The sequence below is a fragment of the Lucilia sericata genome, unplaced genomic scaffold (genome assembly GCF_015586225.1).
Source record: "Lucilia sericata isolate MDLA Ls3-8-SP2 unplaced genomic scaffold, ASM1558622v1 Contig000063F_arrow, whole genome shotgun sequence".
Taxonomy (NCBI): domain Eukaryota; kingdom Metazoa; phylum Arthropoda; class Insecta; order Diptera; family Calliphoridae; genus Lucilia; species Lucilia sericata.
The window spans coordinates 224157-296245 of record NW_023994098.1 but is presented as its reverse complement, the minus strand read 5'-3'; the positions used below and the strand labels follow the sequence as shown (position 1 = coordinate 296245).

Sequence of the window (72089 nt, the reverse complement as noted above, 5' to 3'; positions counted from 1 at the left end):
GTGTTCTTACTAGTTGGTATTTGGACTTTGGAGAAGATAAATGAGGAGTTCAATGGTTTTCCTTGGAAACTAGTCGCTCCCCTTTGGCAGTTAAAGATGTTGAAAAACCACTTAGTGCGTTTTTTCTAATAATTCTGAGTGTCATTTCATCAATTACTATATTTTATATTTTTAATGATATTGATCTAACATCTCTTAATTGTATTTCATTGATTTACACTTGTTCGAAAAATCGAAACTATGTTTTTTTATGTTGGAATTGCCTCGTTATTTTCCTTTAAATATTTTTAACACAAATAACTTCACAGTTTCACACAATGAGGACATATTTGAAAAATATTTCCTCATTGTGTTACAATTGAAAAATACTTAACACGTGTCCTTTTAACAATACAGTACTTTTCGTTTATAGTCACAACCCTTAATTGCACACAAATTGAGGACTATATCGCTATAGTAATTATAAACAAAATTTTTTGTATATGCCACAATGTGCTTATAAATAAAATCTTATACATATATTAATTTTTTGTGAATATAAACAATTCAAAATTCATGTTTATTAAAGAAATATATTCATAAACTCATTACATTAAAAAATATTGTATACATTCTTTAAAAAAATCAATAATTTTAGTCTATTTATATATATTTTTTCAAATAAAAAATTTTAATTTATAACTTGCTCTAAGCAAAAAAGTCGCAAAATATCTACTACATTTAAAATTTCTTAATCGAAAGTCGTTTGAAAACTAATTTTTTAGAAAAAATTTCGTGTGTGACAATATCGTGAAGTTTTTTCTTATAACATGACTTTTAATAGCCGCGGGTAGATGGAATATATGTGAAAAGTGCTTATATCAAAAATGGACTATAAAGCAATCTTTTTATATGAAGTTGATTGATAGAGACATTTAAATCTAACAACAATGACAATATGACTAATGTGACTATAAACGAAAACTACTGTAATTTAATTTTGTATTGAATTTTGTTCTCTGCTGCTTTAAGCCCCCTTCACACGAGCACACAAGTAATATGATCTGTCAAAATTTTGTGTAGAAGAGAACGGATGGGATCGTCTAAACGCAATATGTAATGAAACCATCACACATTGAGAGAAAATACGGATGGAAAATTTGACAGTCGTATGGCTCTCTTCATTTTTTGAAATGATTCAAAAAACAAACAAGTCGCATTAGATCAGGGATGTATTTTTATGTAAACATATACAAAAAAAGTGAAACAGCTGTTCCATCTTACTTTGTTATTGTTTTATACCAATCGTGTAAACACAAAAAATATAAATCATACGACTTTTATTCTCTTTTTTGTCATACGGATGGAATTTCATTTTACTTTTTCATTAGATTTGTCGTACGTAAAGTGTGACCGTGTGAAGGGCCCTTTACCAACACAAATAAAACTATGGTTGTCTTCGGTAGTATGTGTTTGAGCAGCACTGGTGTACAGTGTGACCAGGTCTCAAAAAATGTTGCGGCTAAATCCCATCCAAAATAATGCTAGAAAAAATGCTAAATTGATTTTAAAATGCCAAAAAAATGCTAAAATTTTTTAAGTGTTTTTATGAACAATTCATATTAATTTGTAACTGAAATTCATTGTAATTTATAACAAGTAAGAAAGTATATTCTGCCGTGGTTGACCACATGAGTATAAAATTTGATTTATTTTTCGTAATAAAGCATTTATGTTGAAGTGAACCTTGATTCCGATATATTTAAACAAATTTTCTGAGAAAGGCTTTATACATTTGTATATGTATGGGGGCTAGGTAAAATAAAGGACGGACTTTAACCATTTTTAAAAGGTTTTGTCATTGGATCAAAAAGCATACGTGCTTATTGTTTTGAAAATTTCAACCTCTACCAGACGGTCAGACTTACATGGCTTAATCGATTCAGAAAATGATTCTTAAACGATTAGTATACTCAAACGTAGTATAGTGGAGTAGGGTAAAAAATTAAGTTCAGTGGTATTAAGATAAACAGAAATGCTAAAAATTATTTCAAAATTTTTGTAAATTTAGCAATATGTAATGTCTCTAACTTTAAAATATTTCTGAATGCAAAAATTACATTAAAACTCTATTAATTACACTAGTTGCTCATGGTATAAAACCTATATGTGTTTTCGGAAGGAAAAGTATAATATTTCTAGTTTTACTTTTTATATAAACAATTTTATTTGTCTTCCTCAAAACACTTTAAAAATGGTTTTCATGTCACAAAAATATTGAAAATTCCGTTGAAATAATTTTAAATCTCGGTGAATAGATGTCAGGTTTATAACTCATACTTCCAAGATTTTTTCGGAAAAATATATATGAGAATGTATGAAATGAATTGAGAGATATATTCAAATCCGTAAGTTTGTAATTCTGGAATAAATTGTCAATAATATTTTCGAAATTTATGTATTTTTTTTAATTAAAAAAAAAAACGTGATAACAAAATTACTAAAAATTTGGTAAAAATAAAAAGAACAGGAAGTATGATGAAAAGGTCTTAATTATATATTATTGATTTTTTTTCAATACTTATTTTCAATAAATTAACAAGAACTCCTGAAGGATGATAAAAATTAAAACCTCTTTATTACGTATAGGAAAAAATAAAATTTGTTAATTAACCGTCATACATAGCCTTTTCCAAAATTATATGTTTCATTCCATGAGCAAACAAAAAGTATTAGTTTGTAAAATAGCGTACTGAACGTATTTGTAAAATATATGAAATCTCTTGAATTATTTCTATCACCTCGAATTTAAAAAAGCATTGGGTCCCAGAAAAATATTTTAGAATACAACATTGTATTGGCGTAATTTTAAGTTATTTATCTTCATGAATCTTTTTGCATTATTTTGAATTACAATGTAAATTATTACATTTCTCATATTTCTTGTTGCTTGTGTTTGGGTAGACATTTAATTTAATGTAATGTCTCTAACTTTAAAATATTTCTGAATGCAAAAATTACATTAAAACTCTATTAATTACACTAGTTGCTCATGGTATAAAACCTATATGTGTTTTCGGAAGGAAAAGTATAATATTTCTAGTTTTACTTTTTATATAAACAATTTTATTTGTCTTCCTCAAAACACTTTAAAAATGGTTTTCATGTCACAAAAATATTGAAAATTCCGTCGAAATAATTTTAAATCTCGGTGAATAGATGTCAGGTTTATAACTCATACTTCCAAGATTTTTTCGGAAAAATATATATGAGAATGTATGAAATGAATTGAGAGATATATTCAAATCCGTAAGTTTGTAATTCTGGAATAAATTGTCAATAATATTTTCGAAATTTATGTATTTTTTTTAATTAAAAAAAAACGTGATAACAAAATTACTAAAAATTTGGTAAAAATAAAAAGAACAGGAAGTATGATGAAAAAGTCTTAATTATATATTATTGATTTTTTTCAATACTTATTTTCAATAAATTAACAAGAACTCCTGAAGGATGATAACAATTAAAACCTCTTTATTACGTATAGGAAAAAATAAAATTTGTTAATTAACCGTCATACATAGCCTTTTCCAAAATTATATGTTTCATTCCATGAGCAAACAAAAAGTATTAGTTTGTAAAATAGCGTACTGAACGTATTTGTAAAATATATGAAATCTCTTGAATTATTTCTATCACCTCGAATTTAAAAAAGCATTGGGTCCCAGAAAAATATTTTAGAATACAACATTGTATTGGCGTAATTTTAAGTTATTTATCTTCATGAATCTTTTTGCATTATTTTGAATTGCAATGTAAATTATTACATTTCTCATATTTCTTGTTGCTTGTGTTTGGGTAGACATTTAATTCTGATTTTTTCTGGTTAAACCTATTTCCAATATAAATCTTTTTTGCAAAACTTTGTCTTTTTTTGTTTATGTACTAAAATTGCAAAAAAAGCTAAAAATGCTAAAAATATTTTATAAAAATGCTAAATAAAATGCCAAATGCTAAATTAAAATTTTACAGCTAAATCAAAATAAAAAATGCTAAATCTAGCTGCAAAAATGCCAAAATGGTCACACTGCTGGTGTATAATATTCTGTTTTAACCTCCCAGCGGTAAAAATACACATTATGTACTCGCTTATCTAAGTGATATTTCGTGGCAGTCAGTGGTGATGCTTTCACTTATTCTTCCACTTAGATTTAACATAAAATCGTCCTAGGCTGCCTCATCGATGTGCTCTCGCTTAGAATGTAAGCCACAGTTTCATTAAGACAAATTAAAATACATAATTAACATACATAATGTGTGGAGTTCTAAGCGAAGTTAATGAAACGCCTATAAACGCTTGCAAATAAGAATGTAATGTATGTAGATTACAATCCTATTTGCATTTGTAGGTTAAAGTACCATGTCTTCCGATTTTGTTATAGAAAAAAATATATATTTTTTACGTTTATTTTAAATTATGTAAGTTTATTTAAAAATTATCATCAAATAATAAACATGTATTATAGTTAATTCAATAAAAATATAAAATATAAACAATTTTAACGAAAATAAATGAAATGAATCTTAATTTTCTTTTGAAACTTTCGGCCATCTTCCTTTACAGATCCTGTAGACAAACAAGAGGAAATTGTCAGTATTAAAACTAGAATGTATGAAGTAAATTTACCCCAATTTTTACATCCGTTTGTGCCATTTAGATCACCACAATTATTTTAAATGTTTACAATAAAATAACTTTCTTAAGAAAACACAACTTCACTTACAAAAGATCAACTTTAAACTGAAACAAAAATATTATTCTTTTCATGTAGTATACATACACAAGAAAAATAAAACGGTACTTTAGTTCTGTTTTTTTTTTTTTTAAGATATAAAAACAAAAAACGACATGAAAAAGGCAGCTAACTCTCTGCTTAAATCGTAATCTATGTTATAATTAAAGTGCATGATATGTTGGATAACGCATACATTGCACTCTAAGTACTTAGATTGCTCGCTTAGAACGTCATACTGATGTCATCGAATATTATTTAAGTACTTTGTTTCATTTACCGCTGAGCTTTTCTCAATTATTAAATACAGTGTTCTGGGCTGCCAGATGAATTTTTGAAAAAATCGTCAATTTCCCGATAAATTTTGAAATAATCGTCATTTTGGTTTAAGAAATCGTCAAAATCGGAGAATATGAAAACCTTAAAATTTTTATAAAAAATTAAAAATATTGTAATATTTTAAGATGAAATATATTAAAAAATTTATAATATTAATACATATTTATGTAAAATTCGAAAAATACGGAATATTATTGCTCAAAATTCAATAAACTTTGAGTTATGAAGAATATTCGACTGTAATGTTAATTCTTTTCTAATGTTCTCATAATGTTTTCAATGTTCTGCCATTTTTAAAAATATCAAATATAAATACTGCTAAAATTTACATAGTGTACACATATTGTTTTTAGGTATAGAAACTTGTTCATCTTTTTCCTTAAATTTCTCAAAGTTTGTTGCATCACAATATTGCTTGTTTTGGTGCACAAGGAATATTATAATCTTATTAAGCAAAAAACTGTTTGTAACATTTTTGAAAGTTTTCTGTAAACAAGTACTTACAGCAAAAAATATTCTTGATTTGGAAGCAATAAATATAACTACTGCATCTTTAACTCCTTCCTTTATTGCATCTTAAAATTATTGCCTTACAAAAAAGATTTTGGAAGGCATATATTCAGCAATTATTGTTTGTGGTGTAGAAATTTGCTTCCCAACAGCATCTTTCTAAATTTAAATCAATGTTCAGCGTTGAAAAATAATATTAATAAACTAAAATCAGCGCAATTTCAACAGTATGAAATATGCACATTTTGGATTCCTTAGGCAGAGCCTCTACGAGAGGAATCCCATATAAAAATCATATATTCTTTCATAACAAGTGCAAGCAGTAACAACTGCTCTCTGCTTTACAAATCTGCTTCCGAGGAAGCACTATTTTTTGCTGAGTAGATATAAAAAGATTAAACTTGGTGAGATTTTTTCGTATAATATAGTTCTTTTACAAAACTTGTTTGTACTGAATTTAACTTATACAGTGTGAAAATTTGGTTCAGATCTGTCGAACTCTTCAAAAGTTATAAGAAATAATGTACATAGCATACACATTTAGATGTAAAATATGTTTAAGCTTTGAGAGCTTGAAACTCAAAACACACTTTTTCGACTTAGAATGCTTTATAATAGCTCTTCTAGAATTTAATTTCTAGTTTTTATTATAATATAAATTCTATTTTTACTGAATTCCAAGTTTAATATTAATTTCCTTTTTTCACTGTAAAATAATAAAAAAAATTATAAAATCTTTTTTTTTTTAATTTTTCAAAAATCGTCAGTTTCAAGGAAAAAATCGCCAAATCGTCACTTTGCTATTTTTGAAACAAAGAATCGTCAAAATGACGATAAATCGTCAAATCTGGCAGCTATGACAGTGTTAGAAAAACTACATTTGCTACCAAGTATTATATTATTGCTTTAATTACAGCTCCAAACAATTGTCTGAAGTTGTAGTAATATCATTTGTTTTGTTTTATAATCATACGTTTTTAAAACTATTGCTACTTATAAAAAAGTAAATCTCAATATATAGCAGTATGTAGTAATAAAGCAGTAGCAGTAGAAATAGTTCTAAATAAAATATAAACTACAAATGGAGTAGTAGCTTATTGATAAGTAGCAATAGAAATCTTTGCTACTAGTTGATCGTTCCAAATTATTGAGGTAGCAATAGAATAAAACAAAAAGCTTCGACAGCAAAAAATAATCTGACAAATAAACATATCCCAACGGGAAAAATGTTCAGTATAGGGGCCTAACTAAAGCCACGATCGGCAAATCCTATACACAGTGTATTTTGGCAGTTACAAAATTTACACAGACTACTCACACGCATAGAAAACACAATTCAGTCTATGAGCTATCATTGAAGGAGGTTGTGCTGTCGCTGGTTTCTTGCTTTTGCAATGAAAATGAACGAAAATATATTAATGCAATGATAGATAATTCTAATTATTGTTGTACTTTTTTAGCATCTACACTACATATTAAGTAGTTTTTAGAATTATAAACTTTTTAAATGTTTTTCCTTACAACTTAAGTAGCAAATTACAAATATTTATATATTTGCACATATTTTATATACATATATTATATATAAAATATGTGCAAATAAGACCAAAAATATTTACTACTTTTAAAATAAAAAAATATTAGTTTTGTTTTAGATTAATTTTGCATATTTCTAAATTTCAGTTTTCCACGCATGCCTTCCCAGCGGTAAATGAAACAAAGTACTTAGATAATATTCGATGACATCAGTATGACGTTCTAAGCGAGCAATCTAAGTACTTAGAGTGCAATGTATGCGTAATCTAACATATCATGCACTTTAATTATAACATAGATTACGATTTAAGCAGAGAGTTAGCTGCCTTTTTCATTTTGTTTTTTGTTTTATTTCTTAAAAAAAACCTAAAGTACCGTTTTATTTTTCTTTTGTATACTACATGAAAAGAAGAATTTTTTTGTATCAGTTTAAAGTTGATCTTTTGTAAGTGAAGTTGTGTTTTGTTAAAAATGTTATTTTATTGTAAAAATTTAAAATAATTGTGGTGATCTAAACGGCAGAAATGGATTTAAAAATTGGTGTAAATTTATTTCATACATTCTAGTTTTAATACTGATATTGTAAAAATTTAAAATAATTGTGTTGATCTAAACGGCAGAAATGGATTTAAAAATTGGTGTAAATTTATTTCATACATTCTAGTTTTAATACTGATTGTTTACAGGATCTGTAAAGGAAGATGGCCGAAAGTTTCAAAAGAAAATTAAGATTAATTTCATTTATCTTCGTTAAAATTGTTTAATTATATTTTTATTGAATTAACTATAATACATGTTTATTATTTGATAATCATTTTTAAATAAACTTACATAATTTTAAAATAAATATAAAAAAATATATATTTCTTCTATAACAAAATCGGAAAACATGGTACTTTAACTTACAGATGCAAATAGGATTGTAATCTACATACATTACATTCTTATTTGCAAGCGTTTATAGGCGTCTCATTAACTTCACTTAGAACTCCACACATTATGTAAGTGGGAACCCAGCGGTAAAAATATGCATTATGTACTCGCTTATCTAAGTGATATTTCGTGGCAGTCAGTGGTGATGCTTTCACTTATTCTTTCACTTAGATTTAACATAAAAGTGTCCTAGGCTACCTCATCGATGTGCTCTCGCTTAGAATGTAAGCCACAATATCATTAAGACAAATTAAAATTTCACTTACATAATGTGTGGAGTTCTAAGCGAAGTTAATGAGACGCCTATAAACGCTTGCAAATAAGAATGTAATGTATGTAGATTACAATCCTATTTGCATCTGTAAGTTAAAGTACCATGTTTTCCGATTTTGTTATAGAAAAAATATATACTTTTTATATTTATTTTAAAATTATGCAAGTTTATTTAAAAATGATCATCAAATAATAAACATGTATTATAGTTAATTCAATAAAAATATAATTAAACAATTTTAACGAAGATAAATGAAATGAATCTTAATTTTCTTTTGAAACTTTCGGTCATCTTCCTTTAGAGATCCTGTAAATAATCAAGAGGAAATTGTGTATTTAAACTAGAATATATGAAGTAAATTTACCCTAATTTTTAAGTCCGTTTCTGCCATTTGGATCACCACAATTATTTTAGATTTTTACAATAAAATAACTTTTTTAACAAAACACAACTTCACTTACAAAAGATGAACTTTAAACTGAAACAAAAATATTATTCTTTTCATGTAGTATACATACACAAGAAAAATAAAACGGTACTTTAGTTCTGTTTTTTTTTTTTTTTTAAGATATAAAAACAAAAAACAACATGAAAAAGGCAGCTAACTCTCTGCTTAAATCGCAATCTATGTTATAATTAAAGTGCATGATATGTTGGATTACGCATACATTGCACTGTAAGTACTTAGATTGCTCGCTTAGAACGTCATACTGATGTCATCGAATATTATCTAAGTACTTTGTTTCATTTACCGCTGGGTTATTGTGAAGATGAGAGTACAACTATTTCTCATTTCTTGTTTTTTTTCGCTCTTACACTTATACAAATACAAAATGTGATAGTATACGTCTGCCGATCGCGGGTATAAAGCAACTTTTCATACAAAATTTGATACATAATCCTTTGATAAATGTGCAAGGATCCTTTTAGTAGAGGAAACAAAGTACTTCTAGAATATCTCTTGCGGAAAGCAAATGAGAAATTAATATCGCATCTTTATAATTTGTAAATAGGTCTTCAGAAAGCCCACGAATCGAAGTCCTAGCATTTTTTTCCCGCTGCTTGTGCCTTTTTCCTGAATGTCGTAATTTGGTAGCATTGCTACTTTATTTAGGTAGTAGTTGCTACCAAATTTTTGATTGTTGAAAAATATAATATAATTTATTGCTACCTCAGGAAAATATTTACTGATACTATTTGAAGTATTCAACTGCTACATTGAAACATTTAAATACCAATGACTGTACTACTGCTATCAAAATTTTTATTTTTTTGCTAGATCAATAACCACTGCTACCAAAATCTAAAGATAGCAGTAGTAATAAAAAATTATTTGCTGCTAGTTTTGAAACATTTTTGAACTACAAAAGGAGTAATTTTTCGTTACTACAGCTACTTGTAGTCTAGTTATTTAAACACTGATTAAATATAGTTTCCTATAAACAGGATTTTAAGGCCATTGTCCAAATAATAGATTATCTCATTTTCAATCTAGCCAACGTTTCGTTGGTATCAAGATATATTAATTAAAAAGTAGTGTTATCAGAACAGCTACTATGTTCATTTTTCACCGTGGTGTAGAATAAATGTCAAACTTTGTTTACATTTTGTAAATGTCAAACTTTGTTTTTTATTTTGTTAATGTCAAACTGGTTTCGTTTTGTATATATGAAATTCGTTTATGTTTTAAAACCAATAATAATACTACACGAAATTAGTTTTATTTTTAAAAACATCAAATTAAATTACAAACAGATTCAAATTTATAAACATTTTTTGTTTAACAAAAATTCGCTTTGATTTATTTGTCAGCTGTTTTGGCATTTTTCCCAAGGTATATTACAAGGCGAATAGATTATAAGGTGAAGTCATTTCATTTTGCGGCGAATTCATTCAATTTTTTATATATGGAGTTTGAGAGAGATTTTTTTATATGGAGTTTGACAGCGTCAGACTAAATTTCCATAGACAAAAAAACAATCAGCTGTTGAAATGACTTCACCTTATTAGTTTCGCCATGGTATATTAATTATAAGGTAGTGTTAACAGAGCAGCTGATTATTTTTTGCTAATACACTTTTGATTTTTTTTTTATGTAGTTTGACAGTGTGCTGGCACTTTGAAGTGTAGGCATGCTGTCAAACTCCATATATAAAAAATAAAATTAATTCGCTCCGTATTAATTAATTACCTTATAATTAATGTATCTTTATTTTTCCCTGAAAGACAATTCGCCTTCAAGTGCAGGCACAATGTCAAACTACATATAAAAAAAATATAACCAATTCGCTCGGTATTTTGAATTCGCCGATGACACTACCTTATAAAATTAATCAAGATATATTAATTATAAGGTAGTGTTATCAGAACAGCTGATCGTTTTTAGCTATTATGTTCATTTTTCGCCGTGGTGTATTAATGTCAAACTTTGTTTACATTTTGTAAATGTCAAACTTTGTTTTCATTTTGTTAATGTCAAACTGCTTTCATTTTGTTTATGTGAATTTTGTGATTAAAGTGTAATTGTGTGATTAGGGTATATTTTTGTGTTTTTATTTAAAAGTTTAAACATCAAAATAAATTATAAACAGATTCAAATTTATAAACATTTTTTGTTTAATATAAATTCGCTTTGCTTTATTTGTCAGCTGTTTTTGAAAAATTTCCCTTACAGCCAATTCGCCTTCAAGTGCAGATACAATGTCAAACTACATTTAAAAAAAATATATTCAAATCGCTTGGTATTCTGAATTCGCCGATGACACTACCTTATAAAATTAATATATATACCTTGAAAATTAATATACCTTGGTTGGTATTTTCCAACTTCTTCAGGGATTTTTGAATTTATTTATGATATATAATCTATTTTATAAAAATTATATCATTAAAAATATCACATTTTTTTTGTAAAGTTGGACAACACAAACAAAAAACTTAATACTAATAATGAAAATATAATAAAATTAAATATCACAGTAAAAGTTCGTATTCGATCACTGCACAGTGGTATAGGAAAAAAAAAGAGGGAAATAATTCGGTAACTTCTAAACGGTTAATCCGATTTTAATGAAATTTGGTATGCACAAAGAGGAGGTGTTGTCGAGTTTAGGTTTTGAATTTGGACCTTATAGGCCAACCAGGGGCCCGGCGGGGGGTCCTCAAATTAGGACACCTCGGCTATGTTAAATTTTTAAAACGATCCTATTTCTTCATTTGAGTTCCGATTTAAAAAAAATTTCGTATATAGAATCTCCTCATCGAGCACTATAAAAAATGTCGTCGTAGCAGTAAATTATCTCTTATAGTTTAGGAGATATTCGCATTTGAAAATTAAAATTTTAAAATTTTTACCGTCCTTACTTTAGTTTTTTTGATAATAGCGGGTCCAAATATTCCCGATTTTCGCCATTTTTTTTATTCGCTTAACAACAAGTTTATATATCAAGCAGTGAAAGAATTATGTAAAAATCATGCCTGAGTCCAAAGTTATAGGCATTTTAATTTAAAAAATTAAAAAAAGGCGATTTTTTGCATTTTTTTGGGAAAAAAGTATCTTTTTCTTTTTAAGTTATCTAAAAAGTTTCTAAGAAGATGTATATAGAATTTATACTTTTTGGAAAGCTGACTTTACATAAAATACGTTAAATGAAACAAAACCTAAAAATTTTTGATACCGAGGGGACCAGGTCCATCCAAAAAAACCCTATTTTTTATGGAAAATTCAATTTTGAGCAAAAATTCTCAAATCGCATAGTCGATATCAAATTATAGTGACCTGTTTTATATGACACAATATGTTCTTAATCATTTTGTAACGGGTTTCGATAACCCTGGCCCTGGTAATGGAATAATTTTGAATTTTGAGTAAAAAAATCTATCTAACTGTAAAATTTCATCAAAAAATATTCATAAATAAAATTTTTATTGCAATTTGAAAATTTTGTATCTTCGCAAAAACTGAATAAAAAACATTTTTTAATTTTTTTTTTTCTAAAAGTATTCCGCGAATTTTTTAATTTTCAAAAATTATATACAGTTTTGAAAAATAGACAAAATTACCTCTCCATTGATATATAACATGCCTACCTAATGTTTTTTAAGTGACAAATTAATTAGGGAAAACTCAACATCTTTTAGAAAATTTACCTAGCACTATTATTTTCATCCATATATGTAACAAATTTAAGAGTTAACCTTATGTCTATTTTTCAAAACTGTATATAATTTTTGAAAATTAAAAAATTCGCGGAATACTTTTTTTAAAAAAAATTAAAAAATGTTTTTTATTCAGTTTTTGCGAAGATACAAAATTTTCAAATTGCAATAAAAATTTTATTTATGAATATTTTTTGATGAAATTTTACAGTTAGGTAGATTTTTTTACTCAAAATCCAAAATTAAATAAAAATTTCGAATTTTCTTATTAGAAATCCCGGAATTCCCAAAAAAGTTTTAAAAAATCCCAAAAATGGGATTTTTGGTTTTTTGCCTATTATATCCATACCAGGGACGGGGTTATCGAAACCCGTTACAAAATGATTAAGAACATATTGGGTCATATAAAACAGGTCACTATAATTTGATATCGACTATGCGATTTGAGAATTTTTGCTCAAAATTGAATTTTCCATAAAAAATAGGGTTTTTTTGGATGGACCTGGTCCCCTCGGTATCAAAAATTTTTAGGTTTTGTTTCATTTATCGTATTTTATGTAAAGTCAGCTTTCCGAAAAGTATAAATTCTATATACATCTTCTTAGAAACTTTTTAGATAACTTAAAAAGAAAAAGATACTTTTTTTCCCAAAAAAATGGCAAAAAATCGCCTTTTTTTAATTTTTTAAATTAAAATGCCTATAACTTTGGACTCAGTCATGATTTTTACATAATTCTTTCACTGCTTGATATATAAACTTGTTGTTAAGCGAATAAAAGAAAATGGCGAAAATCGGGAATATTTGGACCCGCTATTATCAAAAAAACTAAAGTAAGGACGGTAAAAATTTTAAAATTTTAATTTTCAAATGCGAATATCTCCCAAACTATAAGAGATAATTTAATTTAATATTTATAATAATAATAATATTTAATATAATTTTTTTTTAAATCGGAACTCAAATGAAGAAATAGGATCGTTTTAAAAATTTAACATAGCCGAGGTGTCCTAATTTGAGGACCCCCCGCCGGGCCCCTGGTTGGCCTATAAGGTCCAAATTCAAAACCTAAACTCGACAACACCTCCTCTTTGTGCATACCAAATTTCATTAAAATCGGAAAACCGTTTAGAAGTTACCGAATTATTTCCCTCTTTTTTTTTCCTATACCACTGTGCACTGTTTGTTATTATGTAAGTATATGCAACGTCCTTATAAGAAATGAATGACCGAATCTAACACATACAAAATGATTTTACTAACACACATGCAACATTTTTTTATAGAATTGTCGAAAAAAATTTTAATGGACGATTCCATCAACAATGACAGCCAAATGACCGGTCAAATGACTGTCACTGTGTTACAGAGTTGTATTTTTCGTCGTTACATTAATTCTTTCTCCGAAAGCCAAAGATCAAGAAGAAAAGAACTAAAAATATTACAAAGTCTTTAAATTATTAAAAATAAACAGAATTATTATTAACTAAATTTTAAAAAAGTGCAGGAAGTGGAGCAGAAGATAAACAATTCGGAGTTCAATGGTAACATAAATATGTACTTATGATTTTTATATTTCGATATTTATGTATATTTCTTTACAGACAACTTATTTCCACAAATTAATAGGAGCATCAAAGGACTTAAGATTCTACGAGACATGTAAAATTGTGAAAAGATTAGTATTTTATGTACATATATCATTACTATATTAATAAAATTAACAATATATAACTTTAAATATTAATAAATTGTGTTTTATTATAAACTAGTATATCCGTCATCATTTTTATTTGTTAACTTTGATGGATATATCCATCAATCATGATTAGTCAATCGTGACTAATATTTATATCATCAATGATTTGTAAACAACAAAAGAGTGAGCAGCTCAAATATATGTTTTAAAGTCGATATAATTCATAAGTGCGAGGGTGATGCAACATCACATGTACACAAATGTTTCCATCACTTTTTACATATTGCCCTTAAGAAAGTGATGGGAGCTTTGTTCTACGCAATGTAGGGTATATTCTCAGTAGTGACAGTCAATTGACCGGTCAAATGACTGTCACTGTTATTATAGGGGTGTTTGTCTCTTTTTTAATTTTATATTTTCGTTTACAAGGTAATTTCCCTTTTCGCTTTGTTCTGATTGTGCTTGGTTGTTACAAAATAATTTAATTATACTTATAATCGCGGATAATAGAGGTAAGTAATCACGGTTAAACGATGCAGAAAAATTAAAATAAAGTGACAGAATTAGTTCGAAAAATCGAATATCAAGTAAAAAAATTATGAAAGATAAGCTTGGTTATTGAATACTTTAAAATTAATAAATATTTATTTTATTTATTCCTTAAAAAAATATTCTAAAAATGTTAATAATTATTTTTGTTTTTTTTTTTCTTTTTGAAATTGCAGTCTTTCGACTTTTACGAATAAAATCGGTTATTCGGCTTTATATTTTTTGTGCTTTTTAAAAATAAAAAGTAATCATAGCTACTCACATCCATCTCTGAAAAATTGTGTAATCTCGGCCGAATATTTCTGTCATTTGATTTATTTTGCAAAAAATAGTCGAAAACAAAAGATAATTTAAAAATAATATGCTTAAAGCATTTAGTAAAGTTATTGTAAGATAATACTTTTTATATTTAATCTATAATAAAATATTTAATCGATTAATTTATATTTGTTTTAAGAAAACATGTTCCACCCGTCAAATACATTTAATTCCAATGGTTGTTGAACAAACCGGTAGAGGTGAGCGTGCTTACGACATATTTTCAAGATTACTTAAGGAACGTATTATATGTTTGATGGGCCCGATACACGATGATTTAAGTTCTTTAGTAGTGGCACAATTATTATTCTTGCAATCGGAAAATTCAAATAAGCCAATCCATTTATATATAAACTCTCCTGGTGGCGTTGTAACTGCAGGTCTTGCTATATATGATACGATGCAATACGTAAAACCTCCTATAGCGACATGGTGCGTTGGTCAAGCCTGCTCTATGGGTTCATTACTTCTCGCAGGAGGTGAACCTGGGATGCGTTACTCATTGCCAAACTCACGAATTATGATACATCAACCCTCAGGTGGAGCACAGGTATTACTTTTGTCATTATGTTTTAAATCGTGGAATTACATTTGAAAGTATAACATAGAGTCGGGACTATTAATTCTGATTTTAAAATTACAATAACGTATGTATGTATATATATATATATATATATATATATATATATATATATATATATATATATATATATATATACCCCAAAGGAACAATGGGCTATATCAGATCTTGATCGGATGCCACGCCACTTTTTATGCCCACTTTTTGTAAAACTAAAACCAATTTCGCAATCACAATATGCAAAAACTACTAAACCGATTAACCTGAAATTTTGCATACCGATAGGTATAAGCTTGGAAAGAACTATAGGCTATATATAAGAACTTGATCCCATGCCTCGCCCTTTCTACGCCCACTTTCTATAAAACTATCCTTACCTTTACCACGCCTCTTTTTACACCAACTTTTTACAAAACAATCATTAAACCAAATTTACGTTCAGGCATACAAAAAACTACTGATCCGATTTTCATGAAATCTGTTATAATTAATGTTGTGGAATGAACAGTACGACACATTACATCTTCAAAACCTATAATATATAATAATAAATATATATGAAACTATTTTTTACTTTTCACTACATAACTAATAAACTTATTTACATAAAATTTGGCGTTTATTAGGTCTAACCTCAGAAGTTGACAAGTTAGAGTGCTATATTCGGCTATGACGAATCTTAAATACCTTCACCCAACAAGCTACTTTTTATTAAAACCCATTTAACATCTAATTTTTAGATAACTTGACTTCATATAGGAGCTACGACCAATTACGGGCCTCTCCAGAAAAATTTTGTAGAGTGATTCATATGTATGTACACAAAACATATTTGTGTCTAATTTTATCAAGATAGCTTTATTTAACAATGAAATATGTGAGTTTAAATGATTTTCGGAAGAGAGCCTTATATGGGAGCTATGACCAATAATGGACCGATCAGGGGAAAAATTGTTAGAATGATTTATACGTATACAAAACATATTCAAGTTGAATTTTATACCGATATGAAACATATGCGTTTAAATAATTTTTGGAAGTGGACCCTATATGGGAGCTATGACCAATAATGTTCTTATCCGAAAAAAAAATCGTAGAGTGATTCATATATAGACGAAACCTATTTGTGTCGAATTTTATCAAGATACCTTTATTTGACAATTGAATATGTGCGTTTAAGTGATTTTCGGAAGTGGGCCTTATATGGGAGCTATGACTAATAATGGACCGATCCGAAAAGAAATTTGGTAGAATGATTTGTATGTACGCAAAACATATTCAGCTCGAATTTTATCACAAAAGCTTTATTTGCCAATGAAATATGTGTGTTTAGGTGATTTTTGGAAGTGGACCTTACATGGGAGCTATGATTTCTATTCATATTATATTTGTATGTACAAAATTTTGTGTTGATACCGATATATTTGAGGGAGTTAATAACGATAAATTTATATCCGGGAATATACACCTTTGTATGGGGGCTATGGGAAATATTGGAACATTTGTTATGAGTTTGAACAAACATTTTATCCCTTGCACAAACAAATAATGTGTGACAAAATTCATCGAAATATCTTTGGTAGCTTCTGAGAAAACTACTTAAGAATTAGGAAAAAACTTTATTTTTTTTCGAGGTAGTCTGAAATTTTTACTCATAAATTTTTACGTCGTGAACCGATTTTACTGATTTTTTTCAATACCAAACTGTACCGGATTTCTATGGCTTCGGACGGACATAGCTAGATCGACTCAGAATTTCATAAGGATCAAGAATATATATGATATATAAGAATATATATATACTGATGGTGGTGGAGGGTATAAAAAAAATTCTGTATGATATTGATTGGATGATACGCATATTTTTATGTTCACTTTTTGAAAAACTGCTATAACACCAAATTTCTAGGCTAAATATAAAAAAACATGAACCGATTTTCAAGAAATTTAGCAACATACAGTGTTTGAGGAAGAGAATGTTTAATACACCAAATTCGAATAAATACACCTATGCACTAATTTCGGGCCTGTTGTGATCTTAATGAAATGCAATGACCTTTTTCTGTCCACATTTTGTTACATTTATAATGCTAAAGAACATGATATATAATTCTCATAGTATATGAGAATTATTATTTAATTAAATTATTAATCAAAAATATTTATTTTAATATAACAAAAGTCTTTATTCTATTTCAAAAGTAAATTAATATTAAAGTTTAAAATAATGCGTGTTATCTTAGGCAAGTACAAGAATAGAATGAATAAAAAGGATAAGACAAAAAGAGAACAAAGTAAAATAAGTTAACGATATTCACATTGGAATATAGAGTTGCCAATAGTTATTTATTCCGTTTTCCAACACTCCTTCTCAATGTGAATGACGTTCAAAATACAAAAATTATAAATATATTGTTTAAACAAATGTCATTAATTTCAAAAAGTAATTCTGTTTTGTCTTCGCCAAATTCTTCGTCAATACGTCAGCAATCATTTCCGCTGATGGACAGTAGTTCAAGATGACATCCTTATTCTTTACAACCTCCCGGACATGATGGAAACGAATATCAATATGCTTCGTCCTTTTATTGAAAACGGGGTTAGATGCCAATCTTTCCGCGCCTTGGTTATCAACATTGAGTATGACAGGATCACCTGATGTATATCCGATTTCTTCCAAAATGCGTTTTAAGTAAATTGCCTCCTTTGCCGCCTCTGACAGAGCCATATATTCCGCTTCTGTGCTGCTTAGTGCCACGCAAGACTGCTTCTTAGACTGCCAAGATACCGGACAATTTCCAATAAAGAATACGAAACCGGTATATGATTTCCGATCAAGGTTATCGCCACCCCAATCTGCGTCCACAAAACCTTCAATAGATGTTTCACCCGCCGTGTATTCAAGTTTCATATTAACCGTGCCTTTAAGGTAACGTAATATTCTTTTCAAAGCTTGCATATGTTCCTCATGTGGGTTCGAATTTCTCTGTGCTAGTTTGGCCACAGAATGAAGAATATCAGGTCTCGTTGTTATCGAAAGATACATTAGGGCTCCAATTATGGATTGGTAATCACGTTGAGGTATTTCCTTGCAGTTTTGTCCAGTTCAATTTACCTGATGATTAGTTTCGAGTGGGGTTGCAACGGCCTTACAATTTTCCATCCCATACTCCTGAAGTAAATCTTTTATGTATTGCGACTGGCAAATAGAAATTGTGCCAGTTTCAATGATACGCTCGATTTCAATTCCTAGATAATGATGTAGTACACCCTTATCAGTTACAGGGAATTCATTCGCCAATAAATGCTTTACAGCTAAGGGCCAATCTTTAGGTGAAAGACTAGCGATTAAATTAAAATTAATCCTGGAAAGATGTTTTTGAGTACTCAATTAGTTAATTTTGTTTGCAAGTTTAAGCGCCCAATGGAGGTGGTTTAATCTTAAGCACGAAATGCAAAAGTATAAATAGCTGATGCAAAAAAATTAATAAAACTTTTATAAATGTAAACATTAAAATGTTCTATTTATTGATTAGTATAAATTATGGACACTTCAGAATACATTTTTTTGTTTTTAATTTAAGTTTTCATTAATTTTCATATTAAATTTACAATTTTCATCTTCTTTTTATAAAATATGCATTGTTTTGATAACAAACAGTGAAGTTTTCTGTTGTTTTGTATGGCAACACTGCTAAGTTTAATCTTGTACTCAAAAACATCAAAGGGGATTAACATAAGATTAAATTTATTTTTAGATTAACTAATCTGATTATTAATTGGCATTTGATTACCATCTCAAAAACCCGCTCTAAGACTTTGTTTTTATTCTTACATCCAATTATAAGATCATCGACGTAAACAGTTACCAACACCAATTCATTTTCCATCGTGGCCTTATAAAGACACTGTTCGTTAACGCACTGTTCAAAACCAATCTTCCTGAGAACAAAGTCCAGTTTTTCGTACCACTCCTTTCCGGACTGTTTCAGTCCGTATATCGCCTTATGCAGCTTCAAAACCTTGTCAGGATAATTAGGGTCAACAAAACCCTTTGGTTGACGAATATAAAGGTCATGATGTATATCACTATTCAAGTAAGCCGAACTTATGTCAACTTGGTGCAAATGCATCTTCCATTCAACAGCTAGTGCCATAATCAAGCGTATGGTTGAATATCTCGCAACAGGTGAGAATGTGTCCTCGTAATCAATGCCAAATCTCTGGCTACAGCCTTTAGCTACAAGACGTGCCTTAAAACGTTCTATGCAGCCATTCTCGTCCTTTTTAAGGGCAAATACCCATTTTGAATCAAGGATACGTGCTCCACCGGGTAGATCAACCAACGACCAGGTTTCATTCCTCTCCAAGGACCACATTTCCGTCTGCATTGCCTCACACCAATTTTTCCAATTAAGGCTACTCATAGCTTCTTCAACTGTCGTGGGAACGCTTTCCTGTATCATGCTATTCAACTTCTCATTACGTGGTCTTCCCCGCTTACCCGTGCTAACAATTTTTGGATTGCTGCGGGTCTCCTTCTGATTCTCGGACTCTTATTCCTCTTCACTTTCACCAGCTGTTTGGAATCCTACAAATTCTTCCGCATCGGATTCGTCGCAATCCGATGGGATAGGGGTTGACTCTATAATTATATCCACGGAATTTTCCGTATTTCGTTGTTTGCCATTATCAATAACAATTGTTAAATAGTCTTCCGCTGCCTTTGGTGTAGATTCGTGAGGGTCACCGCTGTCTAAATCATTCTCTTCGAATATGACATCACGACGTTCGATTACACTACGGGTATTCTTGTTGTATAGTCGATATGCTTTCGCGACTTGGGAATAACCAACCATTATATAAGTTTCCCCTTTTATCACCCTTATTTAATGCCACTGCAAATGACCCAAACGTTCTGAGATGCTGAAGATTTGGTTTCCTGTTAAACCACATTTCATATGGCGTCTTATCGCCAAGTATTTTCGTAGGACATCTGTTGCGTAGACATACGGAAGTATTTACGGCTTCTGCCCATAAACTTTGTTGAACACCGCTGTGCACCATCATGGAGCGAGCCATTTCCACCAACGTTCGATTGGCTCGTTCCGCAACACCATTTTGCTGTGGTGTGTGAGGGACTATACTGGCTATACCCTCACTTTCCAAAAAGTCGTCAAATTCCCTGTTAACGTACTCACGGCCATTTGCGCTTCGTAATATTTTGATTTTTCGTCCAACATGCTGTTTATAAATCTTGAAAGTTTTAAAATTCCCTGTTAACGCACTCACGGCCATTGGCGCTTCGTAATATTTTGATTTTTCGTCCAACATGCTGTTTATAAATCTTGAAAGTTTTAAAAACTTCACTCTTGGCCTTGAGAAAATATACAAAAACTCTTCTCGAGAAGTCATCAATAAATGTGACGAAGTACCGTGCACCACCGAATGAGGTCACTCTAAATGGACCGCATACATCGCTGTGTATGACTTCCAATAAGTCACTTGACCGTGTAGTTGACTCTTGAGGAAATGGGCTTACATGAATTTTGCAAGTCATGCATGTTTTACATCGAGCTGATGGTACACCTTCCTTCAAATTTATACCCTTAACCATTTCCCTTTTCGACATATCGCACAAAGAATTATAATTCAAATGGCCAAGTCTATTACGCCACAGTTCACCAATATCAGTAGCCACATATAATTGTTCGACTTGATCTTCAATTATAAATAAATTATTATGCTTAAAGGCCTTTAGAATAATTTCTCCATCGAAACTTTTCACAACAGCAGACGTCGAATCGAAAACCACAGTCAAGTCATTAGCCACAACTCGGCCAACTGAAATGAAATTCATATTCAATTCTGGAGAATACAAAACATCTTGGAATTTAATCTTCTTAACATTAATCACCGTCTCTACGTCACCTTTGGCCATAATATGCTTATCGGCTTCGAATCTAATTTCCTCCGTGTGCTCGACAAAATTCGAAAACATTTCCCGCTTATAGCACATGTGTGAAGTTGCCCCGCTGTCTACGCACCATTGTATGTTTCTTGTATTCTGCTTTTCCTGTGATTGTATATGTAATATATGTTGTTTTTGCCCCTTTGCAGGTTTTTCACATTTATTGGCATAGTGACCCAATTCGCCGCAATTAAAGCATTTGCCCTTCATTTTGTTCTGTTTATTATTTTTCTTCGCCTTATTCTCTCTCCGAAAAGTTTTCATAGAAAAAATTTGCTGTGTACTTGTTGTTGCCTCTTCGCGATCAATTTTCTGTTTATGTCTATCTCCCTCTTCGAGAATTTTCTGTTTAACGGTTGTTAAATTGGGCAAGATATCGCGTGTCTCAATTGCTATAACAAAATTCTCATAGTCATCTGGTAAACTGGAAAGAAGCATTATAATCAGGAGTTCATCTTGGATGACAATTCCCGTCTCCGCCAGCTTTTCTGCCAAATCCGTAATCCTTCTGAAGTGGACCTCTCGGCTTGTAAGTCTCTTCCAAACGTACCCAGGCATCTCGTGATGTCAAGCAATTCTTTATTAAGTTCAGTTGAGATGGTTTTATACAAAGCGTTATTGTAGCGAGCGCTTTTTCATCTTCTGCTCCCCACGCTTCTTGATCCTTATCAGTCTTAGCATCCTCGACCTTAACAACACCATTTGCATGCTTCCACCAGCCATTGTGTATTAATACACTACGCATGTGTATGCACCAACTATCATAATTCGTGTCGTCCAGCTTCTCTATTTGATATAGGGACGTCATTTTTCCACACGTTGACCAAAACTTTACCAACAAAATTCTCCAAACTTTATTCACTTTAATTATATTCACCAGAACTTTGTTCTGGGCCCATAACCTGTTTATTTTAATATAACAAAAGTCTTTATTCTATTTCAAAAGTAAATTAATATTAAAGTTTAAAATAATGCGTGTTATCTTAGGCAAGTACAAGAATAGAATGAATAAAAAGGATAAGACAAAAAGAGAACAAAGTAAAATAAGTTAACGATATTCACATTGGAATATAGAGTTGCCAATAGTTATTTATTCCGTTTTCCAACAAAAAATTTATTTTTATATGAAAACTCTAAGAGCGGGTTTTTGAGATGGTAATCAAATGCCAATTAATAATCAGATTAGTTAATCTAAAAATAAATTTAATCTTATGTTAATTCCCTTTGATGTTTTTGAGTACAAGATTAAACTTCGCAGTGTTGCCATACAAAACAACAGAAAACTTCACTGTTTGTTATCAAAACAATGTATATTTTATAAAAAGATGAAGACAATTGTAAATTTAATATGAAAATTAATGAAAACTTAAATTAAAAACAAAAAAAATGTATTTTGAAGTGTCCATAATTTATACTAATCAATAAATAGAACATTTTAATGTTTATATTTATAAAAATTTTATTACTTTTTTTGCATCAGCTGTTTACACTTTTGCATTTCGTGCTTAAGATTAAACCACCTCCATTGGGCGCTTAAACTTGCAAACAAAATTAACTAATTGAGTACTCAAAATCATCTTTCGAGGATTAATATTAATTTAATCGCTAATCTTTCACCTAAAGATTGGCCCTAAAATGTTTGTAGATCCTTAACTAACTTTACGATTAGGTAAAATAAAAATCTGTATTCAATTTAATTTATTATCAAAAATCGATTTTCATCTTAAGCGTTTTCCACCGGAAAACTGTTTTTATTTAAAAACCTGTAATCTGCGTAAACGTAATCGAAATGCAGAATAGAGGTCGTTATTTATTAATGTGATAAAAATTTATAAAAATCTAAAAAATTATTTTTCTTGAAAAAAAAAAATCGGTGGAGTTTTTCATTTTAAATCAGAAAAATTTAAATTTTTCCAATTAAAATGCAATTGTTTTGCTCTTACATTATTAAAAAAATTTTCAGGATTTTACTTTAACAAATTGTATTTACAAATCCCTTTTATGTTCTGTATAATAAAAATAAAACAAAATAAATCACGGCTGTATAGTATACTAACTTTGTGACTAAAAATTGTTGCAGCAGAAGACAAAAGACATAATCGGACATGGGATAACTGAAATAAATCACATACTTACACATTGATTGTTGCCTTTTTGAGTTTTATTCTAAATCAAAAAAATAATTTTTGAGTCTATCGAATAAACACACAAATTGATTAGATTAAATTGAGCAATAATTTTATTCATAAAACTAATGTGTTGTTTCTAGATAACGTGTGAAAATTTTACTTGTATTTTTTTTGTTACAATATCAAAATACTAGTAAAATTTGTGCTCAAACTACTCGCACGTTATCTAGAAAAAACACATAAGTGTAAAAACTAAAGAAAAATTTTAGAACTTGTTCAAAAAAATTTGCTCTGGAATGAATGCAAAAAGAACCACTTCAGATTCTTAAATAACAACCTTGGAACTAGTGATGTCGCCATTACTTCAGGAGCCCGTTCCTCGGAATATTGTTGTGGTCCTAAAATACTTCTATAGAGTGTTCAAGGAACTAGTTCTTTGACCCTAGTTATGCATTGGTACTACACTAGCTTAATGGATTCCGAAACAATTTTTTTGATTTTTTTTAGAAAATTAACATAAGGGGAACCCGTGCCGGAAATCGATTGAAAAGTGTCTATAATATGACTTTTTTGATTTCTTCAAAAATTTTACCATTAAAACTTTAAAAATCGATGTCTTCCGATCAAGAACTGCTGGAGTTGGATGGGGTCAAAGTTGGACATTTTATTTTTTTTATTTTATTTCATTTATTTATTTAACCGAGCCCTTATGGGACATATATGGTTAAAAGTTTTATAAAAATGTGGAAGAATTCATAAATGCATTAATAGTTACATATAAGAGATATAAAAATATTATAACACTTAAACTATATTATCATTATAATATAAAAAGAAAATGTACACATCACACTAACAAGGAACATTAAGACAATTCGGAGGATAAGAAGTCGGAGAAACCCAATTTGGCTTTTGGCAAGTTAAATGAGAATATTTTGAGATTGTTTGGTAGTCTATTCCAGATTCGAGAAACTCTAACCACAAATGAATGTTGATATGAAGATCTCAAAATTCTCTCTATAACAATCTGAGGCGAACGAATAGAGTGGGAAAATACAAAATTATTCCTTAATGCCCTCGGATATCCTGTATAAATTATCTTGTAAAATGTTAAAAGTAGCCTCAGTCTTATGTACGAAGAAAAGAATAAACCAAGGAAACATTTAACATAGGTAGAGACATGGTCATGTAACGTCAATCCATAAATGTACCTAACAATTCTATTGGCTATCAATTGAAAGGAGTAAAGAGTAAAAGGAGTAAAGAAAATCTAATATTTAGAGGAAGACAATAGCCCAAGCTATACAACCTTATCAAAACAAAACTAACTTTAGACTTTACTGAGTTAATATCTTTAACAAAAGTAAGTTTCTCGTATAAAATTACACCTAAAAAACGCACATTATCAATAATTTCGACAGGATTATGGGACATCCTTAAATTAAGGAGGGATTTATTATTTAATCCGAAACTCATAGCCTTTGTCTTATTCACGTTAATGTATAAAAAATTGTGACCCATCCAGGAATCGGTAATAGTAAATCATCATCTGCATATAAGAAGATATCAGAGGTTGGTAAATGAACATGGCATATAAATCCCACTAATACATGATAGGTTAGGCGAACGAGTTTCCCCAAAAGACACAAATTGCTGTCTGTGTAAGAGAGAACCATTTTGCAAGAAGCACGGCTAAAATGGGTATAAATCTTATTTATCAATAAATTTAAAATTAAAATTAGTCCTCGAAAGATGTTTTTGAGTACTCAATTAGTTAATTTTGTTTGCAAGTTTAAGCGCCCAATGGAGGTGGTTTAATCTTAAGCACAAAATGCAAAAGTGTAAACAGCTGATGCAAAAATATTAATAAAATTTTTATAAATATAAACATTAAAATGTTCTATTTATTGATTAGTATAAATTATGGACACTTCAAAATACATTTTTTTGTTTTTAATTTAAGTTTTCATTAATTTTCATATTAAATTTACAATTGTCTTCTTTTTTATAAAATATGCATTGTTTTGATAACAAACAGTGACATTTTCTGTTGTTTTGTATGGCAACACTGCGAAGTTTAATCTTGTACTCAAAAACATCAAAGGGGATTAACATGAGATTAAATTTATTTTTAGATTAACTAATCTGATTATTAATTGGCATTTGATTACCATCTCAAAAACCCGCTCTAAGTGTTTTCCAGGTGGAAGAAGAATCAGTACTGTTAAACCTCAACAAACTATTTTTTCTTTTCAATTTTCTGATAATTTGCTTGACCCTATTTCGATGTTTACAGTAGATGCACCAGTTGTCGTGACAGGTTGTGGCATCTAAGTAAATCCCTAACCGTCATTGATTTATTAGAATCAGAAAGTTTTGTGTTAAAATCCCCCATTAAAGCAATATGCTTAAAACGACAGGAGATATCGCCAAGTATTTCATCAAGACGATGAAGACCACGACTAGATCCATGCGGTAAATGTACAACACCCAATAGAATTTTATTAAAACCACAATAAACTTCTAAAAATAAGCACTCAATAGTATTGGGATCAGACAATTCAAACAAAATTTTGGCCTTCAAACCTTTTTTTTAATAAAAAGCAAACCCCACCGCCCCTGATGCTATCAGTCCTATCAAGTCTAAATAAGTTATACCCAGGTATCTACACAGCGGAATCTAAAACCCATTATTTTAACAATGTCTCTGTTACACCTACAACATCTAGAATAGACCCAAAAAGGATTTGCCTAAATTCATCAATCTTAATAGAGTGATTAGATGGCTTAATGCTTTGTACATTCATATGCCCAAAGTTGAAATAATGTTCCTTATTAGAAAAGTTATTAAAAATATAATCATTAGAGCTAGTAATAGGTCCTAAATTAGTTGAAAGATTCATGATAAAAAAATTAGTTTTAGATGTATATCAGAAAAGACAAATTAATTTCAAATGTAAATATATAAAATACAAAATATACAGTGTCTCACATAAGTATTCGAATTTGGTTGTACTTTGAAAAGAAACATAATTTAATAATATTTTTTGTTTGTGAAATGAATATTTAAATTTGTTATATTGTCTAGAGAGTCCTAAGGTATAATATCACACTCTTTAAAATTTGGAAGAATTACATTTACCTAAATTGATTTAACTTTTTTTAAAAAAAGTCCATAAAATTGCCTCACAAAAGTATTCGAATTTTTCCTGTATTTCATATATGACCATATTATACGAAACACAAAAATTATAATCGAGTGGTTTTTTGCTTAAAATTGTGTTAAGGGGTTACTATCGACCGAAATTATATATTTTTGGCCCATTTGTTTCACAATTTTGGAGCATTTGTACCATCTTTTAATGTAATATCATTAAAATGGCGATTTTTTACCATATTTGCAATTTTTGTTTCCTTTTTTTCTGAAGTAAACCCAAACTTTAATATTGGGATTTAATACACCCCTTGAGGTATCTAAAAATAATAATTTTTGTTATAAGGATCTGTACTTAAAAGTTCCAAGATGTATTTTTGGTATCGTTCTTCTGTTTCTAATTGAATTGTATGGATCTTAAGACCCTTTTCGTACCACTAGGGTCGTTATTTTCCGACAAAGTTGGCTGGTATACATTCATGTACATATTAGCACTAATATATTTTAAATTTTCAATACATTATATCGGTATACAACTCCAAAACATGCCTTAACAAAACGTCATCCTATACAGTAGATTTGAGTTTTTACTATTCGTAATTTTCACGCTTATGTTGCCCATTACAATAACAATGTAAGTCCAAAATTTTGGGTTTATTTTGATCATAGTAATAGACGTGTTTTAAATCGCTCTCACAGGAAAATAACATTGTGAATATAAATTCTTAATAAAAATATAAAAAAAGATAAGTAACAGCGAATGGACGCTAATTAAATACATACTTATTTATTTTTAATATTAAAAATACATTTAAATTAAATAAATTGTCGTTTTTGTTAATGCAATTATTAATAAAACAATTTATAAAAAAGCAAAAAGTATACAAAAAGAAAAAATAACAACAAAACCTTAAATAGAGTGTAGTGTGTGTTATTGTGCATGAGTTTCTCTAACTCTCCAACAACTGAAAGGAGGCTCAGTAGCAATGGAAAAAATGCATACTTTGTTATGAGCTCTCCATGCAACAACAACAATAATTATGATCCAAAAAATCATAAAAACTATTTAAGTGTAAGAACAACAGCAAACGAGAGATCTCCTCTCTCAAGTGCGCCAAAACAGAACAATTGTGTAGATAATAGCGCAAAAGAAAAAATAAATAAACAAACAACAGATTCAAAAACAACAACAAACGAGAGATCTCCTCTCTCAAGTGCGCCAAAACAAGACAATTGTGTGGAAGACAAAGCAAAAGAAAAAATAGATAATCAAACAACTGATTCAATGGTTGATGTAAATAGTAATGCTAATGTGAACAATATCACAAATAGTACCAATAACAATATTAACACTGTGAAAACCATTAATGATAAGGAGGGTCACTCAAGCCCAATGTCAAAGAATACTGGTGCCATACCAAAAAATACTCCAAATTTATTGAGCTCGCATAAAACGCAAAAGATCCAAACGGGAATGGACCGTTATGTCACTTATGCAAAACGTAAGTCCAGCCCTAGGACTTCAAAATTGGAACCAAATCCAAAACAAGCGAAAACAAATTCCGTAAGTCAAAATCGTTTTGCACTGCTTGATAACCAAGAAAGTGAAAAAGTACCATCCATGACTTTAAAAGACCAAAAGCCACCTCCCCTCTATTTGCGCGAACCTACCACCAATCTATTGGTAAATAAGTTGTCCCAACTTGTAGGCAAAGAAAATTTCCATGTAGTCTCTCTACGGAAAGGAAATATTCAGGAAACAAAAATACAGACTTATTCAGAAAAGTCTTTTAGAACAATAGTTGATAGTTTTGATTCTGAGAAAAGAAATTATTACACGTATCAACTAAAAAGTGCAAAGGGTTTGACAGTAGTTATCAAAGGTGTAGACAGCTCTGTACCAACTGATGACATTAAAAAGGCGCTAGAGTCTGAAGGTTATGAAGTGAAGTCCATTCACAATATATTTAACAAGGACAAAATTCCCCAACCAATGTTTAGAGTTGAAATTACTTTTAACTCTTCACAATTGAAAAAAAAGGGTGATACTCATCTAATATACAGTTTAAGATATCTTCTCAATCGCAAAATAACTGTAGAGGAAGCCATTAAGCGCAGAGGTCCTCCTCAATGCCTAAATTGCCAAGAGTTCGGTCACACCAGAACTTTCTGCAAATTACCATCTGTTTGTGTGAGATGCGGAGACATCCATAAGAGTCAAGATTGTCCTTACCCAAAAACAGATAAAAATAAAAGAAAATGCAGTAACTGTGGTCAAAATCACACTGCTAACTATCGCGGATGTCCAGTATATCTACACATCCAACAATCAAATAAGGCCAGAAGACCTTTATATGCTCAATATAAAGCTTCTAACTTCCCAAGCCTTCCTAATACTTCTAGTGCTCAATATAGAAGTATCACAAATAAAAGCAATCAGAATAAATCGTATGCCCATACGACAAAAGAGGGTTCCGTTACCCAAATGAATGCAAATCAAACTTCTAGTGCCCAATATAGAAGTCTTACAAATAAGAATAATGAGAATTTGCAATCAAACAATGAAAATAATGCCCCATTATTTTCATAGGCACATGCATTAAAAGAGGGTGTGCCTGCACCCGAAACAAATTCTCAAAGCTCTATTGAGAATCTAATTCAAACCATGAACAGTTTCATGGCAAATATGCAAAATATGTTTCAACAATTAATGCAGAATCAAAGCATGCTCATGCAGATCCTGCTAAATAAAAAATGAATTCTCTAAGAATTTGTTTTTGGAATGCTAACGGCCTTAGCCAACACAAGAATGAAGTAGAACAATTCCTGCTACTTCAGGAAATTGACGCACTTTACCCTAAAGAATTGTTTCAGAATTAATGGATACTACACTTACGATACAAAACATCCAAGTGGCAGAGCCTGTGGTGGAACAGCCATTTTAGTGAGAAAAAATATTAGATATTTCCCAATGCCAGAATACAAAAAGGACCATATCCAGGCCACCTCTATAAATATACCTGATAGTCGAGTTACAATATCTTCAATATATTGTCCTCCTAGGTATAATGTTAATCGAGAGCAGTTTCTCGAATACTTTAAAACTCTTGGCCCAAGATTCATAGCAGCTGGTGATTATAATGCAAAACATACATTTTGGGGCTCTCGCCTCATTACTCCCAAAGGCAGACAATTGCTAGAAGCAATATCGTACAACAGACTAGATGCCATATCTAGTGGCCAACCTACCTATTGGCCTACAGACCTCAATAAGATTCCCGATCTAATTGACTTTGCTGTAATCAAAAATATAAAACGAGAATTTATTTCAGTGATCCCTTCATTGGACCTCTCGTCAGACCACTCGCCTACAATTTTAACGTTATTAGAAACCCCAAATAAATTGGAAAACTATTGTTCTTGTTTCCCTAACAAGAAAACGAACTGGTTAAAGTATAAAATGTATGTTAGCTCACACCTGCCACAAAACATTTCATTGAAGAATAACCATGAAATACAATTCGCTGTCGATATATTTACGGATATCTTACAAGATGCTGTCAAAGTGTCTACACCCCCAGTCACCTTGGGAGACTTCAAAAAATCGAAATGTCCTAGGAACATTGAATCTCTTATTAAAGAAAAGAGAACACTCAGACGTCAATGGCAACAATCACGATCTCCAAACATAAAGGTTAAACTTAATCAGTGCCAAAGAAGACTTCACATCGCTTTAAAGGATAATAAGGAATCTAATCTGAGAAATTATCTCAAAAACTTAGACCCTACTAAGAAGACAGAATATAGTCTCTGGAAAGCTGTTAAAAATATGCAGTGCCCTATTGCATATGAGTCACCTATACGCCTTCAAAATGGTCAATGGGCAAGAAATACGTCAGAAAAAATTGAAGCATTCGCCAATCACTTGGAGAATGTGTTTACTCAAAATGATACAGATTCTTCTATTAGTGCTAACATTATAAATAATGTGGTTCCACACCCAATAAAATTCCGGTTCTCTACCGTGAAGATGACAATCAAAGGTCTAAAGGCAGGAAAATCACCTGGTATAGATAAAATTACTACCACGATGATAAGTAACCTGCCCAATTCAGCACTGAGAATTATTTTGTTCATCTTTAACTCGAAGCTACGTATTGGATACTTCCCTAACTCATGGAAAGTATCCGAGATTGTTATGATACCAAAACCGGGGAAAGATGTCACTCAAGTGACATCATACCGTCCCATTAGCCTGTTGTCTTTATTCTCAAAACTTTTTGAAAAGTTATTGCTTGAAAGCCTTTTAGTACACTTTAACGATAATTGCATTATTCCTGGCCATCAGTTTGGTTTCAGAAGAAAGCACAGCACTATCGAACAGGTACATCGAATAACAACTCTTATTCGGAAAGCCTTCGAGAGCAAGCAATATTGCTCTGCATTATTCATAGATATTTCTCAAGCTTTTGATAAAGTCTGGCACGATGGACTAATACACAAAATTATCACATTACTACCTGCGAATGTTCACAAACTGCTTAAAAATTACATATATGAAAGATCTTTTCAAATCAGATCTAAAGATGTGATCTCTTCACGTCGAAAAATATCTGCTGGAGTACCCCAGGGGAGTATTCTAGGTCCGCTCCTATATATTTTATATACTGCAGATATGCCAACGAGCGCACTGACTCACACATCTACATTTGCGGATGATACCGCTTTTGTAAGCATGCATGCAAACCCTTCAATAGCTTCTGAACAACTCCAGTTTCACATCGGCGAATTGGAAAAATGGCTGGACAAATGGAAAATAAAAGTCAATGCTACAAAATGTACTCACGTTACATTTACTTTAAGAAGGGAAAATTGTCCTCCCGTGCAGATAAACAATATAAAAATTCCTGAACAAAGCCATGTGAGATATCTTGGTATCCACCTTGATCGCCGCTTAACATGGACTCACCACATTGAAGCCAAGGTTACACAAATAAAATTAAAGTCAGCTCAATTGTACTGGCTAATTGGACCACGGTCTGCTCTAGACTTGGAGTACAAAGTGCTTTTGTACAAAACAGTTATAAAACCGATATGGCTATACGGCATTCAACTGTGGGGAACAGCCTCCTCATCTAATGTTGAAAAATTACAAAGAAAGCAGTCAGCACTGTTAAGGTCAATAACAGGTGCCCCGTGGTACATTCGCAATAGTAATATTCATAGGGATCTCAATGTCCCCATAATACGCGAGGAGATCAAACTCTCTTGTTTAACCTACCTGTCGAAACTAATGGATCACCCAAATCCCCTTGCCAGGGAGTTGCTGTCATTTGAGGGTCATAGACGACTGAGAAGAACGGAAACATTGGATTTTGCCAGATAATCAAATTATCGAGAACTTTTGTTGAAATTGCAGTGGCAATAACGACGTTAGTTATAGTTTAGGTTAAGATTTCAATACTTATTGTAAATTTCTATGTAAGAAAGATTCAATAAATAATAACTAAAATGAAAAAAAAAAAAAAAAAAAATAGTAATCAATATTTAAACACATATCGATATTTTTGAGTTAGACCATAATGATATAGTGGCATGTAGCCTGGAGGTCATTGGTATATAAAAATAATGATACTACCATTGAATGGTGTTTCTTCGAGGCATGTTTTGGAGTTGTACACTTCCACAATACATTGAAAACTTAAAATATATAAAAGCTGATATCTAAAAGAATATATACAAGAAAACTTTCACAGAAAATTTTTTACCCTAGTATTATGAAAATGGACTTAAGTTCCAATATATTGAATTAGCGACAGAATAATGATATCAATAATATATCTTGGATCGTTTAAATACAGATTCTTGTAACAAAAAATGCTATTTTTAGATACTCCAAGGGGTCTATTAAATCCCAATATCAAACTTTGGTCTTATCTCTGGAAAAAAAGAGAAAATACTACAAATATTGCCAAAAATCGCCATTTTAATGGTATTACATAAAAAGAGGGTACAAATCCCCAAAAATTGTGGACCAAATGGGCAAAAAATATATCATTTCGGTTGATAGTAACCCCCTAAAACAATTTAAAGCATAAAAACCAGTCGATTCTAATCAGATCTAAAGATGTGATCTCTTCACGTCGAAAAATATCTGCTGGAGTACCCCAGGGGAGTATTCTAGGTCCGCTCCTATATATTTTATATACTGCAGATATGCCAACGAGCGCACTGACTCACACATCTACATTTGCGGATGATACCGCTTTTGTAAGCATGCATGCAAACCCTTCAATAGCTTCTGAACAACTCCAGTTTCACATCGGCGAATTGGAAAAATGGCTGGACAAATGGAAAATAAAAGTCAATGCTACAAAATGTACTCACGTTACATTTACTTTAAGAAGGGAAAATTGTCCTCCCGTGCAGATAAACAATATAAAAATTCCTGAACAAAGCCATGTGAGATATCTTGGTATCCACCTTGATCGCCGCTTAACATGGACTCACCACATTGAAGCCAAGGTTACACAAATAAAATTAAAGTCAGCTCAATTGTACTGGCTAATTGGACCACGGTCTGCTCTAGACTTGGAGTACAAAGTGCTTTTGTACAAAACAGTTATAAAACCGATATGGCTATACGGCATTCAACTGTGGGGAACAGCCTCCTCATCTAATGTTGAAAAATTACAAAGAAAGCAGTCAGCACTGTTAAGGTCAATAACAGGTGCCCCGTGGTACATTCGCAATAGTAATATTCATAGGGATCTCAATGTCCCCATAATACGCGAGGAGATCAAACTCTCTTGTTTAACCTACCTGTCGAAACTAATGGATCACCCAAATCCCCTTGCCAGGGAGTTGCTGTCATTTGAGGGTCATAGACGACTGAGAAGAACGGAAACATTGGATTTTGCCAGATAATCAAATTATCGAGAACTTTTGTTGAAATTGCAGTGGCAATAACGACGTTAGTTATAGTTTAGGTTAAGATTTCAATACTTATTGTAAATTTCTATGTAAGAAAGATTCAATAAATAATAACTAAAATGAAAAAAAAAAAAAAAAAAATAGTAATCAATATTTAAACACATATCGATATTTTTGAGTTAGACCATAATGATATAGTGGCATGTAGCCTGGAGGTCATTGGTATATAAAAATAATGATACTACCATTGAATGGTGTTTCTTCGAGGCATGTTTTGGAGTTGTACACTTCCACAATACATTGAAAACTTAAAATATATAAAAGCTGATATCTAAAAGAATATATACAAGAAAACTTTCACAGAAAATTTTTTACCCTAGTATTATGAAAATGGACTTAAGTTCCAATATATTGAATTAGCGACAGAATAATGATATCAATAATATATCTTGGATCGTTTAAATACAGATTCTTGTAACAAAAAATGCTATTTTTAGATACTCCAAGGGGTCTATTAAATCCCAATATCAAACTTTGGTCTTATCTCTGGAAAAAAAGAGAAAATACTACAAATATTGCCAAAAATCGCCATTTTAATGGTATTACATAAAAAGAGGGTACAAATCCCCAAAAATTGTGGACCAAATGGGCAAAAAATATATCATTTCGGTTGATAGTAACCCCCTAAAACAATTTAAAGCATAAAAACCAGTCGATTCTAAAATTTGTGTTTCGTATAATATGGTCAAATATGAACAACAGGAAAAATTCGTATACTTTTGTGAGGCAACTTTATGGACTTTTTTAAAAAAAGCTAAATTAATTTAAGTAAATGTAAATTTTTCAAGTTTGAAAAAGCGTGATATCAAACCTAAGGACTGTCTAGACAATATAACAAATTAATTTTTTTTTTTGCACACAAAATATATTATTAAATTTGGTTTCTTTTCATAGTTTACCTAAATTCGAATACTTATGAGGGACACTGTATGTTCAATTCACAATCGATGTTGTATGCTACAATAGTCATAACAATGTTGTTGGTATTTTCTATGCAAAAGCTCTATACAACTCCTACGACAATTTTTCATATGTTTTTCGAATGTTGTAAGAAAGTTTATTAATTGGCAACACAATTGTTTATTTTAACATATAAACAAAATATTCAAATGATTTTAGCATAAAAAACGATAAAGTGGTAACACTGAGATCAAAAACAAACAGCTGTTTACCAAAACAAAAAAACTAAAATTTGATTAAAAACAGTTTAAAATGTGGAATAAAGAAAATGAAAGAATTGAAAATTCAAAGAAATTAATTTGGTTTATTTCGCATGTTTAATTAATTTAATATTTGTTGATTTTTTTTATCTTTTGACATTGTTATGTATATTTGTTTTGATTGTTTTTTTTTCATTGAGAACATAAACATTACTACACTTTAGTAGGTACAATATACAACTTGATTGTGAATTGAACAATAGAAAAGAAAAATTAATTTCAAATGTAAATATATGGAAAAAAGTAACTTACATATATATAAAAAAATAGTTAAAAATTGAAATTGGCAATCGTTTTAAACAAAGAAATAACAAATAATAAACAAAAAAAAAAAAAAAAAAAAAAACAAAAAAACAAAAAAAAATAAGCGTATATAGGAAACTAACCATCTTATTTTAGCAGAAATTAAACGAATTATCAAAACTTTTGAGCCCTGAATAAACAAAAAAAAAATCTGTTAAAAAATAAGATTGTTAAATCCATATCAAAACAAAAAAAAAATTAAAAAAGAGTAGTAAAAGTGAAAAATAAGAATAACTATTATTGGCATTTCTTTTTAAATTCAGCAAAGAACTCTTCATAGTACAATTTTATATGAGGTCTATCCATTGTGACAATTTGCACTCTCGGAACATCACTATGCAAAAGCCGGAATTTTTGTATATGTTTATTTTTTGTTTTTCAGATTACGACAAAAATACATCAGCTTGCGTTCCATAGGGGTATGATTATCGTTTAGGTAGACTCTGGAGTTTATATTTATAGTTTCAGCATTATCATTACCATGTGCAGCAAAATCAGACAATTTTAAGTTACCAGCTTTAAAGTAATTATCCATGATTAAATCTTTAAGACTTAATGAAATCAATTTGTACACAATTTTTTGTTTCTTATTAATATAACAACATAGTAGTATATCCTTTTCAGAGACTGTAACATTTTAAAACCGAGCGAGGTTGATAAAAGATGTTATGAGATCATCAGAAAGAGACATGCCAGTTACAATGATGTCACTTCTATTAATTCTTTTGTGAAGGATGTTGTTTTCAAGTTCAAGTTCAAGATTGGAGACTTTTGTGGTGTTTCCTTATTTGTTAAGTTACAAAGATCAATATCTTTTTTTAAATCAGTAATTTTGAAAGACATTTGCATCATCATTTCGTTGAAGTTTTTCTTCATTTCTTCAAACCCAGCTTTAACTTCGTTGCATAAAGCACTAATTTCGGATTTGTCTGCAGTGGGTGAATGAGTGGGGTCATAACTATCATCCTGGCAACTGGCACACACGAATCCGAGGTTTGAGTTGTCTTTAATAGCTTTATTTGATCTTTACTGACATCCGCACAAGCAAGATGGCACCATCTATCACAAAGAATGCAAGCAATGAATGAACCAGAGCAAATATTCTTTTTTGCAACCAAATCAAGTAAATTGTATAGGTTATGTATCTTCAAGAAAGTAAATACTCCCACACGTGAATGTAAAACTTTTTAAATTAATAAGTTGATGTCAATTTGTAATTATTTCGACACCAAATATAGTAATGAGTATAATAGTGGCAAAATTTATTCTTTTTTTTAATTTTTCCTTGAATTATAAATTAATGTTTAAAAAACGTCTGTCAATGACAAAAAATTATTAACGCACATTTTAGAGTTGCCAGACTTTTTTCTCCATGTAATTTTTTGATCATTTTGGTCATACAGTTTTTTTTTCAAATAGGTATAAGCATCTTTCACTTATTGGTCGTAGCAAAAATTGTCCAAAGGAGTGCAAATAGCTCATTCTTCTTCATTGTTTCAAAAAAAATTTAATTTAAATTTTTCTTTAAATGAGCAATTTTTTGCTCAGAAGAAAGCTTATACAATGGGGATATCTATCAAAAAAATTATGTTTTAACTCAAGAATAAGTTTTTTTTTAATATATGACACTTAATTTCCCCCTATTTTTCAAAATGGACTTTTTGAAAAGTCCATTTTGTGAAAAGCTTAGTGGAATACTTAATTCCTGGAAGACGCAACAAGTTCGAAATGATAATCAAAGGAGAATTTACTTTGACAGTAAAAAAAACTGCATTCGTAACGAATTCGTACGAAAGTCTGATCAAATATAAGAAAGTCTGATAGATGTCGGATAAATGTCTGATAAAATGTCCGACAGTTCGTTCAAAAGTCTGATCAAGTATAAGAAAGTCTGATAGATGTCGCATAAATGTCTGATAAAATGTCCGACAGTTCGTACAAAAGTCTAATCAAGTATAAGAAAATGGCCTGACTATTCTGATCAACGTCTGATGAAAACTATTTTCATATATATAATTTATTATGGTTTAATTTTATTAATTTTAATAATAATTAAAAACTTCCATTATTCATGACTTTTTAAGGGTATAGAAATAAATAATAGAAACTTATACATTACACAGTGAGACAAAATAAACGAAAATTGAAATACCTGGGAAGTGATACTATTTTTCTGAAAGGTGGATCCGAGTAGAATAAGAATATGTTTTTGAAATTTGCCAAACACCTCCAAAATCTTGAGTTACGGGTAAAAACCCGGTTTTTTGTACCTTTAAGCACTTATAAGTCAGTAACATAGTTAAATCTGAACCGATTTTAAGTTTCTCCACGGATTTATAAAGCAGAAGCTGAGGCCTTTATAATTACATATATAACGTTTAAGTAACCTGGAGAGATATGTGTGAATTTCATCAGCAAACTTATTTTTTATTTTAGTTTTACACCGTTGTCCAAGTTTGGAGATGCTTTTTGAAAGTATTTTATATAGGAACCGTACTATTTATTGATTGATTAGAAACCCATGTCTATTCATGAGAAAAACGCAACTTTGTTTTTAAAAATCCGTTATCAATTGATGGAGTTACTGATCTTTTTCTTAATACAAAATTTTTCCAAAACTGATTTTGCGGAAGATGCTTCATATGGGAGATAGGGCTAAATATGGGTCCATCCTCATACAATTTAGTGAAAATGTTTAGATTTATATAAAAGTTATTTATGCTGAATTTCATCGTGGTATTGATGTAATTAAGAGAATTATGGAATTTAAGTCATTTTCTGAAGGAGAATTTGCATGGGGACTAGGGTCAAATAAGGTCCAAACAATACAAAAATCTGTATAAATAAGTTTCCTGTAATCTTTAGTGATACTGCTGATTTTTTAGACAATACGGTATTCAGAAAATGACTTGAATTCCAAAATTCTCCTCTTAATATTAATATCACGATGAAATTCAGCATAAATAACTTTTATATAAACATAAATCCTTACACCAAATTTTTCGAGGATCGGCCCATATTTAACCCTATCCCCCATATAAAGCATCCTTCAGAAAATAATTTTATGAACAAATTTGTATTAAGAAAAATATCAATAACGTCGTCAATTGCTAACGGATTTTTAAAAACAAAGTTGCGTTTTTCTCATGAATATACATAGGTTTCTAATCAATTAATATACAGTACGGTTCCCATATAAAATACTTTCAAAAAACTTCTGCAAACTTGGTCAACGGCGCAAAACTAAAATAAACAAGGTAGAGTGCTATATTCGGCTATGCCGAATCTTAAATACCCTCCACCAGCAAGCTACTTTTTATTAAAACTCATTTAAATATCTAATTTTCAGATAACTTGGCAAAATTTTTGTTTCCGTATTGAGGGTACTAACATTAATGCATATGTCAAACTAATTTTAATAAGGTCGAGAAAAATGTATATTAATTCTGTAGAATAATTTATATATACAAAATACACATTTATGTCGAGTTTTATCCCGATAACTTTGATTGTCAATGTGCATTTGAGTAATTTTCGGAAATGGTCCTTATATGGGAATTGTGACCAATTATCGATCGATAAGAAAAAAATTTCGTATAATGATTTATATGCCAAAAAAAATTCAATTCGAATTTTACTATAATAGATTTACTAATTAATGAAATATGTGCGTTTAGGTGATTTTCGGAAGTGCTTTATATGTATACGAGCTATGACCTTACACAAAACATATTTTTGTCGAATTTTATCAAGATATCTTTATTTGATAATGAAATATGTGCGCTTAAGTGATTTTTTTGAAGTGGACCTATATAGCAGCTATTACCATATATGGACCAATCCGGAAAATTTTGGAAGAGTGATTCATATAAAGATAAAACATATTTGTGCCGAATTTTATCTAGATAACTTTATTTAACAATTAAATATGTGCGTTTAAGTGATTTTCGGAAGTGTGACTTATATGGGAGCTATGACCAATAATGGACCAATCCGGGAAAAAAGTGGTAGAATGATTTATATGCACACAAAATATATTCAAGTCGAATTTTATCCTTATATTTTTAGAATTTAATGAAATATATGCGTTTAAGTGATTTTCGGAAGTGGACTTTATATGGGAGTTATGACCAATATTGGACCGATCCGTAAAAAATTTTGTGGAATGATTTGAATGTACACAAAACATATTTTTGTCGAATTTTATCACGATAGCTTTAGTTGACAGTGAAATATGTGTTTTTAAGTGATTTTCGGAAGTGGGCCTTATATGGGAGCTATGACGAATAATGGACCGATCCGTAAAAAAATTTGTAGAATGATTTGTATGTATACAACACATATCAACGAATTGTATCACGATAGCTTTATTATTCAATGAAATATATGCATTTATGTGATTTTCGGAAGTGGGCCTTATATGGGAACTATGACCAATTATGGGCCTATCCGGAAAAAAATTCGTGGAGTGATTCATATTTAGACTAAACATATTTGTGTCGAATTTTTCAAGATAGCTTTATTTGACAATGAAATATGAGCTTTTAAATGATTTTCGGAAGTGGGCCTTATATGGGAGCTATGACCAATAATGGACCGATCCGTAAAAAAATTGGTAGATTGATTTGTATGTACACAAAACATATTTAACTCGAATTTTATCACAATAGCTATATTCATCAATGAAATATGTACGTTTAGGTGATTTTCGGAAGTGGACCTTATATGGGAGCTATGACCAATTGTGGACCGACAGAGACTGTATGATTTCTGTTCATATTATATTTGCATGTACAAAATTTTGTGTTGATACCGATATATTTGAGGGAGTTATTAACGATAAACTAATTTCCGGGAATATATACCTTTGTATGGGGGCTATGGGAAATATTGGATCGATTGTAAAGATCTTGAACAGAATTGATCGCAGGCATAAAAAAATAATGTGTGACAAAATTCATCGAAATATCTTTGGCAGTTTCTGAGAAAACTTCAAAAGAATGTTGAAAAAAACGTAATTTTTTCGAGGTAGTCTGAAATTTTTACTCATAACTTTTTACGTTGTGAACCGATTTTGCTGATTTTCAATACCAAACTGCTTAGGATAATAATAAATATTTTGGGTGAATTTGGTTGATTTCCTTTGCTTAGTTTTAATGTGAGCATGTTTTACACAGACATACAGACGGACATAGCTAAAGAATTTGATAAGGACCCAGATATATACTTTGTTGGGTCTTAGATGAATATTTCTTGGTGTTACACACGGAACGACAAACTTATATATACCCTCTATCACCACTGATGGTGGTGGAGGGTATAAAAATATGTTTGCTGATGAAATCACACATACACACGGAACGACAAACTTATATATACCCTCTATCACCAGTGATGGTGGTGGAGGGTATAAAAATATGTTTGCTGATGAAATCACACATATGTCTCCAGATTACTTCTCAGCTTCTGCTTTCTAAATCCGTGGAGAAACTTAAAATCGGTTCAGATTTAACTAAGTTACTGACTTATAAGTGCCTAAAGGTACGAAAACCCGTAACTCAAGATTTTGGAGGTGCTTGGCAGAAAAATAGTATCACTTCCCAGGTATTTATTTTTGTCGCATAGTGTTATTTTTAAAATTAATAAAATTAAACCATACTACTTACATATTATATACGAAAATAGAGTCAATTATATACATCTATTTAAAATTATAAAATTAAACCATACAAAATCATGTAATTTTTTTGATAATGAAATTTATTTATATTAATTGTCTGACGAAGTTACAAAAACAATTCTCTTCAGATTATGTGCAGATTTATCGGATATAATTCTTAAGCCATTTCATATTTTACTTCAGAAAATGTACAGACTATTCTCCTTTATGTCGAAAAAATAATATAGGAATAAAAAAACAAATTGTCCTCCGTCAATGTGCAGATTAGTCTCATAATAGTCGTAACACTGAAATTCTCTTTCGACAATGTGCAGACAAGTCTGATGTTAATCGTTTAATTCTTCAGAAAATGTGCAGAAAAGTCTAACAAACAGTTTGCCGATTATTTTGTAAAATGTCTAAAGGAAATTTAGAAATTTGTTAAAAATTCTGATAAAGTATAAGAATTATTTCATAAAATTTCTGATTGTTTACTGGGCACATAGCCAAAATAAACAAAAATAATAAAATTAAAACACAGCTAACAGTGAGGAAAAATATGTAGAAAAGTCACTACAAATACATATTCAAAGCATACATGGGAATATTTAATTATATCGATTAATTAATTAGCATTAATTGAAATAAATTTTTTTTTAATGAGCATTATTTTGTCTCGTTGACCTTGACGTTCGGTTTGTCTTTACCTATCAGGTCGACCACCCCTTCCTTATTATACCCTACACCACTTTAGTGGGGAGGGTATATTGGGTTTGTGCTGATGTTTGTAACGCACAATAATATTGGTCCTACACCCACCTTAAAGTATACCAATCGGCTCAGAATCATTTTCTGAGTCGATTTTTCAATGAAATTTGGTACATGATCTTCCATTGTTCCAGGGACGAAGCCTATTGAAAATGGTTAAGATCGGTTCATTATTTCACCTATCCCTCATACAACTGAACCCCCCAATAGGGCTTGTAATCAAACTACAGGTCGCAATTTTGGAGATAATTCAATGAAATTTGGCACATGATCTTTTATGGTATCGTAGACGAAGCCTATTGAAAATGTTTAACATCGGTCCATTATTTCACCTAGCCCCCATATAACAGAACCCCCGAATATGGCTTTTAAACCTTGTAATCAAACTACAGGCTCAATTTTGGAGATAATTCAATAAAATTTGGCACATGATCTTTTATGGTACCGTAGATGAAGCCTGTTGAAAATGGTTTACATCGGTCCATTATTTCACCTAGCCCCCATACAACTGAACCCGCCGAATATGGCTTTTAAGTTCCTAATTATGTTTAATATACTCATATCTCGACAAAAGCTGCAAAAACCAAGTTGTATACAAGACTTGATGACCCTCACGAATTCCATAATAATAGGTTCTCATATAACCCTAGCCCCTATGAAAAGCCCCATCAAAATTTCATTTAAATGTCCACAATTTTATTCAACAATAAACGGCTTAAGTATGTATATCTAAGGCAAGGTACAAATCAACTTAAATGCTTTATTATGGCAACTAAATCACATTATATTTTTGTCAAAGGTGTAGGGTATTATATGGTCGGGCTCGCCCGACTATAATTTCTTACTTGTTTTTTGTGTGTTTGGTTTCTCAATTTTTAATCTTACGAGAATGCACGTACAGACGGACGATCCACGCAGTGACGGCGCTTTGTCATGACGCTGAGGGCAGCTGTTAAACAATGCAAATGAACACCAAAAAAATTTTGATTTTGATAAAATAAAATAAATAAAATAATTTAATTTTTATTAAGTTTTTGCTGCGACAACATCACATTATTTTTGTCGCAAGGTAAATGAAATCTAAATGAAAGAAATGTATACTCGAATTTAAAATTTTACTTGTGGACATGCCGCTTAATGTGTGTTATATTTCCAATTCGATTAACAATATCAGCTGTAATTGTTATTATTGTAATATTATCCATAATGTTGATTCTACTTTGTGTGTTTTTATACCCTCCACCACCATCAGTGGTGATAGAGGGTATATATAAGTTTGTCGTTCCGTGTGTAACACCAAGAAATATTCTTTTATGATCCAACAAAGTATATATATCCTGGTTCCTTATGAAATTCTGAGTCGATTTAGCTATGTCCGTCTGTCCGTCTGTCTGTCTGTCTGTGTAAAACACGCTCACGTTAAAACTAAGCAAAGGAAATCAACCAAATTCACCCAAAACATTTATTGTTATTCTAAGCAGTAAAAAGTTATGAGTAAAAATTTCAGACTACTTCGAAAAAAATTACGTTTTTTTTCTAATTGTGATGATGAATTTTGTCACACATTATTTTTTCAGGGCAGTGATCAATTGTGTTCAAAATCTTTACAATCGATCCAATATTTCCCATAGCCCCCATACAAAGGTATATATTCCCGGAAATTAGTTTATCGTTAATAACTCCCTCAAATATATCGGTATCAACACAAAATTTTGTACATGCAAATATAATATGAACAGAAATCATACCATCAACGTAGATCTCAGTCGGTCCAAAATTGGTCATAGCTCCCATATAAGGTCCACTTCCGAAAATCACCTAAACGTACATATTTCATTGATGAATAAAGCTATTGTGATAAAATTCGAGTTAAATATGTTTCATATACATACCAATCATTCTACCAAATTTTTTACGGATCGGTTAATTATTGGTTATAGCTCCCATATAAGGCCCACTTCCGAAAATCATTTAAAAGCTCATATTTCATTGTCAAATAAAGCTATCTTGATAAAATTCGACACAAATATGTTTAGTCGAAATATGAATCACCCTACCAAATTTTTTCCCGATAGGCCCATAATTGGTCATAGCTCCCATATAAGGTCCACTTCCGAAAATCACTTAAACGCATATATTTCATTGAATTATAAAGCTATCGGGAAAAAATTCGACACAAATATGTTCTGTATACATACAAATCATTCTAACAAATTTTTTACGGATCGGTCCATTTTTGGTCATAGCTCCCATATAAGGCCCACTTCCGAAAATCACTTAAAAACACATATTTCATTGTCAAATAAAGTTATCGTAATAAAATTCGACATAAATATATTTTGTCTAAATATGAATAACTCTACTAAATTTTTTCCGCATGGGCCCATAATTGGTCATAGCTCCCATATAAGGTCCACTTCCGAAAATCACTTAAACGCATATATTTCATTGAATTCTAAAGCTATCGGGAATATGTTTTGTGCTATCGACTTGAATATGTTTTGTGTACATTCAAATCATTCCACTAAATTTTTTACGGATCGGTCCATTATTGGTCATAGCTCCCATATAAGGCCCACTTCCGAATATCACTTAAAAGCACATATCTCATTATCAAATAAAGCTATCTTGATAAAATTCGACACAAATATATTTTGTCTTTATATGAGTCACTCTACGAAATTTTTTCGGATAGGCTCATAATTGGTCATAGCTCCAATATAAGGTCCACTTCCGAAAATCACTTAAACGCATATATTTCATTAAATTCTAAAGCTATAAGGATAAAATTCGACACAAATATGTTTTGTGTACATATAAATCATAATACCAATTTTGCCCCGGATCGGTCCATTATTGGTCATAGCTCCCATATAAGGCCCTCTTCCGAAAATCATTTAAACTCACATATTTCATTGTCAAATAAAGTTATCTTGGTAAAATTCGACACAAATATGTTTTGTCTTTATACGAATCATTCTACGAAATTTTTTCAGGATAGGCTCCCATAGAGGGTCCACTTACGAAAATCACTTAAACGCATATATTTCTTTGAATAATAAAGCTATCGGGATAAACTTGAATATGTTTTGTGAGCATATAAATCATTCTACCAAATTTTTCCGGATTGGTCCATATATGGTAATATCTTCTATATAAGGTCCACTTCAAGAAAATCACTTAAACGCACATATTTCATTATCAAATAAAGATATCTTGATTTCTGTAAGGTCATAGCTCCTATACATATTAGAGTTCTGCATCGAATAACTTATCTTATCGGTCGATAATTGGTCACAACTCCCATGTAAGGACCATTTCCGAAAATTACTCAAATCAAAGTTATCGGGATAAAATTCGACACAAATGTGTATTTTGTATTTATATATATTCTACGGAATTTTTTTCCGGATCGGTCCATAAGTTGTCTTAGTTCTCATAAAAAATAAAATTCAAAATGAGTATGTTCTGAGTACAGATAAATCATTCTGTTAAAATGTTTTTGAACTGGCCTATTAATAAAAATATTTCTGGACCTAATTAAAATTAGTTTGACATATGCATAAATGTTAATACCCTCAATACGGAAACCAAAATTTTGCCAAGTTTTCTAAAGATTAGATAGTTAAATGGGTTTTAATAAAAAGTAGCTTGCTGGTGGAGGGTATTTAAGATTCGGCATAGTCGAATATAGCACTCTAACTTGTTTAATTATAAAATTTTGCAATATTGCTAACCTATTTTTTATTTTTAGGGCCAAGCTACAGATATCCAAATCCAGGCAGAGGAGATAGTCAAACTAAAAAAACAGTTGACTAATATATATGTGAAACATACAAAGCAAAGCTATGATTTATTATATCAACGAATGGAACGTGATAATTTTATGTCTCCAGAGGAAGCAAAAAAAATAGGATTAATAGATCATGTTCTTGAACATCCTCCAGAAACTGTGGCTGAAATAAAACATGATGACGATAGCTTTGAAAATAAAAAGCAGGAAAATGATAAATAAAACCTTTTTGAATGAAAGATAAATATGTTATATATTTGTGTATATTACGGGTTTTGATCTTACAATGCATAAAGTAACATATTAGAAGCAATTATATATAATTTAAATACAAGAATTTCTAATTTGAATAATTGTAATTATTCAAGTATTGTAAAAAATGCGATTTGCATATCCCAAGCCTGATAAATTATCATCAAATATGTAATTTACACATCGGTCACTTGTTTTTCATAATGTTTTTATTTGTCAAGCGATATGCCATTTATCTAAACTTGTTAATAAATTATAATAAAAACTGTTTCAAATGAATTTCTCATTCATTTTTCATTTTTTAACAACGTCATGTAAGTGTTTCATTATCTAATGTTTGTACATACATAAGCCCATGTGATGACAATCGCACGATTATAAAATCGCATACGATTTGAAAATCGCCCAATTTATTTAAGTATGTGTTGGAGTTCGCGCGTTTTGTTTGCGTTTAGAAATTTTTCTAAGTTGTTTTCGAAATAAAATAAAAAGGAAAATCGTCAATAAAAACGAAAACAAAAATTATGAGAAAAATCCAAAGGCCCAACTATAATGTGCATAAGCTTGCTTAAGGTAATGTCAAAATCGAACGAAAAGTCTCTCAAATTCTTAAGAAAATCCGAGGAATCTTTTAGGTGTACTTACGTGCATTCAAAACAATTTAGCTCTATTTGCACATTTATATGACACACGTAATAAAAAAAATACATATTTCAAAATATTTTATTGAAATAAATTCATTTTCTTGTAGCTTTCCATTTTTTTCTTTATTTTCTTTGTGTATAATAAACAAACAATTGATTCCGTACGTAATGTGCTGTCAGTATCGCTCTTTGCTTAAGCAAATAAAATTTGACAAAACTTGACGAAACTCTCTTAAGTACGTTATAGTTTGTCACATACAGTGTCTCACATAAGTATTCGAATTTGGTTGTACTTTGAAAAGAAACATAATTTAATAATATTTTTTGTGTGTGAAATAAATAATTAAATTTGTTATATTGTCTAGAGCGTCCTAAGGTATAATATCACACTCTTTAAAATTTGGAAAAATTACATTTACCTCAATTGATTTAACTTTTTTAAAAAGAAGTCCATAAAATGGCCTCACAAAAGTATTCGAATTTTTCCTGTATCTCATATTTGACCATATTATACGAAACACAAAAATTATAATCGAGTGGTTTTTTGCTTAAAATTGTGTTAAGGGGTTACTATCAATCGTTCTTCTGTTTCTAATTGAATTGTATGGATCTTAAGTCCCTTTTCGTACCACTAGGGTCGATATTTTCCGACAAAGTTAGCTAGTATACATTCATGTACATATTAGCACTAATATATTTTAAATTTTCAATACATTATATCGGTATACAATTCCAAAACATGCCTTTGCAAAACGTCATCCTATACAGTAGATTTAAGTTTTTACTATTCGTAATTTTCACGCTTATGTTGCCCATTACAATAACACTGTAAGTCCAAAATTTTGGGTTTATTTTGATCATAGTAATCAATATTTAAACAGATATCGATATTTTTGAGTTAGACCATAATGATATAGTGGCATGCAGCCTGGAGGTTATTGGTATATAAAAATAATGATTCTACCATATTGAGTGGCGTTTCTTCGAGGCATGTTTTGGAGTTGTACACTTCCACAATACATTGAAAACTTAAAATATATAAAAGCTGAAATCTAAAAGAATATATACAAGAAAACTTTCCCCGAAAATTTTTGACCCCAGTATTATGAAAATGGACTTAAGTTCCAATATATTGAATTAGCGACAGAATAATGATATCAATAATATATCTTGGATCGTTTAAATACAGATTCTTGTAACAAAAAATACTATTTTTAGATACTCCAAGGGGTCTATTAAATCCCAATATCAAATTTTGGTTCTATCTCTGGAAAAAAGAGAAAATACTACAAATATGGCCAAAAATCGCCATTTTAATGATATTACATAAAAAGAGGGTACAAATCCCCAAAAATTGTTTACCAATCATTTCGGTTGATTGTAACCCCTTAAAACAATTTAAAGCATAAAAACCACTCGATTCTAAAATTTGTGTTTCGTATAATATGATCAAATATGAAATACAGGAAAAATTCGTATACTTTTGTGAGACAATTTTATGGACTTTTTTAAAAAAAGCTTATTTAATTTAAGTAAATGTAAATATTTCAAGTTTTAAAAAGCGTGATATCAAACCTAAGGACTGTCTAGACAATATAACAAATTTAATTTTTTTTTGCACACAAAATATATTATTAAATTTAGTTTCTTTGTATAGTTTACCTAAATTCAAATACTTATGAGAGACACTGTACATTTTATATGTGTTCGCACAGTTGCTTAAGCTGACTTTAGTTTGTTTAAGCATATTATAGTTAGGCCTCAAGTCTTTTTTGAAATTCTTATTTTTAAATATAATTATTAAAAAGCGTTATCAGTTTTCATCAATACTAGAAGAAAACATGTCTGATTTAATTTTTCAATCATATGTTTAGCTTTTAAAATCACATATTAAACAAAATTCATTAGTTCACTTTAGTAAATGTTTGAGATTTGAAATAGCCAAACTTCTTGCGATTGTGATCTATATCACACCTATTTTGCTTTTTGATTTCACAATCGCCAATGTTAGGCGAAATGCGGTTTCATCACATGGACGATAGTATATCGTATTCTAAATCGCAAACGGACCTATCTAACATTTTAAAAATTTTACATGAGAAGCAAAAAACTATTTAAATTGAAAAGTTTGTTTCTATCAACGCGATTTCTTGTTATGTAATAAACAAATTGTTTAAGGGCCCTTCAGACGATCACACTTTACGTACGACAAGTCTAATGAAAAAGTAAAATGAAATTTCATCCGTATGACAAAAAAGAGAATAAAAGTCGTACGATTTATATTTTTTGTGTTTACACAATTGGTATAAAACAATAACAAAGTAAAAATACATCCCTGATCTAATCCAACTTGCTTGTTTTTTGAATCATTTCAAAAAATGAAGAGAGCCATACCACTGGTAAATTTTCCACCCGTATTTACTCTCAATGTGTGATGATTTTGTTACATATTGCTTTTAGACGATCCCATCCGTTCTCTTCTACGCAAAATTTTGACAGATTCATATTACTTGTGTGCTCGTGTGAAGGGGGCTTTAATAATGAAACCTATCATTTGTTATGGTAGTTGACAATGGCGTATAGAAAAATGGATAAATTGGAATTTTTACCCTTAATATTTAAATGTTTTTGGAGATAGGGCCTAGGGCCAAATTTTGGTTCGAGGAGCCCAATTTTGTTTGTGAACTTTTGTTTTGATGCAATATATTAGAATCAACAATAAAATCGATTTTGAATTTTTGCCGTTTGCTTTTCAGGTGACGATATACAAAGTTAATGTAGGGTAGAAGGGGGATCATATGTAGGGTAGAAGGGGGATCATATAAATTCCAATCTTTCCTACTACTATCTTTTAACTATTCCACATTGACCAAAAACGGCTATACTCAATACTAGTAATTTTGCTCTCATCTAGTGTACGAATAATATGTATGTATGCAATTGTTTCTACAATTGTGTATACCGGCTTTTTAACAATTGTCATGGCACGTCTCAATTAGTTATTTTTATTAAAGATTTCTTTTTTCATGTGGTCAAAAAAGTATTTTTTCAAAAAATCTTAACAAATTTAATTTGTATATATTGCGGAAAAATATTGTAATACTCATGCTAAATATTAGTTTCTAAATTATTTTGACATTTCGATTTTAATTGAACTACAAGCATTTTAAAACAATTATTTTTTCGATTTTTTTTTTTTTCAAATATTTTATGAAGTATGTGACGATTTTGCAACTAATTGTTCTAAATACAGTGTATTCGAATTTGGTTGTACTTTGAAAAGAAACATAATTTAATAATATTTTTGCGTGTGAAATGAATAATTAAATTTGTTATATTGTCTACTAGAAAGCCCTAAGGTTTAATATCGCACTCTGTTAAATTTGGAAAAATTACATTTACTTAAATTAATTTAACTTTTTGATACCCTCCACCACCATCAGTGGTGATAGAGGGTATATATAAGTTTGTCGTTCCGTGTGTAACACCAAGAAATATTCTTCTAAGACCCAACAAAGTATATATATTCTGGATCCTTATGAAATTCTGAGTCAATTTAGCTATGTCCGTCTGTCCGTATGTCTGTCTGTCTGTGTAAAACACGCTCACGTTAAAACTAAGCAAAGGAAATCAACCAAATTCACCCAAAACATTTATTGTTATTCTAAGCAGTTTGGTATTGAAAATCAGCAAAATCGGTTCACAACGTAAAAAGTTATGAGTGATCAATTATGTTCAAAATCTTTACAATCGATCCAATATTTCCCATAGCCCCCATACAAAGGTATATATTCCCGGAAATTTGTTTATCGTTAATAACTCCCTCAAATATATCGGTATCAACACAAAATTTTGTACATGCAAATATAATATGAGCAGAAATCATACCTGTATTGATTCTAATAGAATGATTATATACAACAATCATATACTTTATGTTTTGGTGTGTTTACACAAGCATATGATTGATGTATGATCAAGCATCTTTATTAAAACTAATAAGGTGTTTACACATTAAATAAAGAGGGTGTTTACATATACAACATCTCCCCTTTTTGAGATATAATAATATAATAATATATAACTTATGGTATATTAGTAAAGTACTTATTAATACATAAAAAAAAATTTTAAAATAATTGTCTCATTTTAAAGCTTACAAATTTAATTTTTCTGGCTGTTTTACAATTCTGCCACTTTTTGTAATATACTTATTTTCATTAGTTACTTCAGGATTCACTAAGCATTTTTTACTTTGATTTTCTTCATTAATATTACCCTCAATACCATCATCATTATTTAATTCAACTCCTACTGTATCGGTTAATTCCGAATCCTTATTTTCTTGATTTTCTACTAATATATTTCCAGAAGTCTTTATATGTTGTTGATTTCTTCGGTATATAACATCCTTAGTATCCTTTATTAAAAATGATTTTGGCTCTTTGCAATTCTCAATTACCTGACCAGGAAACCAACAGCCTGTAGGTGTTTTCTTAAACATGACATTGTCTCCTTTCTTAACAGGTTCAATTTTTTTCGCTCCCCTATTATAATATTCGGAAGATTTTTTAATATTTGCATTTAAATTTTTCTTATATTCCATTTGATTTACCAGTTTTGGTTGGAAATTTTCCGTGACAGATGGTATTTTTGTTCGGAGAGACCTTGACATAAGCAATTCTGCAGGGCTGGGCAAATTGCCCTTAGGTGTTGTTCTATAATGCAGCAATGCTACATACGGATCTGATTTACTTTCGTAAGATTTCAACATTAATTTTTTAATTGTTTGGATTGAACGTTCAGCCAAACCGTTAGATCTGGGTAAATATGGGCTCGACGTTTTATGGTCAATTCCCCAACCATCACAAAATGCTTTAAAATTATTGGAATTATATGGAGGACCATTATCTGTCACCAAAATATGTGGAATGCCATGTCGCGAGAAAATTGATTTCAATTTCGAAATAACCTGTGAACTATTATATCCCGAATTCAATGATTCGATTTCAATATATTTCGAATAATAGTCAACAATGAGTATATACATTTTCTTTCTAAATTCGAATAGATCACAACCCAGCTTAAACCATGGTATATCAACAATTTCATGAGGTGTCATTTCAGATTTTGGATTAGAATTCTGGTATCGCATGCAACTTTCACAATTGGTGACAATGTTTTCAATGTCATTATATATGCCTGGCCAATAAACTGACTGCCTTGCCAAATTCTTGCATCGTTGAATCCCCAAATGGCCCTCATGAATTTTGTTAAGAATTGATTTACGTAAACATTTCGGAATCAATATTTGATTATTTTTTAGCAAAATATCATCCAAAATAGAAATTTCATCTTTGACCTTGTAGTATGGCATTACATCCTGATCAACATTTTTCTTATTCTCTGGCCAACCGTTTTTAACAAATTCAACTATTTTCATAAAAGTAACATCATTTCTAGAATGCTCTTTTACATCTTTAATATTTGAAAATGGCACCTCTAAATGTGAGGCTATAAAATTGCAGTGAAGTGAAATTTCTTTATCCATTTCCGTAAAATTAGATTCCGTTAGTGGAGCCCTTGACAAGGTATCAGCGATATGCAAGTATTTTCCTGGTTTGTAGACAACTGATATATCATAAGTTTGCAAACGCAGCATAAACCGTTGTAGCCTGTTTGGTATTTTAAAAAGAGGTTTGTCAAACAAATTAACCAGGGGCTTGTGGTCTGTTTCAACCAAAACTTTTGAGCCATAAATGAATTGATGGAATCTCGTACATCCAAAAAGTATGGCAAAAAGTTCTTTTTCAATTTGTGCATATCTTTGTTGTGCATCAGTTAACGACACTGATGCATATGCAATTGGATGGTTTTCATGCATTATTGTAGCACCCAAAGCAAATTTTGAGGCATCAACTGACAAAGTTAATTCTTTTTTGGAATCAAAATATGTCAGAACTGGAGATTTTGTAATTTCACGTTTGAGATTCTCAAACTCTTTTTCATGATTGGAAGACCAGTGCCATTGAATTTCTTTCTTCAACAGCTCTCTCAGATTTTTATTTTTCGCAGACAAGTTATCTATAAATGAGCCCAGATATGTTACCATACCCAAAAAACGCTGTAACTCCTTTACATTATTTGGTTTTGGCATATTAATAATAGATTTAATCTTTTCTTCATCAGGTCTAACACCCTTCTCATCAAAAATGTGTCCTAAGAACTTTATCTCGGATTTTAGCATTTTACATTTGGATTTATTAAATCTTAACCCGACCTTCCTGGCCCTATCAAAAACTTTCTTCAAAATGTCCAAATGTTCCTCTTTTGTAGAGGAGTGAACCAAAAAATCATCAATATAGATGACTAGGCCTGGAATATCACCAAACAATCTCACCATCTCTGCGTGAAAAATTTCCGGTCCTGCATTTATACCAAAAGGTAATCTTAAAAACCGATATCGACCAAAAGGTGTGTTGAAAGTACACAATTTAGACGATTTCTCATTTAAAGGTATCATCCAGAAGCCACTGTTGGCATCCAGTGACGAAAAATATTTTGAACCTCCTAATCGAGACTTACAATCCTCAATATTCGGAAAAGGAAAATGAGGACGCAATATAGCTTTGTTCAAGTTTCTTGGATCTAAGCAAATCCTTAAACTGCCATTTGGTTTCGATACAATAACAATAGAACTCACCCACTCTGTTGGCTCACTAATCGGTTCTATAACGTTTAATTCAGTCATTCTTTTTAATTCATTTTTAAGCTTGTCATGTAATTTAAATGGAATTTTGCGGGGTGGATCTACAATAGGCGAAATATTTTCACGTATTTTTAAATTACACTTATTTTGCAAAAGGCCAAGACCATTAAAAATATCGGAATAATTTTCAATCAATTTATTAATTCTCAAATTCCCATATTCAATCATATTTATATTCCTAATCAAATTCAACTTTATGGCAGACTCAAGTCCGATAATATTTCGACAAATAATATTAACAATGTAAAATTTTATGTTAAATATTTGACCTTCATAAATCACTGACAAATCAGCAAAACCTAGCACTTTTAACAGTTCACCGCTAAATGTGAATATTTTAACATTCGTATTTTTAATCATATGTTTCATATTTAATATGTTGATGGTCTCAAAAGACATAATGTTTGCCTGCGCCCCCGTATCAACTTGACATACAATTTTGTTGTTGTTTATGTTTACCTCCACATTCCACTCGACTTTTGATGTTTTTCTAGACAGCGCACCTACAAACAAGTCTTCTTCTTCTTCTTCCTTGTCAACCTCATCATCTGCATACACATATTTTACGTATTTTTTCTTTAAAAAACACATCTTCTCAAAATGTCCCATTTTACCGCAATTATGACATTTAACCCTTAATGCTGGGCACCTGTTGTTATGTACCTGACCACATCTTGTACAATTATTCACATTGGATTGTTTCTTCATGTTCATCTGCTTCATTTTTTGTTTGTTTCCCAAATAATTGATAGATATCTCTGGATCATCCATTTGTTGTAGGGTTTTTGAGTTTTCTTTGGCTATTGCCATGCTTTTGGCTATATCAATAGCTTTCTCAAGGCTAATTCCACCTTCCGACAGCAACCTTTCTCGTACATGTCCCATTCTTGATGAGAGACCACATGTAAATACATCTCTTACCAGGCTTTCCCGTAAGGTACCAAATTCACAACTGAGACTTAGGTTTCTCAAAAGAGTGACATAATCATCAATTGACTGGTCAGCTTGTTGTTGACACATAAAAAATTTGTGCCTTTCCATGGCAATATTAACTTTTGGTACGAAGTATAATTCAAATTTTGACACAAGATTTTCATAACCGACCGTGTCGACATCTTCATTAAATGAATAAAAAATGTCCAAAGCACCGCTACCAAGATGATGGAGTAAAAGAGCCACCTTACGTTGATCCGAAGCACTTTCTAAATTGGAAGCTCTCAGAAATATTTTAAATTGTGTATGCCACATCTTCCATTCCCTAGCCATATTGCTCGCTCTTAGATTTATCTGCGACAGTGTCACATTGCACAACTGTCCACTAGCTTCACTGGAATTGTGTTTTTCTTCATTAGTCGACATTATCGTTTTAAGTTTGTTTTAAAATTTTTTTTTTATATATTCTATTCGCAAATTTTATTTACGCAGCCACTTCTGACACCATGTATTGATTCTAATAGAATGATTATATACAACAATCATATACTTTATGTTTTGGTGTGTTTACACAAGCATATGATTGATGTATGATCAAGCATCTTTATTAAAACTAATAAGGTGTTTACACATTAAATAAAGAGGGTGTTTACATATACAACAATACCATCAACGTAGATCTCTGTCGGTCCAAAATTGGTCATAGCTCCCATATAAGGTCCACTTCCGAAAATCACTTAAAAACACATATTTCATTGTCAAATAAAGTTATCGTAATAAAATTCGACATAAATATATTTTGTCTAAATATGAATAGGTAGGTAGGTCGATAGGAGGATGTATACTACATCAAATCCGAAGAAATACTCGGGCCTGTTGTGCGCTCCTTATCATGAAAAAAAAAGAATTATTTTTCAGTGTTCAGAAACTCAGTTTAATGAACGTGATTCCTAAGAATCTACCAATCAGTGTTAGTCAGGAATGTTATTTCCGGAATAACATCACTTCCAAGATACTTGGATCTAACTTCGACGAATGCCTGGCAGTGGCAAAGAAAGTGCTCCAGAGTTTCACTGTCCTCTCCCCATGCTCTACTTTCGTCTGAATCCGCACGTCCAATTTTGCATAGATGTGCTCGTAGTCCTGTGTGTCCACTCAGAATACGTACCATCATACTAACTTCAGACTTGCTCATTTTGAGGAGATTTTTCGTCTTGCTCTCATCAGGGTCACCCCATAGGATCTTCGTGGTTCTACCCACTGTTTCATTATTCCAAGAGGCCTTATGGGATTCTCTCACCCATATTTTTAGTTCAGCTTTTGTTGCGTCGAATGGTTTTGCGTTTGTCAGGTTAACTGCCTCGAGCTCCCTTCCCTTTAAAGCTATTACATTCGCCCTTTCGTTACCGACTACTCCCGAGTAGGCTGGTACCCATATGATGTGAACCTTACCTCTGGGAGAGTATTCAGTTAAAGCTTTCTTACAATCCAATACGGTCTTAGATTTAGTTCTATCGCCTGATATCGCCCTAATTGCCTTCTGGCTGTCGGTAAATATATTAAGCGCTGTGGGCGCCATATTTATTCTAATCCAATTTACGCATTCCGTTATTGCTCGTACTTCTGCCTGGAAGCTTGTGTTATGATTTGGTAAACGGTGGTATATTTCAGTTTCTGGGTCTTCAATATAGAAACCCAGCCCCAATTTGTCCCCCAATTTAGAGCCATCCGTGTAACAACGGATTCCTAATGGTATTTGCTCTAATGTTCCGCTTGACCAAGACATTCTATCTGGGATCAGCGTTTCAAAGTTTCCGACATATTCTGTGTCTGGTATACGATCAGGCACGTCCGATGATTGTGTATAACCTTCCAATGTGTCCAGTATATATTGATGACGTGTCCTATAACCGCTTTTGGCCAGTTCGCCTAAAGTAAAGAGCCGTTCGGCTGTAAGCGCCGCCTCATATCTTAAATATGTTTCAATGGTTGGAATATCTAGCAACGTTTCCAGAGCCTTGGTTGAAGTAGTACACATGGCACCACTTATACCCAAGCAGCATGTACGCTGAACTCCCTGTAGTAGTTTGATATTGCACTTTTTGTCTAAAGCAGTCCACCAGATTATTCAAGCATAAGCTAGAATTGGTCTAATAACACTTTTATAAAGCCAATTTTTCATAATAGGACTAAGACCCCATTTCATGCCTATAGTTCTCCTACATATCGCCCAGCACCGATGTAACTTGTTGATCCTATCCTCTATGTGGTGTCTCCATTTTAATTTCCGGTCGAGGATTACACCTAAGTACTTAACTTTGTCTGTCACTGGTATCTTCTTGCCCAGGAAGCAAGGTTCAGTATACGTAGAAATTTTTGTCTTTCTTGTGAAAAGACAGATTTCCGTTTTTCCGGGTTAACATTGAGGCCTCTCGGTTGAGCCGAGCTCAAGGCTGTATTCAGAGCCACCTCAGCTCTTCTACACAAGTAATTTGGATCCTTTCCCTTTAAAAGTATTACGAGATTGTCTGCATAGCAGACAGGTCTAAGTCCTTTCTCAGTTAGGGTCCTTAGGAGGCTATTAATCGTGGTAACCCAGAGTAAAGGTGACAAAATGCCACCATGTGGTATACCGCGAAATACCTTTTTCCTGATAGTTATATCGTACATCTCGCAGCTTATCCATCTGTTCCTTAGCATGTGGTTGATCCAGTTACGGAGCACCCGGTCAACATAAAACTGGTCTAGGAATTGGATAAGAGTATCAGTGTGCACGTTATTGAAGGCGCCTTCGATGTCAATGCATACCGCCAGTGTATACAGTTTGCTATCAAAGGATGAACCTATGTAGTGGACAACTTCGTTTAAAGCGGTTTCCACCGATCGTCCCTTTACATAAGCATGCTGCTTAAATTTTAGGTCTTTGTCGGGTATACTGCTTTTCACCATACTATCAACTATCCGTTCCAAGATTTTAAGTAGGAAGGACTTAAGACTTATCGGTCGATAAGACTTAGGTGTCGAATAGCTAGGTTTCCCTGGTTTAGGTATAAATATGTGAATTTCAAGCATGCAGTGAATATCTGAGACAGATGTACGGAAACGAGTCCCGCCTCCATCTGTAAGAGTGCCGGGAAAATGCCATCCGGCCCTGCAGCTGTATAGGGAGCGAAGCCCTTGATTACCCCTTTAACCATATCAGATGTAATTACAATTTCCGTGTTAGCCTCCCCTTCCTCCAATATCGGTTCATCTATGTTATTCGATATACCGGGTGGAAAATGAGAGTCCATTAGGAGTTTCATTGTCTCCTCCATATCCTCCAGCCTCCTACCCGTATCATCGACCATAGATTCTGGTTGGACATGAGTTTTGGATAGGAATTTTTTTATCTTCGATACGTCATTTACGCTGTCTACCTGTTCACAGAAAAGTTTCCAGGAGTCTCGTTTGGCTTTACGAACAATTTTCTTATATTCACCAAGTTTACTACGATACTCATCCCAGTATACTGCGGTCTTTTTACGCCGTGCCCGGTTAAATAGTTTGCGAAGAGTTTTACCAAGGTTCCGGATCTCCCCGGTTACCCAGGGTTTCTCCTGGGCAGATCTCCGCTCTCGCAGAGGGCAGCTGTCCTCGAACGATTCAACCAAGGCACTTGTGAGCATTTCTACTTTGGCGTCTATGTCCTCTTTTTTTTGACATTGAAAAGTTTTCTGACATAAACGGTTCTTTAGTAAGGAACTGAACATTGTCCAATTAGTTTTAGACTTATTCCGAAACTTTATCGGCTTTGGTGGCGGCCGTAGTATTTTGAATCTTATGTACCGATTGTCAGAAAAGGAGTGCTCGTCCGAAACTCTCCAATCCTGAATTTCGTTTATAAGCTCTTCTGAACATATAGTTATATCTAATACTTCTTCTCTGATTCTATTGACGAAGGTAGCTTTATTACCTAAGTTCGATGTGATCAAGCCTTTAGTATTAAGTTTGTACTACCCCAAGCTACATGGTGGGAGTTGGCATCACAACCTATTACAATTTTCTTATTTTGCCTTTGTGCCTCTTCGACCAGTTTCATCAGCTCCGACGTTGGAGGTAGTGTCGGAGAATCGAAAGGCTGGTAAACAGATGCAAGGTATATGTTGCCACGACCTTGCTTCAGTACCGTTGCTTCCGATGTGGATAATCCTGTTGAGAGGACAAAACATAAATTCTTGTGACATAAGATGCATGTTCTCGGTCGAGACCCTGTATCAGCGTAGAAAAGTTGGAAATTTACGTGATTTAATCCAGAAACCTTGTTGCGAATCGTCCAAGGTTCCTGGATTAAAGCTATATGTATCTTACCTGTGTTAATTTTAGCCATCAGAGCGTTGATAGCTGTCTCGCTCCGATGGAGGTTTATTTGGATAACCTCAATCATTGTCATCCATTTAAACTGTCTTCCAGCGAGCTAGTGATCACATCCCCGCTCGTTGGATTTGACTCCTCCGGGTAACCTGAAGTGGCTATTGATGCAGTGGGTACCATTGATGGCACTGCGGTGTCCTTATCAGGCATAGGAAGAGCAGTCTTTTTAATCGACACTTTCCCAATTTTGGACAGCACTGCTGTTCTGTCTTATATGTCTTATAAATATGAATAACTCTACTAAATTTTTTCCGCATGGGCCCATAATTGGTCATAGCTCCCATATAAGGTCCACTTCCGAAAATCACTTAAACGCATATATTTCATTGAATTCTAAAGCTATCGGGAATATGTTTTGTGCTATCGACTTGAATATGTTTTGTGTACATTCAAATCATTCCACTAAATTTTTTACGGATCGGTCCATTATTGGTCATAGCTCCCATATAAGGCCCACTTCCGAATATCACTTAAAAGCACATATCTCATTATCAAATAAAGCTATCTTGATAAAATTCGACACAAATATATTTTGTCTTTATATGAGTCACTCTACGAAATTTTTTCCGGATAGGCTCATAATTGGTCATAGCTCCAATATAAGGTCCACTTCCGAAAATCACTTAAACGCATAAATTTCATTAAATTCTAAAGCTATAAGGATAAAATTCGACACAAATATGTTTTGTGTACATATAAATCATTCTACCACTTTTTCCTGGATCGGTCCATTATTGGTCATAGCTCCGACATAAGTCCCACTTCTAAAAATCACTTAAAGGCACATATTTCATTGTCAAATAAAGTTATCTTGGTAAAATTCGACACAAATATGTTTTGTCTTTATATGAATTACTCTACGAAATTTTTTCAGGATAGGCTCCCATAGAGGGTCCACTTACGAAAATCACTTAAACGCATATATTTCTTTGAATAATAAAGCTATCGGGATAAACTTGAATATGTTTTGTGAGCATATAAATCATTCTACCAAATTTTTTTTCGGATTGGTCCATATATGGTAATATCTTCTATATAAGGTCCACTTCAAGAAAATCACTTAAACGCACATATTTCATTATCAAATAAAGATATCTTGATTTCTGTAAGGTCATAGCTCCTATACATATTAGAGTTCTGCATCGAATAACTTATCTTATCGGTCGATAATTGGTCACAACTCCCATGTAAGGACCATTTCCGAAAATTACTCAAATGCACATTGAAAATCAAAGTTATCGGGATAAAATTCGACACAAATGTGTATTTTGTATTTATATATATATTCTACGGAATTTTTTTCCGGATCGGTCCATAAGTTGTCTTAGTTCTCATAAAAAATAAAATTCAAAATGAGTATGTTCTGAGTACAGATTCTGTTAAAATGTTTTTGAACTGGCCTATTAATATAAATATATTGCTGGACCTAATTAAAATTAGTTTGACATATGCATAAATGTTAATACCAAAGAATATAAAGAAATTGGAGCTTGTCAGTTGGTACGTAAAGGAGTTGTCATTCGGTACCTAACTCTAAGTATACACAGTGGGGCAGAATCGAAATTTTTTGGAAATAAATCTGGCATTTCTAAACGGCTGATCCGATCGGTATAAAATTTGGCGTGAGCGTAGCGTATTCGAGTTTAAGTTTTGAAGATGAACCCCGCAGATGCCCCAGGGACGGCTCAAAGTAGGGTACCTACGACATGTAAAATTTTTAAACTCGTGTCATTTTTTTGTTTTTCATCCAAAGATTTTTATATTTTTTGAAAGCGCTCGACGAGATCTTGAAAAAACATGCTTGGACATACTACTTATCTCTTATAATATCCGAGTTATATGCATTTAAAAATTTAGTGATACAAAATTTACCATACCTTGGTCCGCCTTTTTTTGAATACCGGGCGTAATTTTGGACCAAATGGACCAGATCAATATCATTTACAGATCCAAAAATATACGTTTTTTAATTTAAAAATTCAAAAAATTTTAGATTTTTGCCGTTTTTTTTGCCAAAAATGTGTCTTAACTCTTTTATTAATAAAATAAAATTTTCTTTAAGAACATATAACAATTTTATAGTTTTATAAAAGGTATCTTTACGCAGAACGCTTTGGCATAAAAAACTTGTCCTATTTTTTGAAAATGTTGCCACTGCGTCCTTCCGAATATGACCTATTTTTTTATCAAAATTTCAACTTTGGGCGACATGTTCTAAAATCCCAAAGCTGGGATCAGAAAACTGAAGCAGTTTTGGAAACCTCAATATGTTTTCTATTTACTCCAAAAGTATTTTCCCAGCCCTGAAAGAAATGTGTACCCTATGGGCAAAAAAGTAAAAATCCCATTTTTGGGATTTTCATTCCTATTTTTGGGAATTGCGGGATGCCCTTTGACCTTTTCAATTTTTTTTTTGCATTTTCTTATTTGAAATGACAAATTTAACAAGCGTTGAAAATTTCATTGAGTTTTGTTCATAAATAAAGATTTTGTCATATATTACATATTTGTTTAATTTCTAAAACTATGATTTATATCAAATATATATATATTTAATAGGGTCGCAGATAGCTACAACAATTTAGTCCATATTTATCCCTTAATATAATTTTTTAGTTAGATATGGAAATTCTCGACCCTTTACAAAAAATTTCAAGCCAATATCTCAATTACATTCAAAAATATGTTCATTTAAACCTGTGTCCTTTAATTTCATCTTTTTCATATTTTAGTATTAAATATGACAGAACATATTTAAATCTTATATTTACCTATTTTCTATTTGTTTGCTTATTCTTATAATTGAAAGGTCCTATTATGCTTAAATTTTCAGAAATTTATAGCTATTTTTTACCTAAGATCATTTCGTTCTGCTTCGTTTATGATCATGTAGGTAAAAATATACAGGTAATGATAATTTCGATTCATTAACTAATAAGAAATATCAATGACTGAATTACAGGTTATAGTAATATAGTCCTAAATGTTAATAGGTAGACAATTCGTAATTTTTTACTTTTTAATACCTGTATCGGAAATGACAAGAATTGGTATATAAGTAAACTTCTCAGACTTTAAGTACCATATTTAATAAATCTACAATGAAAGGGCCAGAAAGAATTGAAGAAATTTCAAATTATATAAAAACTACATATAGTAGAAAAGTAGACAAAACAGGCATATCAAAAATTGAAAACTTTTTGATGTAAAAAGTAAGTCTATGGATGGAAATCAAAAGAAATTTCGATTAAAATTTTGTAGTTGGATGGAAACTACTACGAAAATCTCAACTTACAACACATCAACAGGAGCGCCTTGCAAGTCATACGAAGACTTATGTTCAAGGTCAAAAAAAAAAGAGTGTCACACAAAAACTTTTTTCAATCTCAAATGAGGAAATTGCTGATACATTTAACGAAATGCTGAAAAAGGAAAACCAACCTATGGATGCCGTACATATTGCAACTATTCTTCCTAATGCATCACCAAAACGACTTAAGCGAATTGTGGAAAGTATACCAACTCCAACATCACAATCATATTTTACTGAAGAGGAAGCAATAGCGCTTATGTTGGAACTGGGTCTCAGTCAACATTTATTTTATCAAAGTTATCGGGATAAAATTCGACACAAATGTGTATTTTGTATTTATATATATATTCTACGGAATTTTTTTCCGGATCGGTCCATAAGTTGTCTTAGTTCTCATAAAAAATAAAATTCAAAATGAGTATGTTCTGAGTACAGATTCTGTTAAAATGTTTTTGAACTGGCCTATTAATATAAATATATTGCTGGACCTAATTAAAATTAGTTTGACATATGCATAAATGTTAATACCAAAGAATATAAAGAAATTGGAGCTTGTCAGTTGGTACGTAAAGGAGTTGTCATTCGGTACCTAACTCTAAGTATACACAGTGGGGCAGAATCGAAATTTTTTGGAAATAAATCTGGCATTTCTAAACGGCTGATCCGATCGGTATAAAATTTGGCGTGAGCGTAGCGTATTCGAGTTTAAGTTTTGAAGATGAACCCCGCAGATGCCCCAGGGACGGCTCAAAGTAGGGTACCTACGACATGTAAAATTTTTAAACTCGTGTCATTTTTTTGTTTTTCATCCAAAGATTTTTATATTTTTTGAAAGCGCTCGACGAGATCTTGAAAAAACATGCTTGGACATACTACTTATCTCTTATAATATCCGAGTTATATGCATTTAAAAATTTAGTGATACAAAATTTACCATACCTTGGTCCGCCTTTTTTTGAATACCGGGCGTAATTTTGGACCAAATGGACCAGATCAATATCATTTACAGATCCAAAAATATACGTTTTTTAATTTAAAAATTCAAAAAATTTTAGATTTTTGCCGTTTTTTTTGCCAAAAATGTGTCTTAACTCTTTTATTAATAAAATAAAATTTTCTTTAAGAACATATAACAATTTTATAGTTTTCTAAAAGGTATCTTTACGCAGAACGCTTTGGCGTAAAAAACTTGTCCTATTTTTTGAAAATGTTGCCACTGCGTCCTTCCGAATATGACCTATTTTTTATCAAAATTTCAACTTTGGGCGACATGTTCTAAAATCTTAAAGCTGGGATCAGAAAACTGAAGCAGTTTTGGAAACCTCAATATGTTTTCTATTTACTCCAAAAGTATTTTCCCAGCCCTGAAAGAAATGTGTACCCTATGGGCAAAAAAGTAAAAATCCCATTTTTGGGATTTTCATTCCTATTTTTGGGAATTGCGGGATGCCCTTTGACCTTTTAAATTTTTTTTTTGCATTTTCTTATTTGAAATGACAAATTTAACAAGCGTTGAAAATTTCATTGAGTTTTGTTCATAAATAAAGATTTTGTCATATATTACATATTTGTTTAATTTCTAAAACTATGATTTATATCAAAATTTTAATAGGGTCGCAGATAGCTACAACAATTTAGTCCATATTTATCCCTTAATATAATTTTTTAGTTAGATATGGAAATTCTCGACCCTTTACAAAAAATTTCAAGCCAATATCTCAATTACATTCAAAAATATGTTCATTTAAACCTGTGTCCTTTAATTTCATCTTTTTCATATTTTAGTATTAAATATGACAGAACATATTTAAATCTTATATTTACCTATTTTCTATTTGTTTGCTTATTCTTATAATTGAAAGGTCCTATTATGCTTAAATTTTCAGAAATTTATAGCTATTTTTTACCTAAGATCATTTCGTTCTGCTTCGTTTATGATCATGTAGGTAAAAATATACAGGTAATGGTAATTTCGATTCATTAACTAATAAGAAATATCAATGACTGAATTACAGGTTATAGTAATATAGTCCTAAATGTTAATAGGTAGACAATTCGTAATTTTTTACTTTTTAATACCTGTATCGGAAATGACAAGAATTGGTATATAAGTAAACTTCTCAGATTTTAAGTACCATATTTAATAAATCTACAATGAAAGGGCCAGAAAGAATTGAAGACATTTCAAATTATATAAAAACTACATATAGTAGAAAAGTAGACAAAACAGGCATATCAAAAATTGAAAACTTTTTGATGTAAAAAGTAAGTCTATGGATGGAAATCAAAAGAAATTTCGATTAAAATTTTGTAGTTGGATGGAAACTACTACGAAAATCTCAACTTACAACACATCAACAGGAGCGCCTTGCAAGTCATACGAAGACTTATGTTCAAGGTCAAAAAAAAAAGAGTGTCACACAAAAACTTTTTTCAATCTCAAATGAGGAAATTGCTGATACATTTAACGAAATGCTGAAAAAGGAAAACCAACCTATGGATGCCGTACATATTGCAACTATTCTTCCTAATGCATCACCAAAACGACTTAAGCGAATTGTGGAAAGTATACCAACTCCAACATCACAATCATATTTTACTGAAGAGGAAGCAATAGCGCTTATGTTGGAACTGGGTCTCAGTCAACATTTATTTTATCAAAGTTATCGGGATAAAATTCGACACAAATGTGTATTTTGTATTTATATATATATTCTACGGAATTTTTTTCCGGATCGGTCCATAAGTTGTCTTAGTTCTCATAAAAAATAAAATTCAAAATGAGTATGTTCTGAGTACAGATTCTGTTAAAATGTTTTTGAACTGGCCTATTAATATAAATATATTGCTGGACCTAATTAAAATTAGTTTGACATATGCATAAATGTTAATACCAAAGAATATAAAGAAATTGGAGCTTGTCAGTTGGTACGTAAAGGAGTTGTCATTCGGTACCTAACTCTAAGTATACACAGTGGGGCAGAATCGAAATTTTTTGGAAATAAATCTGGCATTTCTAAACGGCTGATCCGATCGGTATAAAATTTGGCGTGAGCGTAGCGTATTCGAGTTTAAGTTTTGAAGATGAACCCCGCAGATGCCCCAGGGACGGCTCAAAGTAGGGTACCTACGACATGTAAAATTTTTAAACTCGTGTCATTTTTTTGTTTTTCATCCAAAGATTTTTATATTTTTTGAAAGCGCTCGACGAGATCTTGAAAAAACATGCTTGGACATACTACTTATCTCTTATAATATCCGAGTTATATGCATTTAAAAATTTAGTGATACAAAATTTACCATACCTTGGTCCGCCTTTTTTTGAATACCGGGCGTAATTTTGGACCAAATGGACCAGATCAATATCATTTACAGATCCAAAAATATACGTTTTTTAATTTAAAAATTCAAAAAATTTTAGATTTTTGCCGTTTTTTTTGCCAAAAATGTGTCTTAACTCTTTTATTAATAAAATAAAATTTTCTTTAAGAACATATAACAATTTTATAGTTTTCTAAAAGGTATCTTTACGCAGAACGCTTTGGCGTAAAAAACTTGTCCTATTTTTTGAAAATGTTGCCACTGCGTCCTTCCGAATATGACCTATTTTTTATCAAAATTTCAACTTTGGGCGACATGTTCTAAAATCCCAAAGCTGGGATCAGAAAACTGAAGCAGTTTTGGAAACCTCAATATGTTTTCTATTTACTCCAAAAGTATTTTCCCAGCCCTGAAAGAAATGTGTACCCTATGGGCAAAAAAGTAAAAATCCCATTTTTGGGATTTTCATTCCTATTTTTGGGAATTGCGGGATGCCCTTTGACCTTTTCAATTTTTTTTTGCATTTTCTTATTTGAAATGACAAATTTAACAAGCGTTGAAAATTTCATTGAGTTTTGTTCATAAATAAAGATTTTGTCATATATTACATATTTGTTTAATTTCTAAAACTATGATTTATATCAAAATTTTAATAGGGTCGCAGATAGCTACAACAATTTAGTCCATATTTATCCCTTAATATAATTTTTTAGTTAGATATGGAAATTCTCGACCCTTTACAAAAAATTTCAAGCCAATATCTCAATTACATTCAAAAATATGTTCATTTAAACCTGTGTCCTTTAATTTCATCTTTTTCATATTTTAGTATTAAATATGACAGAACATATTTAAATCTTATATTTACCTATTTTCTATTTGTTTGCTTATTCTTATAATTAAAAGGTCCTATTATGCTTAAATTTTCAGAAATTTATAGCTATTTTTTACCTAAGATCATTTCGTTCTGCTTCGTTTATGATCATGTAGGTAAAAATATACAGGTAATGATAATTTCGATTCATTAACTAATAAGAAATATCAATGACTGAATTACAGGTTATAGTAATATAGTCCTAAATGTTAATAGGTAGACAATTCGTAATTTTTTACTTTGGAATACCTGTATCGGAAATGACAAGAATTGGTATATAAGTAAACTTCTCAGATTTTAAGTACCATATTTAATAAATCTACAATGAAAGGGCCAGAAAGAATTGAAGACATTTCAAATTATATAAAAACTACATATAGTAGAAAAGTAGACAAAACAGGCATATCAAAAATTGAAAACTTTTTGATGTAAAAAGTAAGTCTATGGATGGAAATCAAAAGAAATTTCGATTAAAATTTTGTAGTTGGATGGAAACTACTACGAAAATCTCAACTTACAACACATCAACAGGAGCGCCTTGCAAGTCATACGAAGACTTATGTTCAAGGTCAAAAAAAAAGAGTGTCACACAAAAACTTTTTTCAATCTCAAATGAGGAAATTGCTGATACATTTAACGAAATGCTGAAAAAGGAAAACCAACCTATGGATGCCGTACATATTGCATCTATTCTTCCTAATGCATCACCAAAACGACTTAAGCGAATTGTGGAAAGTATACCAACTCCAACATCACAATCATATTTTACTGAAGAGGAAGCAATAGCGCTTATGTTGGAACTGGGTCTCAGTCAACATTTATTTTATCAAAGTTATCGGGATAAAATTCGACACAAATGTGTATTTTGTATTTATATATATATTCTACGGAATTTTTTTCCGGATCGGTCCATAAGTTGTCTTAGTTCTCATAAAAAATAAAATTCAAAATGAGTATGTTCTGAGTACAGATTCTGTTAAAATGTTTTTGAACTGGCCTATTAATATAAATATATTGCTGGACCTAATTAAAATTAGTTTGACATATGCATAAATGTTAATACCAAAGAATATAAAGAAATTGGAGCTTGTCAGTTGGTACGTAAAGGAGTTGTCATTCGGTACCTAACTCTAAGTATACACAGTGGGGCAGAATCGAAATTTTTTGGAAATAAATCTGGCATTTCTAAACGGCTGATCCGATCGGTATAAAATTTGGCGTGAGCGTAGCGTATTCGAGTTTAAGTTTTGAAGATGAACCCCGCAGATGCCCCAGGGACGGCTCAAAGTAGGGTACCTACGACATGTAAAATTTTTAAACTCGTGTCATTTTTTTGTTTTTCATCCAAAGATTTTTATATTTTTTGAAAGCGCTCGACGAGATCTTGAAAAAACATGCTTGGACATACTACTTATCTCTTATAATATCCGAGTTATATGCATTTAAAAATTTAGTGATACAAAATTTACCATACCTTGGTCCGCCTTTTTTTGAATACCGGGCGTAATTTTGGACCAAATGGACCAGATCAATATCATTTACAGATCCAAAAATATACGTTTTTTAATTTAAAAATTCAAAAAATTTTAGATTTTTGCCGTTTTTTTTGCCAAAAATGTGTCTTAACTCTTTTATTAATAAAATAAAATTTTCTTTAAGAACATATAACAATTTTATAGTTTTCTAAAAGGTATCTTTACGCAGAACGCTTTGGCGTAAAAAACTTGTACTATTTTTTGAAAATGTTGCCACTGCGTCCTTCCGAATATGACCTATTTTTTATCAAAATTTCAACTTTGGGCGACATGTTCTAAAATCCCAAAGCTGGGATCAGAAAACTGAAGCAGTTTTGGAAACCTCAATATGTTTTCTATTTACTCCAAAAGTATTTTCCCAGCCCTGAAAGAAATGTGTACCCTATGGGCAAAAAAGTAAAAATCCCATTTTTGGGATTTTCATTCCTATTTTTGGGAATTGCGGGATGCCCTTTGACCTTTTCAATTTTTTTTTGCATTTTCTTATTTGAAATGACAAATTTAACAAGCGTTGAAAATTTCATTGAGTTTTGTTCATAAATAAAGATTTTGTCATATATTACATATTTGTTTAATTTCTAAAACTATGATTTATATCAAAATTTTAATAGGGTCGCAGATAGCTACAACAATTTAGTCCATATTTATCCCTTAATATAATTTTTTAGTTAGATATGGAAATTCTCGACCCTTTACAAAAAATTTCAAGCCAATATCTCAATTACATTCAAAAATATGTTCATTTAAACCTGTGTCCTTTAATTTCATCTCTTTCATATTTTAGTATTAAATATGACAGAACATATTTAAATCTTATATTTACCTATTTTCTATTTGTTTGCTTATTCTTATAATTGAAAGGTCCTATTATGCTTAAATTTTCAGAAATTTATAGCTATTTTTTACCTAAGATCATTTCGTTCTGCTTCGTTTATGATCATGTAGGTAAAAATATACAGGTAATGATAATTTCGATTCATTAACTAATAAGAAATATCAATGACTGAATTACAGGTTATAGTAATATAGTCCTAAATGTTAATAGGTAGACAATTCGTAATTTTTTACTTTGGAATACCTGTATCGGAAATGACAAGAATTGGTATATAAGTAAACTTCTCAGATTTTAAGTACCATATTTAATAAATCTACAATGAAAGGGCCAGAAAGAATTGAAGACATTTCAAATTATATAAAAACTACATATAGTAGAAAAGTAGACAAAACAGGCATATCAAAAATTGAAAACTTTTTGATGTAAAAAGTAAGTCTATGGATGGAAATCAAAAGAAATTTCGATTAAAATTTTGTAGTTGGATGGAAACTACTACGAAAATCTCAACTTACAACACATCAACAGGAGCGCCTTGCAAGTCATACGAAGACTTATGTTCAAGGTCAAAAAAAAAAGAGTGTCACACAAAAACTTTTTTCAATCTCAAATGAGGAAATTGCTGATACATTTAACGAAATGCTGAAAAAGGAAAACCAACCTATGGATGCCGTACATATTGCATCTATTCTTCCTAATGCATCACCAAAACGACTTAAGCGAATTGTGGAAAGTATACCAACTCCAACATCACAATCATATTTTACTGAAGAGGAAGCAATAGCGCTTATGTTGGAACTGGGTCTCAGTCAACATTTATTTTATCAAAGTTATCGGGATAAAATTCGACACAAATGTGTATTTTGTATTTATATATATATTCTACGGAATTTTTTTCCGGATCGGTCCATAAGTTGTCTTAGTTCTCATAAAAAATAAAATTCAAAATGAGTATGTTCTGAGTACAGATTCTGTTAAAATGTTTTTGAACTGGCCTATTAATATAAATATATTGCTGGACCTAATTAAAATTAGTTTGACATATGCATAAATGTTAATACCAAAGAATATAAAGAAATTGGAGCTTGTCAGTTGGTACGTAAAGGAGTTGTCATTCGGTACCTAACTCTAAGTATACACAGTGGGGCAGAATCGAAATTTTTTGGAAATAAATCTGGCATTTCTAAACGGCTGATCCGATCGGTATAAAATTTGGCGTGAGCGTAGCGTATTCGAGTTTAAGTTTTGAAGATGAACCCCGCAGATGCCCCAGGGACGGCTCAAAGTAGGGTACCTACGACATGTAAAATTTTTAAACTCGTGTCATTTTTTTGTTTTTCATCCAAAGATTTTTATATTTTTTGAAAGCGCTCGACGAGATCTTGAAAAAACATGCTTGGACATACTACTTATCTCTTATAATATCCGAGTTATATGCATTTAAAAATTTAGTGATACAAAATTTACCATACCTTGGTCCGCCTTTTTTTGAATACCGGGCGTAATTTTGGACCAAATGGACCAGATCAATATCATTTACAGATCCAAAAATATACGTTTTTTAATTTAAAAATTCAAAAAATTTTAGATTTTTGCCGTTTTTTTGCCAAAAATGTGTCTTAACTCTTTTATTAATAAAATAAAATTTTCTTTAAGAACATATAACAATTTTATAGTTTTCTAAAAGGTATCTTTACGCAGAACGCTTTGGCGTAAAAAACTTGTCCTATTTTTTGAAAATGTTGCCACTGCGTCCTTCCGAATATGACCTATTTTTTATCAAAATTTCAACTTTGGGCGACATGTTCTAAAATCCCAAAGCTGGGATCAGAAAACTGAAGCAGTTTTGGAAACCTCAATATGTTTTCTATTTACTCCAAAAGTATTTTCCCAGCCCTGAAAGAAATGTGTACCCTATGGGCAAAAAAGTAAAAATCCCATTTTTGGGATTTTCATTCCTATTTTTGGGAATTGCGGGATGCCCTTTGACCTTTTCAATTTTTTTTTTGCATTTTCTTATTTGAAATGACAAATTTAACAAGCGTTGAAAATTTCATTGAGTTTTGTTCATAAATAAAGATTTTGTCATATATTACATATTTGTTTAATTTCTAAAACTATGATTTATATCAAAATTTTAATAGGGTCGCAGATAGCTACAACAATTTAGTCCATATTTATCCCTTAATATAATTTTTTAGTTAGATATGGAAATTCTCGACCCTTTACAAAAAATTTCAAGCCAATATCTCAATTACATTCAAAAATATGTTCATTTAAACCTGTGTCCTTTAATTTCATCTTTTTCATATTTTAGTATTAAATATGACAGAACATATTTAAATCTTATATTTACCTATTTTCTATTTGTTTGCTTATTCTTATAATTGAAAGGTCCTATTATGCTTAAATTTTCAGAAATTTATAGCTATTTTTTACCTAAGATCATTTCGTTCTGCTTCGTTTATGATCATGTAGGTAAAAATATACAGGTAATGATAATTTCGATTCATTAACTAATAAGAAATATCAATGACTGAATTACAGGTTATAGTAATATAGTCCTAAATGTTAATAGGTAGACAATTCGTAATTTTTTACTTTGGAATACCTGTATCGGAAATGACAAGAATTGGTATATAAGTAAACTTCTCAGATTTTAAGTACCATATTTAATAAATCTACAATGAAAGGGCCAGAATGAATTGAAGACATTTCAAATTATATAAAAACTACATATAGTAGAAAAGTAGACAAAACAGGCATATCAAAAATTGAAAACTTTTTGATGTAAAAAGTAAGTCTATGGATGGAAATCAAAAGAAATTTCGATTAAAATTTTGTAGTTGGATGGAAACTACTACGAAAATCTCAACTTACAACACATCAACAGGAGCGCCTTGCAAGTCATACGAAGACTTATGTTCAAGGTCAAAAAAAAAAGAGTGTCACACAAAAACTTTTTTCAATCTCAAATGAGGAAATTGCTGATACATTTAACGAAATGCTGAAAAAGGAAAACCAACCTATGGATGCCGTACATATTGCAACTATTCTTCCTAATGCATCACCAAAACGACTTAAGCGAATTGTGGAAAGTATACCAACTCCAACATCACAATCATATTTTACTGAAGAGGAAGCAATAGCGCTTATGTTGGAACTGGGTCTCAGTCGAAATAAGTACCAAATATTAAGGAAAGCTCTGCATGAAAAAGTACACAATATATTACCATCATACAAGGCGATCCAGGAAAAAAAAACAAACTATCCTACCATCACCTATTGCTGTTAATGATGTGGAAGCTTGTATTGATATATCATCTTTGCTCGAAAACACAGCATCAAGGATTGTGTCAGACTTTTCAGAAGACCAACTAAGGAAAATTCATAACTGTGATGTTGTCTTAATGTGTAAGTGGGGATATGACGGTTTATCACCACTTCCAGAATACAAACAAGCTTGTGGAAGTCGGACATTAGCAGACTACAAAAGTGTATTTATGTCATCATTAGTGCCATTACGAATTCGTTCATATTCCCTTAA

General features: G+C 31.0%; 2 protein-coding genes across 2 annotated transcripts; one reads left to right on the top strand and one right to left on the bottom strand.

Moving 5' to 3' along the window:
• The first annotated feature begins 14944 nt into the window (after positions 1 to 14944).
• On the top strand, positions 14945 to 46187 carry LOC119616246 (ATP-dependent Clp protease proteolytic subunit). Its single transcript, XM_037972579.1, has 3 exons — positions 14945 to 15156; positions 15226 to 15636; positions 45618 to 46187. The coding sequence occupies exons 1-3, from the start codon at positions 15130 to 15132 to the stop codon at positions 45876 to 45878; spliced, it is 699 nt and encodes a 232-aa protein (XP_037828507.1). The 5' UTR covers positions 14945 to 15129; the 3' UTR covers positions 45879 to 46187.
• A 4521-nt stretch (positions 46188 to 50708) lies between these two features.
• On the bottom strand, positions 50709 to 54680 carry LOC119616254 (uncharacterized protein K02A2.6-like). The gene has a single exon (XM_037972583.1). The coding sequence runs from the start codon at positions 54678 to 54680 to the stop codon at positions 50709 to 50711; it is 3972 nt and encodes a 1323-aa protein (XP_037828511.1).
• Positions 54681 to 72089: the final 17409 nt, after the last annotated feature.

What these genes read in the sequence shown, in the direction of transcription:
- LOC119616246 (XM_037972579.1), top strand. Translation starts at nt 15,130, where the DNA reads ATGCTTAAAGCATTTAGTAAAGTTATT. An exon ending in AAGCATTTAGTAAAGTTATT is followed by an intron (nt 15,157 to 15,225) that starts GTAAGATAATAC and finishes ATTTGTTTTAAG; the next exon opens with AAAACATGTTCCACCCGTCA. An exon ending in AACCCTCAGGTGGAGCACAG is followed by an intron (nt 15,637 to 45,617) that starts GTATTACTTTTG and finishes TTTTATTTTTAG; the next exon opens with GGCCAAGCTACAGATATCCA.
- LOC119616254 (XM_037972583.1), bottom strand. Translation starts at nt 54,680, where the DNA reads ATGTCGACTAATGAAGAAAAACACAATTCCAGTGAAGCTAGTGGACAG.